Consider the following 71,604-nt stretch of genomic DNA (forward strand, 5'->3'; position numbering starts at 1 on the left):
ATATTTATTGCACGGTAAATCAAAGCAGGTCACGGTATTAGGATTGCAGTGCCTATGGAGTAATTGAATGGTTCCTTCATGGTGTTGTGGGGTCATTTGTCTGTCCTTGCATGACCATTCAAACTATGACTTAATCAAGCTTGTTTATAAAATGTGCCAATCAACACTGATTAATAACAAATTCTACTCCGACAAATAAATTGCTTTTTGACACTGTTTATGCAGAAAACTGAATGCACTAATATCAACGTTATTTTTGGCTTACACAAGCGTAACTGTTCCTAGCATGAGATGTTGGTTAGTCCCTCAGGACCTCCTGAGATGTAGGTCAGAACAGCATGGGGATTGTGTAAACATTTATGCAGGTCTAACCGTCTGATTGTTGGTGAAACGGATTCAAATCTGGAGCCTAGAATAGCCACTTTTTCAGAACTGTTGCATATGAAATGACTCAAGATAACAAGCTGCGTGTCAGTGACAGCTGACGGATGAGACTCACACAGCACAGGATGGCAAACCTTCTTGTCAAACCTTGCTCATGTCACACATCTTAAATAACAGGGTTACTAGGTAAAATGAAGACAAAAATTGCATGTCTATTCCTTGTATGATGTATTCTTATGAATGTATCTGAATAGATTCTAACACTCATTAAGGGCCAATGTTCACGGACTGTCTTTTATGTTAGTGAAGGTGTTCTATTTAGAAGACACAACCGTTTGTGGTGTTTCAGAAAATATTTGTATGTCTACAATAAAAAAAGGCTCTCTTTCTTTATAATTTGTTGCTTGTCTTAAGTTTGTACAATAAATCTTATTTCAAACAAACCCCTGGCAATAGTTCGGCTGAAAATTAAAGTGTGAAGTCAAAAGCATTACCACTACAGTGTTTGTTCCACCATTAGTCAAGCTAACAAGTGTGCCTGAATTGCCTTGTTGAATTATGGGTAATGTAGTTTAAAATCATGAACATTTTGAACATTTTGAACTTTGAGGATCTTCGGTGAACACGCATCAACTTCTTTCAACAGGAAATGGGTGCTTATTTGGTGAGCACTTTTACATGCAGGTAGATTTTAAGAACTATGATCATCTAAAACATTTTAATAATTGTTGTGTAAATATATTCATATAGATTAGAGCAAAAATTATGACTAACCTTCATTTTAATTATATAACGACCAATTATTTTGACTCCATACTTTTTCAAAGGTCAATGTTCAGAACATGGTTACTTAAAGAGAGAAATGCGTTTGTGAAATGAATACTTGATGTACTGTATACATTATAAAAATTAAGAAATCATGTAAACAAAAATCTAAATATCATGGAGGATTTTTATTGAGCATCAAGCTGCAATTTTGTCACGGTGATAACCATATTATTTAGTTTAATATAATTATTTCATATTGCTAAATAGAAAACTAATATTAGAAAGACTTGTTGTTGTATACAATAAATGCAATAAATCATTCAAGATTGGAAATGTTCATGAAGAAAGGAAAGTGGAGAAAAGAAGAAATAAACTGGTAGTGTAAAAAGTCTACAGTCCTCTCCTCAAGGCCAAATATGTCCATAGTCATAAAAATATGGAGATAATTGGGACAATATAAGTTTTTAGAACAGTCTAAAGCATACATTTCCACAGAGACCAGGACAACCTGCTTTCAGGGCTTAAGTTCAAATTGTTCCCCTCAGGAGAAGTTGAGCCTCTCCTCTTCTTTTAAATTATCCTCTACAGCTGTAATAGCCTTCGATGTGTCTAGACTGAAACAGTGGGCAGTTTCAGAATGTATGGCTTTGCATCTCTAAGAAACATTCCACAAACAAACATTATAAATTCACAATACCATCTTTTTTTATTTAAAAAACCCATTCTGGATATTGCAGATATAATTGTTTACTTATTTCTTTTTTGTTGTTGCGAGAATTGCTGCAATCCTCCCCTCCTTTGACCCCAGATAAGAGAGTGTTTGGCATGAATCTGTTTTTTATTGCACAATTAATTGTGCACTCTTATTTCATAAGCACAATTATGGCAGACAGCTGACCTCCTTCATTGTTTGTTGTTGTGCGTTTTGTAAGCAATTCTCAGAACTAGTTTGAAATGTTAGACTCCTCTTTCATTTTCTTAGCTGTTCATTGTAGGGTGCTTCTATATCCTCCAGCCATGTCTTGTAAGAGTAAACAAGTAACCTAAACTGCAGTGGTGGGTCAGATCTAATTCTCTTGTTGAAAAAAGAAAGTGTTGTTTAACTGTAACATTTATTCATTTGTAAATTTATAGACTTATTTGTAGCAAGTGGGGATAAACAGACCCCCCAAAAAACCTAAATGAAATAAACAAAAACAATTAAAATCTGTGCAGAAAATATAGATATTGTGGCATCATGGCACATATAGATGTTGCAGAGAAAGAATATAAAGGATAAATGTTTTTTTCTTAAAAAGAATATACAGTCAGCTGGTCATCAGTCATACTTTACAAATTCCTGTTTCATATCATTTTATATATTTTTACAATTTATAAATGTTTTGTACAATTTATTTTTAAAAGGTGCTATAAAAGGTTTTTCACTGTGATGTAAGAATCTTTTTTGGTTCCCTAAAGAACATTGTGAGAGACAGAAAGGTTCTGCAAATGTTAAAGGTTCTTTGGAACAATATAGCAAAAAAGTGGTGCTACGTTGACATTATGAAGCCCCTTTATTTTTAAGATTGTGTAGTGCGTTTTTTTTTTTTGCATTATTGCAACTCAACTTTAGAAAAAAAACAATTGTACAAGAAATGATGCAAAATATTTCTTAAAATAAGAAATGTAAAAATGATCCTGGTTTTGAGATTTGAAAGAGGTTGAAAGAAATGTAAAGAGCAACCAACTAAACTTTAGAAAACCAGTCCTGCTTGTGTTGGTCCCACTCTTAACTAAAGAAGATAAATACCCATTTCAGAAATGACACACAGCCTGTCATGTCTTTTAATGTAAATGAACAGGAATTGATCCAGACAGGTGCAGACAGCAGCCGCTCTGCAGGAGCAGAGATGTTCGACTTCTGTCAGACTGCTTTGCATCTCCTACAGTCATAAAACATCAATGCATCTAACGACCAAGATAAATGTACACTTGGAAGTTATTAAAATAATATCGAGCACATCACTTATTGTCGCTCCTTTGAGAAAGGTTGATGAATATTTCAACATATCACCTGTGCTGAGGATGAATGTATGACTGAGGAGAGGTGAGCTGAGAGAACAAAGTCTATGTTGGGTTCTGGGGTAATGATGAGTGGAGGTGTTTATAGGGAAGGTCTCTTTGACCTTTTTGCTCAGCTGATGGTTAGTGTTATACATTATTTATGTTCAACTCTGCCCAAGAGCACAGTTATGAAACGATAAAGAAGTGACAGGTAATGCCATTCCAAAGTAACATATACAGACGGGAGACCCATGAGTCTCCGATAAAGCAGTTATCAGGTTCTTTCCACGTTTAAAGTCCTGCTTTAGTTTTGATGGGCTAAATCACTATTTTGTTTTGCTGCCCAAAGGTAAATATTGTTGCTTACAGGCATTTATAAATCATGGAATTCTGAGTTGTGTTTTATTTAAGTTTCACCTTTGTCTTGGATGTTTTTCTAACATTCCTCATGAGAAAGAGACAAAAATGAGAAACAACAGTACAGATCTATACAATAAATATGGATAGAATAGCTCAGATAATTTAGTCTTTTGGTTGATGAGACATTTTTGAGATCATAATAAAATTTGTGACTTTTGGACGCTTTGGTATCATCTGACCAGAAATCTAAGTATAGTGTGATCTCTTTGAAATGTAAATCTTCATTTATAGTGTTTTCTCATTGCTGCCTATAAGAAACAAATGAGAAATCGTAAATTGTCTAATTTATTTGTTTGCATTATTCAAATCAAGCCCATATTTACAAATTTCAGCATCATCACCTTCACTAAGGTACTCAAATATAAACTGGATCATCCCACCCAACCCCAGCAAAGAATGGTCCGCCCTGCACTGCTCTCTGGGGTCCGAAGAGACCAAGAGTAAGCACCATACCGTCATTAGCCATGGACAAACTGCACCTAATTGTTTGTTGAGACGGCCCACTTTCTCTTTCAAGACACCTTCAGCTGAATGAATTCCCTGCGCCCAAGTTTGTTGAATAGACAAATTACACGTGTCAGATGCCAAAAGTAAATTCTGCCTGTGTAACCACAGCACTAATGTTACTCAATGTTACGACAAAGCAAATCCATCTTCTCTGATGGGTGGGATCCTGATTCAAACCCATCTGGATTTGTCACAATTAGCTCCCCCTGCAGGCCCAGTCAGCATGTGCTGGTCACTGTCACCAAACCAAGTCCCATAGTGCCACCTCCATTTGTCAGAAGACAGATTAAAGGAGCGCTTCAGAGGTTAATTAAAAACCCGGTCTGTGTAAAGCCTCCACAATGTGGCACTGATGTAGGTGAACCATGTAAAACAATGTAGGGACAAGTGTTTGGTGGATTGGGGGGGTACTGGAGTGTGGAAGAGAGAAATTGTGTCTTGTGCCATGTGTCAAGCCATGCATGGAACTGATAACAATGCAATTGTCAGACGTAAGTTATGATTGTGATTTGGAGTCGTATGATCAAACGTGAGTCGAGCAAATTGAATAGTTTGATACAACATTTAAGCACATATTTAATACAAATTTATAGTGAAAATGAAAAATCTGTCATCGTTTACTCACCCTTTTGTCATTTCTAACCTGACTTTGTCACAAAATGAAGATATAATAAATGTACACAAAAGAAGATATTTTGAAGAAATGTTGATAACCGAACAATGGCGGTACCCATTCACTTCTATTATCCGGACACAACCAATGCAAGTCAATGGTTACCACTGTTGTTCGGTTACCAACATTTTTCAAAACATCTTTTGTGTTCTGAAGGTTTGAAATGACAAGAGGGTGAGAGTAAAGGATGACAGAATTTTCATTTGATCCCTTTATATCTTTTCAAGGATCTTCTCATCCTTTTCATTCACAAGATTACGTGCCTGCACTAGATCTGCATCTTATCTTTTAAATACACTTTAAATGTCCTGCCCTTGTGAATAATTGATGATAAAAACACCTAATTAGTTTCCGTGCCCTGCTTAACCAACATTAAAGTCAACCTTTTGAGTCATTCAAAGGGTGCCAGCAAAAGGTAATGAGGTGTTTTTGATTGGCATGAAACACTGACCATCCAACAAGCACAACGCTCCGCTATAGAGATTCACGGCACATGACTGTAAATGAGATCCGATGTGCATAATGGTTATTTATTCATGCCTTTATTCCGGTTTTGCCTCTAGTAGCTGTGTTTTATGTGACTTCTAACAGGGCTGCTAGTACTGTACATATGGGAATACTCACACATTACTGGCTTGAAGTATATTTAGGATGGAGTCGGTTCCCTGGAGGAGAGTTTTAATTCAAAGAGTTGTCAGCGTGAAGACTTTTAAAAGTGAGGATAAAATGGGTGCATATAAAAATTCATCATCAAAGATGCTTTTTATCATACCACATGTTCAAGCTCAATGTAAAGAAATGCCCGCAACTGTACATGAAACCAATTGCTGTTTAGAAAAACAAGATTAAGAAAAAGATAACGGTCCCATGAGCATAACAAAATCACATTACGGTGGAATAGTTGTAGCATTCAAACACGGAGCGACTCACAGTTTACACAGCTCTTTCTCTCCACAACACTTCATCATAAGCAGAACTGTCAAGCTTTAAATTGGCACCATTAAGGCCATTGTAGCCCATACATTATTCACCTATATTCTTCCTCTCATCCAGAGTCACAAATCTCATTCGTGATTGAGTTCAGATTCAGAAATGGCATCAAGACGACAGCGATTCTCAGGTATCGTAACCAAACGTGACATGCCATCTCATATGAGACTTGAAGGGTAAATAATGACCTAAATTTTAGTCAGTTTCTTACAAGGGTATCATGTGTTTTTTTGAATGACTTGGAGTCGTATGGATCATTTATGGGTTTTTTTTGAAGATTCTTCAGAAAGTCTCTTTTTGTGTTCATTCATTGTGAATTTTTCTAAATTACTAAACTAAATTACACTGAATTATTCCCACCTATAAAATATTCAAAGACATCCGGTCTATAAATATTTATTTTGTCTGATTTATATAAATGCTTATTAAAACTGAGTCACAGACACACATACACACCCTTTGCCTCCGTCTCTGGATGTCGAGTTTTGCTGCAGATTGTACAACAGCAGTTCTCAAAGAATCCAATAGCAACGGTCCATTTCATTCAGGAAAGGCGTGTGAAACTTCCACCGCAGGGCTAACAGAACAAACACGAGAGTTCTGGATTGTTTATCATCTGGACTCCTACCTTGTATTTTGTTTCCACAGGGGAACACATACGGTCAAACGTATTCAGGGACCTAGGGAGGACAATCAAGAGCTGTTATAATTTCCGTTTATTTCTGGCTGGAAATGAACTGAGGCCAATGACAGAAGGTGGGTAGGGGTGACCTCCCCCCTGAATTGACGTACTAATTTTGAAGCATGGCGGTCGTGTGAGGTCGTTCCAGCAGCCTTCCCCTGGCGTTTGAGAAAAGCCCGTCGGAGCAGCTAGCAATTAGCCGCGCTGACATTTCTAATTTTAAGACAAGGACTTTGAGTTTTCACAATGTGGAGAACCTTGTGCATCAAAAACGATAGGATAAACTTTTATAGGATGAATGAATGTGTTCTGTGGTTCCCGGATGAGTTGTGCATGTTGCTCATGGCACGGTTCAGGTAACCTTGAATCTAGCTGTATGGACTCGGAGGTCTTTGCAGGGGGAAAGTGTCAACGAGGCCTTTAGCCACTGGCTGCTATCGACTTTGATTTACTGTAGGTCACCCAGAAGGAACAATGCACCTGGCCTGACAATTACGTTTAACTGCAGTTGTACAGTATTTGCTTGTGATAATGACGGGTATAATGTATCCCAAGGATATACACTCATTTATAAATAATTGAGCATGACTTTGCCGTGTTATTTATTTTTGAAGAACATCTGACTCCACTGAAAGGTGTTTTAGAAAAGATTACACACAGGTCGAGTTTCATCAAGCTAATTACAACAGTCAGCGCCCTCTAGTGGTACAGACTGGACAAACAGCATATTATGATATACAGTACTGGGAAAAAGTGTCCAGTTTTGGACAACTGAATCTTTGCGCTTTATTCAAATATATGATTAAAGATGTTGCATATTTGTACTTGGGGTACAAACTGAAGTTCAGCTTTAAGAAGAATTTAAAGAGGCTTGGCAAAAACAGAAGTACAAAACATGTGCAAATTTATAAAGACATAGCCCAGGAGAATGACTACAAAATAATATCGCAAGTAAATAACATCGATAAAAATTGTAGTCAATGTTTGCCTTATTTCCGGCAAGCTTTTGTTTTTCTATGCATTTTTTTGTATTTTCAAATAAAACTCGTAATATTGCTGATATGCTGTAGTATGCTTTTACCAAATTATTTAGCCTAATAAATCGCTTAAAAGCTTAGTGAAAGAAAGTTTTGTGAGACATTAAAGGAGTAGTTCACCCTAAAAATGGGGACCATTCCAGAATTGATTTTCAGGTCCATTTGTGTGATTTCTATGTCAAAAGTCGAACATATCTACAAATCTTAATCTAACAATAAACACGTTGTTAGATTATATTTTACTGTCTTTGATTATACATTACAGCGCTATCTTTGACATTTTTGTTTTAGGGTTTTAGAGTTGTTCACCAAGTTTTACATTTAGCATCTTCTGAATGTATTTTCTTCATCAAAAAATAAAAAAACAGCACAGAGAATTCAAGGGAAAAACCAACTTTATTCTTATCTTTTTACAAAACATTTCAAAGTTAACCTAACCGCAGCAGTAATTTAAATCTAATATAAACCTGCAAGCAGCAAATTGTTCAACATAAAATAGTTACTCTTCATTACATTTTTAAACCGAATCATTTACAGAAGCACAGACAGACCGAGGGCTTTTTCCTTCTTTTTTTTTTGCTGCTCTAGTACAATAATAATCTGCATGACCAACAAAATGATTGTAATGTAATGGTTTTCAGTGTATATGGTATGAATTTGTGTTAAATTATGAGTGCAAATCAAACACAAGATTTGAATGAGAACAACATCATGAGGCCAGGCAAAGATGAAATATGACCAAAACATAGAAGCAGTTTGAAATTCCTTACCATGTTTTCCACCAAACAGTTTACCGTTTTCAATCACTGCAGTCCCACACAAGCATTTATTTTATTGCATTTGTGAAAAACGAAAGAACAGTACCGAGTAATAATATTAATAGCAATGAAAAATAACAAGAGCCTCCCTTGGTAAAGCATTCTGCTACTAAGAAATGTCACAGTTAAGCATGCTGTTACATATTATACCTCTGTACAGTGATCTAAAACACACCACATTATGGACTAAAGAGAACATTAAACAAAACATTCCGTACAGTTATCACAAGACATGGCCTTGTGGAAACATACAATCAAACTTAATCTTTAACTGAGCCTAAGACACTCACACGAATGTTACAATTCAAAGCAGTGCAAAACATATGCTAAATGTGACAAGAAACGTAATCTAAAACACCAACAAAACGTGTTGAATAATTCCCGCTAAATGAGTCATTTAAAGCACTACCATGACATCCTTTTCTGTATACTTCATTTTGTATGTTGAATTCCAACATTACAAAAGTCCTGTGCTCATACTTTAGATGATAACAAATCATACCGTATAAATTGATCTATATTATAATGAGGCCTGACTGTGGACTGTAGATGAACCCTTGGTTGCATCTTTGATTTGGCTGTAGTGTAAACAAATACAAAACCAAATATATAAATCTAGAATATTTCTTTAGAGCTTCATTAGAGCTTTGCAAATACATGCGATTTTACCTGGTTATCTCAAAGCGAATGCATTTTCAGTTATGAGACTGGAAAATGAAGTAGGTCTCCTAATGCATGATTACACATTCTCATGTAAAACCATGCGATGCATCGAGAAAAAGAAAAGATTAGTCTGTTTGTTGAATAGTGAATCGCATGTTGAAGCAGTTACATTCAACGTTTAACCTCAGTACCACATTTGCTTGATGTAAATGTGGAGAATGAAGTACATATTGATTGTCCACAGTGGAGAAAGTTCAGATTTGGCCAAAGGGGGAAAACTTAACACGTGCGCTGCTTGGTATGGAAAAACATCCAGAGCTTAATCAAACTACAAACATGGCAATGTTGGTAGTGGGTAAATAAATGAATGGAGAAAAATATAATATTGGCCATTTTTAGACACACAGGTAGCTCCGCCCACAACTCCACAGCATTATTGGCCAGTGTAATGCTACAGAAATCCCTCACTTCATTCTTAAAAGCGATATAGTCACACAATCATAAAGAAAACGTAAGGAATTGCATCTAAAGGTGCCAATAGATGGAAATCTAACAGGAAAAATGAACTATGCATCAGGCTGTCTTACTTTCTAACCACAGCATAACATGCAACACAAAAAGCCTTAAATTGATCAAATTAGAGTTTGCAATCAAAATCATTCACGACTTCTAAGACCAGTAAGGCTACGTCTGCAGGAGTAGTATAGGCAGGAATCATGGATACTGGTTATAATCATAAAAAGGCCAGTGGCCTTACTTAAAACTGTTATAAAGAAACTATCTTTGAGCATTGGCAGACAAGGTTGGTACACCTGCCATCGCACTCCAATCCGGCCTAAACATTCCAGAGCCCATCAGTGATGAGATGACCTACAGACAATAGTAAAGCGTTCTGTGTGCAGAAAAACACACTCAGCAAGTGTTTAGACTGCGTGTGCATGTTTCAGAAGCTGCCAGTGGAGAACAACCTTTAGTCTGGCTTGACGCATGCAGAGCTCGTGTACGTTGCCATATTGAAAGCAATATGGAAAACGCTGTTAGAATGAAGCGCCAGTGCGTTGGGCTGGATTCCATTATCAGCTAATCTGTATTCACTTCCAAAGAAACAAAGCATGTTTTTCACACTGCTGAAATAACACGTTGCATATTAAAATACTACATAAACAATTCTTCCGTAATGCACTATATTCAACCATTATTAACTCCGATTGTGAGCATGCAGTAAAGCTCCGAGCGCAAATCCTTGAATCTCGGTTGCATTTGTTTGCAGCCTGTGTTTTGAAAGTGAATACGAGAGACTAATAATGGATTCAGAGTTACTCCACATGCCACATCGACAGATGCCAAGAAATATACGGGCATGTGCATTTCACTGCCATCTATTTTTATGAGATGCACTGTTATGAGGTACCTTGTAAGCAAAGCTCTGTGTTTCAGAATGAAGCACAGGGCTATTGCTTTAAAAAGACGAAATTTCATGTGACTTCAATGGACGATTACGGTAGCTGTACCATCAGTGCACACCATAACATATAGATCGCAAAACATGAATTCACAGTGAAAGCGATGACAAAACAGGACACAAGTCAGTGACATGAGGTACTAGAGAACCAAAAAAATGAACTGTACTTTAAAATAAACAGGAAGTAAGTCATAAATAAGGATCGTCAGGATCACAAGAGAGGTCGAGTAGGAGTGACATCTTAAATATGTGCACGCTATACAATATAAACGAGTTAAAATGACTGAAAATACATGACAGCTCAATACAGAGAGAAAAACAAACTAGGTGCAATGCCATTGGCTCAAGGGTCATGTGATGCAGTGAAGGATCATGGGTAGAAATTAGAGAGTGCCCATTCCAGTGACCTCAGACGTCAGCCTAGAACAGTTAGGGGAGGAGGGAAAAGGGGAGGGGAAAGGAAAAGATAGAAAAAATAGATAACAAAACAATTCAGAAAGCATTATGTACAGGAACGACAGCTTATTCCGCTTTGTTGCTCTCCACGTTTAGTAAATCTCTGTGTAACTGTGACGCATTTCTTTACATTTGTAGAAGTGAAATCAAACAAATTCATATGTAAAATAATCTTTGAAGAAACTGTTTCCTCAATGTAACAACATCCCCACAAACTTGCATCACATCACTAGCTTCTTGCCAACAGCATTGCTAAAAAGCAACTGGATGCACTTTTTTATTTCTTTTCTGGCTTTTTTAAACAATTTTAAACAATCTTTTCTGACAAACTACAAGATTCAGCAACGGTACTTAACTAATCTGGACAAAAGAGTAAATAAATGTACAACACGGTCCGAGCATTCAGCATGCTAAAACACTACACTAAAACACTGCATAACATGAACAATTCATACTACAGTTTTCCTGTGTTTCATTGGGTTTCTTTTTTCAGTCATCTGCCTAAAGTACATGAGCGTAGCTACTGATGAACTTGAGACCATGCGGTTTAGTGGGACCGCTGGTGAGTTCTAAGGGAATACTGTATGTAAGCTTTATTGGGAATCAGCTGCTTTGGGGCTTCAAGATGTAGTCATTGATGAGGGGTCAGTCCACATGGCTGCCACATCTCTGAACCTGCCATCAGAACCGTGGGAAAGCAATATATGCATTAGTGTCGCCCTGGCCACTTGCATTACATTTACATTTAAGCATTTGGCAGATGGTTTCGTCCTAAACTAATTACAGTGTGTTTTGTTTGAAATACCAAACCCAAAATCTTGGAATTGCTGCCCTTAACAGAAAAGCATGAAAACGTAAAAAAGTGGATGTGACTGACGACAACATCTCTTGGACTCTCTGGAAGTGGCAACAATGATATCGTCGGAGCGAGGTTGGCGATCTATCTGGGATGGCAATTCATCTCTCTAATCTTAAAGCTCACAGCACAAGATGCATTTGAAATACTGTAATGTCTTTATGCCTGTAGTGTAAGGAATGGGTCTACCTTGCGTTGATTAGGTACTGGGCAAGGCTGATGTTGGCAGGGGTTCCTGTAATGGTGATCTGGCGCTCTGATGACCCTTCCATGGCATTAGCGATTTTGATCTGCGCTCCGGACATCTGGCGGATCTCGTTGATTTTGGTTCCCTGGCGCCCGATTATGCAGCCTATTAGCTAGGAAGAAAGAGCAAAGGTTTATTTGTGTCACTGATTGAAGGTATGATTCTTTTGGTAGTATTCACAATAGTGCAGTAAGAGTACACCTTTACATAAACGTGCTTCAAGATGCCAAGAACCACCTAAACGGTTCCATTAAGAACCTTTAAGATCCGATTAAAGTTCTTCAGATTACGGAATTGTTCTTTGTGGAACCAAAAACGGTTCTTCTATGACATTGCTGTGAAGAACCTTTTAAGCTCCTTTATTTTTAAGCGTGTAGTACGGTAAGTATACTTGGGTTTTTGACAAATCAAAGACATGCAAATAGAGATCCTGTAAAAAAAGGCGCAATTGAATTAGCATTCCGATGCTAAAATAATTAAACAAGGTTCATGCATGAATTTATAACAACCTCAGTCAGAATGGGTTTTTATGGCTCTTACGGAATGCAAAGGAAGATCAGATTTTTTTTGGAAAATATTGTTTTTGTTTGAAGAGATACTGTAGCTGTCCACTGCACCTCTATTTGAGTGACTCAAGTAAGTTGACTTAAGACTTGGACACCATATAAGGGTCTTGATATTTAACAGTGTTTAAACGAGTAACCTGCAGTGAATAAACTTTGTCCATTTAAGTCCTATAGACCTCTTCGGATGACGTTAACAATGCTGGTTCAATGCTGGTCCAGAAGAACTTCCCGTTTCAGTTCTTTAACATTTCGTTAAACAAATATCTTTAAGATTTAATTATACTAAAAAGCAATAAACAAATTATGAAACCGGAAGTGCCTTTGCATCTTGCAAAGGGGTCTATAGGACCATCATTCATGTTTATACTCACATCATTGGGAATGGTGAGTTCATGAGTACTGGCCGGGGGACTGGCATCCAGACCTGAATCAGAGAGCAGAGGGAAGGTCGAGACACAGCCTAGGAAAACCAACATAATATACAAACACTCCACTTCTATAAAAGACCAGTTTGTGTTTCTGGTGTGCTAGTTTTGGCCAGGTTCTATAGTTGACTTATTTCAATAGCTTAGTTTTGAATTTAAACAACGTCTAGTCTAGACCATCTAGAATTAGATGAGCAAAACCCAGCATAATACACCCTGCATAGAGTTTAATGGAGCCTGTGTTTAATCCCAAACTACCATAAATATCTCTAGCGTCTTCTCATCTGGTAAGGCAACTATCCAGTGTCCTTGGTTTGACACAAACATGTATTGAATACATGTGCTATACTGTATTTGTGAATAGCAAGGCACACAGGCATTTGGTTTGTATAGTTCCGAGTGCATCAAGATGAATCCATTATTAATGTCTCGTGGTCTGTAAAATCCAAACACTGATATGCTTCTCTTGTAGCTTCTGAAGGGCAGCAAAGAACACAGTTTAAGTGATTTGTAATCCCTTTCAAGTACAAAAATCAGTCTCTTGTAAAATTGGAAAAGTTTAGGATTATGTAATCTAATAAATACAAATAATAAAATAAATTAAGACATAGCAGGTTGCGAATTGTTTAAGCAAATAAAACACGAAAAAAGTAAGTAAGCAAAAATGTAAACTAAAAATGCCACAAGGGCAAGTGCAACCACCACGGGCATGTCATGATGCTTGACATGGAACGAGAAGGAAAAAGAGAGAAAGACAAAAAGAGCGTCTCTACAGGTACAAAGAGAAGGAAGCTCGAAAAGGGCTCGTGGGTACGTACCAGGGAAAGCAGGGGTGGTCTGTCCGAGGGGGGTAAAGGGGGTTTGCTGCATAGCCAACTGGTGGAGCTTGGTCAACTGCTGAGGGTTCGGAGGGACAGTAGAGCTAAGAGTTTATTGTTATAAGACAGGTCACACCAAGAAATCAAGAAACTAAACTAGAACAAAGAAACATTGAGGATAAGAAGCCATGACACACTGTGGTGGAAGAGCAGTAGAAAGCTCAAGATATAGAAACTTTTGTAGGACTTGGCCTGACTTGGTGGCTTAACCTCATATGTGTTTGATTTATAGACGTTTTTTATTGACCCTTCAATAAACCCCACCTTAAAAACCGAACCAAATTCTACCTCATTTATTTATTAATTTAGATCATGTGATAATAAATAAAGAGCATATAGTACCCTACTGTAAATGTGTAGAAACATTAAGGAAGGTTTTAATGATGTCATCATTACACACCAATGAAATGCAAACACCTCAAAATGAAATTTCTTTCTTCATTTATTCACCATCGTGTCATTTTAAACCTGTATGACTTTCTTTCTTCTGCAGAACACAAAAGAAGACATCTGAAGAACATACCAACATTCTTCAAAATATCTTCTTTTGTGTTCCACAGAAGAAACAGTCATATACAGGTTTCAACATTAGGGTGAATAAATGATGACAGAATTTCTCTTTTTGGGTGAGCTGTCCCTTTAAATAAAGCTTTTCCTTTGAGTTGATCAAACATTCGTCTTGATTCTTCGCCTTGTTTTACCAAACAATGTTTAAGTTCACAATGTTTTAAACGGTGTAAAAAAGCAGCTTCAAATGCTTTACAATGTTAAATTACAATAAAAACCTAAAATCCATCCACCCGAGCAGATTTGACTAAAAACCAAAATGGGCGGAGCCTATTGTAGGGTCAACTGGATTGAATTTATTGCGAGTGTCATTTAAATACTACGCTGCCTTGGTTCACGAGTTTCGCTGGTGATCTTATGCGCTGTGAAGGGGGCTAAACGGATTCGAAAGCGAGATTATCACCAAGAGTAATATATTCCTACCACACGCCTGAGCCACAAGTGAAATGCTATCCAGCTGAAATTTGAACATACAAGCGCTTGGGCAACCTTGAGAGGACACGCGAGCACATTCCTCATCCATCCCTTATTAAAAGCCTTGGAAGCCTCTAAATCTGAGTTTAAAGCAGGCTGAAAGGGACATCCAACCTCGACTTGAGTTATTGCGTCGTCAACCAAAGCGTCTGAGAGCATCAATCACTGCCCATCTTAAATGAAAAGAACTGACACACGCCATCTCTCTTTCACTCTAATAGATATTCATTTCGATTATCGATGAGGACGGCGTCGCCATCTCGATCAAAGGACCATCAGGATTGTAATGGTGTTCCTGTTATGATCAGCTCAGTGGTTCTCAAAGTCCTAAAAATACAGAAGTTTCATTTCAATTCGTTTTGTCGTTTTGCCATTAGCGCCACGTTTAACGAACGACGTGCGAGTTCGGTCGAAACGTTCCACTTCATATGTATTTACAGAACATTACGCCGTCGTTTGCTCCAACAGGCCAAGCCCTTAGAAGTTTTACATTTCGGAGGGAGAACAATTTCAAAAATTACACATCAGAAACGTCATATTAATATTACTGGTTAATATTAATAGAGAGGTCCACGCTAAAAACTACAGAAGCATGCAGAACGCTAATGAAGCTAAGGAGTGGAGGGGTGAGGGCTGGCTGGGGACTCACATCTGGGTGTGGAATGGCATATTGTCCCTGAATTGTGTAGGCCTGTGAAGATGGAACAAAAGAGAAGAAAAATCACAAACATTTTCACAAGGCCCATAAAACACAAGGGATAACCGCTAAAAGATCTAGTCATATTTTAGAGGAAAATCAGGATTCAAAAGCTGAAATATCCTGGAAGCGCTACAGAATTTTATTTTACGTGCATAATTTCCATGAATAGTTCTGCAATAATATTCAGTAAATGTATCATTTAAAGACATAATTTTCGTGTCAGTCTGTGACAAAATGGAGTCTATCTGAAGAGTTTAGATGAATATATAATATCCCTTTTGTTTCAGAAAAAAACACATTTTAGAAAGTTTAATTGTCGTGTGATTCTGAGAACTTGAATTTAAATGTAAAGTGCTTGTATTTTATGTCAAAGCCATTGTGGTGGATGATGTGCCCGTGAAGAAATAAAAAAATATTGAGACCTTTGCAAAAGGATATTATCATTCACCATTAAAAGAAATGTTACATATGTGTACAGCACTACAAACACATTGTATTTTGTGTTGGTTAGCAAATGAATGGGGATGACTTTGAGAATCATGTCTGATAGCATATCCATTTAATATTTATAACTTGACTTCTCTGGTTTATTGGAATCCCAAACCAATGGAAATTCAGATGAACAAACGCTGTCCAAGTCTTTTCTCACAGCATCTCGTGGTGATACACTTGCGCTTCGCTCCAGCTTTGAAAATATTAAAAGGATATGATATTTGCTTTGGGAGGGAGGAGTGTGTTTTGCAAAAAGAGTTTGCAAATGAGATGCCGTGAGGCTGCTCGAGTTAACAACATCTTGAATGAAAATACACTCAAAGGAGCTACAACACATCCAGGTCTCATTTGCAATCGAAAGCTCCTCTCTCCTCTTCCCTGGTTAGGATGGTGTGACGTCATGCAAGTGAGAAGGTGAGAAACCTGAGTAGACTAACAGGCAGTGGCTGGTGCTGGAGAAACAGGCTGAGATTGGCTGCAGACGCCGCCAGCGGGTCGGCTCTTACCTGGCCACCTGAAAAAATGACGGGGGTGGAGGCGGGCTTTGGGCGGTAGGGGATGGTGGCACCTTTCGGTGGGGACTAGGAGAGGGGAACAGGTAAGAGGCAGAAACAGCGTTAGACTGGGAAAGTGTAGACAGATGTGCGAACAATAAATTTGGACATTGTGCGGTACAGTCGGACGAGAGCAAGGATCTTACGAGACTCCTCTTGAAGATTTGTATGCAAGTGGTTCGGAGTCGAGCTTCAACTGTCTACAATATGAAAAATGTGTAAGCAAGAAACAAAGATGTGGAAGTCACCTTAATGCATCAAGATGCAGGAGGAAAAAGGATGCACAGATTGTGCGAAGAATATACTGTATACGGCTCACTATATAGCCACAGAAACAATTAAGAGACCATTTACATTTTTTATTTAATTAGCATTTCTAGATTCTATTGTGGCCATTCCAGTCCAGTGTCTGTTGAATTTCAACAAAAACAAATCTCAGGAGTGACAAAGTCACCCAACAGCATGACAAGACATGAAAACTGTGATAAAAATCCAGGTTATCTCAGAAAAAATATTAATTTTGAACTCCTAAATACATGTACAAATATTACTGTTGTAAGTAAATATGAACTTGATTTCTTTGCAGTATTATTTTTAGAATCTTTTCTGTTATTTTGACCCGTTTCTCCCGTTTTCATTTTCTGCAAATAGAAACAATCTTTTTATTTGAAATTTGGGAGAAATATTGTTTGTAGTTCACAGAATGAAACAAAACTGAGCTTTTTACCTAATCACACACCTATAAATAGTCAATTTAGATCAACTGAAAATAATTTTGAAATGGTCTCTTAATGTTTTCCACGGCTGTATATAAAAGTAGTATGTGAAACGATATGCATTATGCAACAATGTACTGTATGTTTCATATTACAGCATGATGATTTGTTGTCACATGACCTTACTATATTTTACCATGATGTCATCATGTTTTGTTTCAGAGAGCGTCATCCGGTCACAGTGTATCTTTAATCCACTTTTGCGATGTTAAAAATGATATGGTATGTTGCTTATAAAACACGTTTGTTTTTTCCCATCCATACTGTACCTCCAGCATGACCACACATATCTGTTTGACACACTGGATAATGGCTTCCGGAGTGCCAGAGATTGTCACGGCGCGCTCTGTGGAGTTAGGCAGCATGTCCCCTGCTACCTGAACCTGAGCCCCTGTGGACTGAAGTGGAAAAAACATTGAATCAGAGCGAATCTGCTGCTGAAGGTGTGATTTGTTCTGAGACCGCAAAGTGGGATGCATTATTCTCTCTGGGGAACGTCTGGCCAAATGCTGCCGACACATCTGCGTGCATGCACACGTTTCATTTCACATCATTTATAAAACAACAAAATGCAATTTTTTGGTTAGTGGTAAAGTTAGAGTGCGTGTTAGACTCAGATATAAGGGCTAAATGGTGCACCTCTCTCATTTCTTTGATTTTGGAGCCTCCTTTACCAATGAGAGAGCCACACTGACTGGCGGGCACCACGAGGCGGAGGGTGACGGGGGGCTTACTGGTGGCTGGGCTGTTGCTCATGGAGTTGATTATATCCTAAAGAAATATCAAAAGGTAGTAAAACATGAGCAATACAATTATAACAGAGCAGGTGCTGTTATGTACAACTCCATCTGCTGTTATAAAGCATGCTGAACACAAAGTGTGTGATAGAACACTATAAAGGACGGATGAGCTGTACGATATTGTATGACAGATTTTGCTATAGCGTAGAATACAGACTAAAACAAACAAGTTAAGATTAAGAAGAACTTATTTAGCAAGGATGTAGTTAATATTATGTGAGGTCACATACAGAATACTGTATCTGCAATTTTACAATGATTTCAAATGTGCCACGTCTATGTGACAGCATGACAAGACCTTTAAACTAGAAATGACTTTTGTTATTTTGCTTTACCTCAAGTTTTGAACAATGTCAATTTCTTTTAGCAATTTTCATATTTTTGCATTACATTTGGTATGAATAATCTTTTAGATTACGCAATTTTAAAAATGATATTAAAAAAGAGATTAAGTAAAAAATGTCTTTACATTTCCAGAAAAAAACACACGATATTTTCATAATCTGATTCAGAGTTATTATAGTTTTGATTTTAGTTTTATTAAGTTTTAGTAATATTTTGTATTAGCTTTTATTTTTAGCTTCTTTGTTTTTATTTAGTTCAAGCTTTAGCAATTTTGCTAAATGCTTTTGTCATTTTAAAATGTATTTGCTTATTTTTTATGTTGCTAAAAAGATAAATTAATTTTTATTTTAGTTTTTGTTTATTATTATAACTTTAGTGCTTTAAACTTAATTCAGTTTATTTTTGAGGCAACATTTTAATTTTCCATCAATAGGTCAATATTTGATTTGATTTCAATGAACAGAAATGTTTTCAAAGTTTTAATTTTAGTAAACTAAAATAACCTTGTTCTGATTTAGATCATACTGCCCACTTCTACTGTGAAGTGTGACACATCTGTCAAGTATGACCTGTTCTATGCTAATTTCTGGTGTGTTTAACTGCTAGTTTTGTCATAGTATTGTTTTTGTATGTGCTCTGTGAAGTGACGCGTCAAACATGCATGTTGAATACAACACCTCTTCAAACTTGTATGCGATCATAGCGAAGGCTTTGAAGATGGCATCCGTGGGCCCAGTGATGGTGACGATTCTCTCAGGACAGTTTCCTTCCGAGATGTTGATGCGAGCACCGCTCTGCAGGACGGCAAAGAGTCATGATCTGTTTGGGGTTCCTTATTAAAGCATTAAAAACATTTAACACACATCTTGTGGAATAAATGCAATAGACTTCAGCTAATTCATTTTGTGAATAACCCACAATGTGTTCAATCAGAACAATAGCGCTTTACAGAATTACAATAACCGTGCATTGTTTAAATGCAAAGTCAAAGACAGTCAAAAATTGACATTGCATGACGGTAACATCATCGGGCATGAAAGAGCTCAAGACCACATACCTCTTCACGCATCTTCTTCACAGTTTCCCCTTTCTACAAACAAAAAAATACAGTTTACATCATTCTAATTCAGAGATTTGTATACATTTACTGGCAGGTCAATATATTTAACATACCTTTCCAATGATGCTTCCGACTTCCTGCGGAAATAAAACAAGGAATCATTTTAACAAAATCTTTAAAGCACAAGCAAACATTTTTGAATTTCTATGAACTGCCTCACCAAAAAAAAAAAGTATATTCAACCCAAAGGCCACTGGAACCCCTGATTCACCTTGGCCTGAAACAGTAGGTCAACTAAAAACACGCCCCTCACGCAGGCAGCTGTGACATCACCAACCTACCCAGAAACCCTCATCAGTGTACTGCTCTGCGGGTTTAGCTTACCTTGCCGTGCATGAGAAGCCTGATGGTCAGGGTCACATTCAGCCCGCCCTCAGACTGGACTTTGCTGGGTTCCATACTAAGATTGTAGGTGAAGTGGGAATATGGTCACGTGACAGGAAATTCCCAGGAGCAGGACAAGAATGATGGTACAGCAGCCAACCAGTCACCTGCGTGAGGGGGGTGGAAGTCATTAAGAGCTCATACATTTCCAAATGAGTAATGAAGCCATTTGCAGTGAGCTTAAAGCTTGGAATGAAACATGTTTGTGTTCAACACTAGACAGCTTTATGGGCATGCATTTGGTTACAACAGAACACTATTGGATCAGTTGATGTTAAAACAAAAATCATGGTTACAGTAAAACACTTGTCTTGTATTTTTGCTCTTACATTATTTACTCAGTCAAACCTTGAATAGTACAGACTCTAAATCATACTTTAAGAGATGGAACTATCTTTTTGGGTGGATGTATATGGTCATTTATGTAGTGTGCGCCATATGAACAGTCTGCATTCAATGTGTGCAATTTACAATTTTTTCCAAGCCCACATAGCCCCACATTTCATTGTAAGTAGTTGTAATAAAAAAGGTACTAAAAGAGAAGTCTAAATTATGTTTAGTGGTAATCAACAATATTTCAAAAATGCTGTCAATCAACGGTCAGAATACCCATTGATATCACAGCATGACATCATTTATATGTTATATGCAAAATTGGAACACAAGAGGGAGCACTTCACATGTCATCAGTCAACATCACATTCATTCTCATGCTGTAATCTCAAAATGAATTTCAATATCAACTTGTAAGAAGATCCTTTAGCTTTTAGCATATGTAGCACAGCTGAGCTGAATATTTCATGGGGCTACGCGCGGCCAGTGCAACAGACACAGTCATACAAATATTGAGAAAAATGTGAAAAAAACAGAAAAATGTAAAAGGTTAAATTGATCTCTGTACACGTATAAAAGAAGAAAGTTTATAAACTAGATTTAACATTAATGTGCACATGTCTTATTGTAATGCCAGTAACTTGTAATGTTATGGTTTGAAAATCCACAAAAGCTCCACATCTCTCAGAAAAAAAGATATTCTACACATTATCTGCCATTTATCCATTATCTAATCATTTATAAACTATTTTTGCTCACCAAAAGTAGTGTAGCACTTTTGTCTTCATTTAATACATTTTACATCCACTCCACACATTTTCCCTCTTAGGGCCCTATTTTAACGATCTAAGCACGTGCTCTAAAGTAGAGTTGCGCAGTGTACCGGTGCTACGGTAGCATCGCGATGCTAAAGCTTCAAAATACCCGCGATGCCTCTCTATTTTTTAAACGGTAGATTCGTAGTACCGTAGTTAATGTTGCATGTGCGCATTAATATTTATTTGAACACTTACATCTGCCTTTTTGCGGTGTTTATCTCCAAAATGAATGTGTGTTTTGAATGTCTCGGACGAGTTAATGATCCAAATTCACGATTTTCGAATTGGTTAAATGACTCAGTGGGAAATTGACGCCACCTAATGGCCGTTTTAGTTCTGCATTTTAAGTAAGCCTAATATTTCCCTTTATAAAGACTGCTGTATCAATTAAATTTGTCCAACATTTGAAAAATGTTACGTGAAAAATGATCTAGTGTACTTTAGTATTTACTACAGTAAACTACTAAAACTCATAAATACTAGTGTTTTTGAGTCTTATCGTAGTAAATATTTAAGTATACTACAGTATTTACAAATGACTAAATGTAAATGTATTTGCTACAATTTATCAAATTACTACAGTTAATACAACAACATATTCTAGTGAAAAGTATAATACAGTTTACTATAGTAAATACAAAATCTTTAATCTAAATCTGTTTTTTGTATAGATTTGAATTATATGGCACAGCATTGTGATACTACTTGGTATCGAGATACTTCAGCTGGTATAGTATCGTAAGACATGTACCGTGACAACCCTAGTCTAAAGCGCACGGCGCATGTGCACTCAGGGCGTGTCCGAATCCACTTTTGCTAGTTTAAGGACGGGAAAACGGTTGGCGCGCCCGGGCGCATGGTCTAAACGGGTTGTCCCGATACTCTTAATGAGTAATGGATGTTTTTTGGGCGTAACGTGCAGTAAACCAATCAGAGTCTCATCTCTCATTCCCTTTAAAGAGTACATAACTAGGGATTTTTAAGGTCCTACTTTGGTTTAGTCTGGGCCTTTAAAAAACAAACATCTCAACTAATATCTCAGTCGTTTCTTCTAAAAAGCAGATCAAATGAAGAGAAAATATGAAGAAGTTTGCTTAAGTTTCTCTCCAGATTTTAGTTTCTGCAGTTTCAGAAGAGATTTTAAAAATGTTGTTCAAATTGCAAAACTGTGTTCAAATTTGCAAAGACACTAAATGCCATCAATATGCAACTAAATTAAGAGATTTCGATACACGTTTCAACATTTATTCAATTCGTACAAAACCAAATTAAACACGAAATGTATACCTCCACATTAAATGTATACATCTATACCTCTTATACTGTATGTCAACAAATTAAAAAAAAAGTCTCATTTGTGCCAAGTTTTCTAAAACAAAACATTACTTAAATGAGACATTACTAGGATTTATGATAATTCTAGGATATTATTAGGTCTCCTGAGCTTTTAAAAAGCAATTTCTGAGCAACCAACCCCCCCCCCTAAAATGATATACAATCCATAAAATACATTATGTAATGGTGATTCAGCAGAGCGCTGAGGACAGTGATTTTGTCTCTCCTCTGTACAGCTACAGAACTAGATCTGGTTTTCAGTGTTTTGTGCCGTCATGTGGGTCCAAGAGCAACAACGATTGAGAGATTGAAACATTAAGCCCTTCCAGTGCAGCTGGCAGACCTTCAAATAAAGAGCCGGATAAAAAGAGAGGAAAGGAGAATTATGGCGACTGTAGAGATTTACAACACGTGTGTTCAAGGATGGCATGTGTGGAGCACAAGGGTGGTGTATGTGAGGGTGTGTGTGTGTGTGAGAGAGATTCTGATGGGTGATTGAGATGAGCCGCCAGCTGTCCATCAATCTCTCTGCTTAACGCAGATTGCATAAAATTCTAATCTGCGTTAAGAGCTCACAAGGCTACAAAGCAGCAAAATAAATGAACAGATGTTAACCAGCTAAGGCCTGCACATCTACAAATACACTTGCTCATAAATCTAAAGAAAATTGTGTATGAAGATGGTCGTAATGGGTTCACAGAAACTCTATAGCAATTCAAACTATTATGGTTTAACTTCACCAAGAACAATGAATGCAAATGTAAAGTTCGTATGAAGAAAATTAGGTTGAATAAAACAGACCCAGAGAGACTATCTTGCGCATTTCAATTTCTGCGGTTCGTCTTATGACTCACGTAATGTTTAAGTTCTTTATCCACACAAGATGACACAAACCTCAAAAGTCTTCAAGTTCAACACTGCATGAAATCTTAACTAATTAAATCAGCCTGTAAAACAGCAAACAACTCCGAGATTGTGGGCGAGGTACTAACACCTTGTGGCAACGTGCCGAATGCACTCAATCTGGATTGAGGAGGGGGAACTCTTATCACTGTGATGTTTATGCTTCAGTTCTGCTGCTTCAATGAAACGCTGCATGAATTACATGAATATTACTCGGATTATCATGTTTATTTAAGGATGCCTGAAGGACTTTCCATAACTACTTTGTATATTCTGAGGTGACAAAAAATGAAGTTTCCTCAGGCACGTTTATGGATGATTTTTTTTTAAAATGAAGTTATTCTTCATCAAGTGTCTTAGAAACCGTAGTCTGTGCACAATTTATATTGAACACTTCTCTGAAATAAATAAATAAATATAGTCTATATCAAAAGAAAAGTAAAAGAAAAAATATTTAGAATTTAAAAAAATCCAACATTTTTATTGTGTTTTATTGTGTTTCCAAATAAGATTTTGTTCAATTATGCAAAAATGTTTAGGAACAATGATAGCTATGATGGCTATGAAATTAGACATAAGACACTAAAATTTATAAACGTAATACTCAAATGTAATTTATATAACAGGATGCGATATATAATACATAATTTGGATGACGATGAAAATTACACTTTAAATAGGTTTGCTAACAATATCTCTTTTTTTAAAGGAGATATGTTGAGATTTTAGCGGCATCTAGAGGTGAGGTTGCGAATTGCAACCAACAGCTCCCTCCACCCTCCCTTTCGAAGCCCTTGCGGCAACTAACACAGGACAAACATGTCATCACGTTTTCGCTTCTTTCCAGGAGATAACGCATTTAAGAAACGCGCTCTGCAGAACAGTTTGTCCATTTAGGGCTACTGTAGAAACAACATGGTGAATTCCATGCAATGGGACCCGCGGTGTATGTCGATAGAAATAGGTCATTCTAAGGTAATAAAAACATAACGCTTCATAATTTAAGGTCTTTATACACATCTGAAGACATAGTTATGTATATTATATTGTATTTCTGTCAATAGATCCTTTAGAAAAATTACACACTGAACCTTTAATAAACCAGTGAAAACAAAAGACCAAATATATGCCAAGTTAAAGAAACACCATCTGAAGCAGTGAACATCTGAACGCTACATCTGTGTGGATTATGGCAGTCAACAGAGCAAAAGCTATGGCTACAAAAACAAACCAATGTTACTAGGCACGTGTCCTCTGAACCACACATGCTGAAGCGTGTAAATTTGCAGATTAAAAATTAGAAATACTTCACATTTTAATTCTTCTTTATGTTAATCTGAAATGTTCCTGGCCGTTGATAAGGTCAGTTTTTGCTAAAGCACAGGATAGAGAAAGTGGGTCATGTCTTCCTCTAAAGAGCTTCTGGCCACATCCTCTGTGGTATCTATTGAATTAATCACGCTTTACGGTTGGTCGAGCAGCGCTCCCAAAATGCTCCTTTTTCTAACTCCCTCTCTCCCCGCTTTGGTACAAGCGCAGTATTAGATCTCGTTTAAAATCGTATTAATGACCAACAGTCTAATATCTTTTATCAATGGTGGGATGACACAGTTTACCGATTTATCAAATGGATAGTTCAACACTAATTTTGAACTCTAAATATTTAAAAAACGTCAATAATGATTAATGACATTAATGAATTTCGGTTCCATAAAGTTGAAAGTACATTTACAGCCTCTCTGTCCAACCTTATGTGCCTCAAATGTCCTTAAATACCAACTCACCCCAAAGATCATTTAAATACTAGACGAACTGCAGGTGAACTTGCATGAACTGAAAATGAATGAATGCATGACGGCATAAATAAATATGAATAATCATTTAAGCTCGTCTGATTGCTTTAAACCATGTTAGATTTGAGAGGACAAATTGCTGCCTACGGCTATAATGCACGAATGCGGATTGCTGCTGATCTCCCTATTGAGAAGGTTAGGATAGTATATACATTAAGTTTACAAAAATTAGGAATATGCATTTGCAGTAACAATACAAGGAGAAAAATATGGCATTGCTCTCAATGATGTCAAAAGGAAAAATAACAGGAGGTAAAAAACCAGCCCACCCCTATTCCTGTAAAATAACCACTGCAATTGAAAGCACTTCTGGAATAAGAATATAAATCAAAACGCTTTTTCAGACCATAGGCTGTTTTTCTAATTAATGTGAAATAAAAATATTTTTTTCAACATCAGGAGAAAAGACTGCACAAACAAGCCATTTGTCAACTGCTTAAAGGTATTGACCAACACAATAGAAATATGGGTACATTGCGGTCAGATTCATTGAAATTTCTCTTTGACAAAATAATTATACAAAAGGAAAAGTTAATCTTGAAAAGAAAATGTGTCATTATTTACTCACGCCCATGCTCTTTAAAATCACTGTGCTGCGAAAATTTTTGTGTGAGGAATTGCTTTGGCATTGGCTTTGGCAGAAGAGAAAATTGTCATTGAATATTTTAAACTCTGTTTCTCACTGCATGGTTTCAGAAGACTTAAATATAGTTTATAAATATTCTATTATAAACAAAAATATTGCTGCTGTCCTTTTAAAACCTTGTATCTCCATATTTTTTGTCATAAATCTTTATTATTATTCACCCTTTATGTTTATCACTGGGTATAGCAAATAACTAACCAATACAAAATATTAAAAGGTGCTTGTCAACTTTGACAAAACAGTATTTAATCATTTAAAAAGTGCCTTTTTTAAATAAGTGAATTTGGACATCCAAGGTTTCTGAAGGAATGGAACATAAATAGGTAGCAGTATATATTATTCTAATGATTATTTAATATTGTATCAAAATACTAAAGAAAGTACTAATAAATAATGTACACATTTTATTTTCAGAACTGTGCTGCACGTACTGTATCATGGATAAAATTGACAAACGTGTACTTTCTTTTTCACTCCAAATAAACTTGGTTGTTACAAACATTTTCCTATCAAAAACTGGGCAACAAAAAGATCCATCACTGCCAGCACGTCTGCACAAAGTGCTGACACACCGTCCACCAGCACCATGGTACTCGTCAAACTCTTGTGGATGAGTTACAGGCTGCTGAGTTTGTACATTCACTTCTCTCTACCTACTTTTCTATTAGATATGAACTAAGAAATCAAACAACAAAAGTTCTTTCAAATAAAAAAACTAATCTGATGCATTTAAAAAAATATTCAAGAAGAAAATAAAAGTGTTTTGGGGATTTAATCCATATGGAAAAAGTTCAAGTTGTTTCCATATCGTATGACAGGTGGTTGAAAGGGTGGAATTAAAAACATTGTTCCTTTTCATCAACAATTCCTCAATTGAAAATCACTTACATTTCACAAATAATGAATGTAGTAAGAAACAACCTCATTTTTTCGAGGGGCAAATCCAAGTACGAAAAAGTGGATGCGAGTTGATCAGAGGGTCTGGCAGAGGGGTCTGCACAGATCAAGCCCCATGATTTTATCGTGTTAAACACATCACTAGTCCTGTCAGCATGTCAAGCGCAAGAGCCTAACGAGACACGACGGTGTTTATTGGCGACACGGGCTCATTCGAGATTTCAGGGCAAATTACAGCCGGGGGCATTTTGTCTTTACTCTTGCTCTCGAAATCACAACGATGGGCGGCACAGAGAAGAGACACAAAAAGCAACCAGGAACGAGGGAGGTAAGAGAGAAATAATCGTCACAATAGTGTGGCGGAAGCAGTACTTGAAAGTCTGTAAAATAGTATTTTCATAGAAGCCCAAAGAACCAAATTAAATTGTTCACGCTATCCGAACTATTTTTACTTACTTGTTTGTCGGATGCAAACAGGCCCACGCATTATTTGAATCTCCAAAAAATCTTAAATATTATGGCTAATTCCCTAATGCTTCGGTACGGTGCCTTAATACCTAAAAAAATCATGGACTTTGTTTTTAGTTGCGCGTCATAGAAAATAAAAAACTGTGGCCAGAGACTAAGAAAGAGGATTAATGTTACAAGTGTAGCGCAACAGAAAAACATTATTCCAAACAGGATTATAAAACCATCACAGGACACTTTCATAGAGATTTAAAGCAGGGTTTAGTTCTATGCAGAAAAAAAACAAATGTTCATCTATACCAACAGTGTTGTTTTTTTGCCAGAAAACTGATCTCAACAACAACAACAAAAATATACTGTATATATATATATATATATATATAAACATTGACGTCTGCAAATGCGTGGGGTGGGAAGTTTGTCTCTTATCACAACATCCACAACTACAGACCACCCAGTAAATCTAATGTATTGATTTGCCATTGATGAAGACTTCACAAGAAGTGTATAATACATGTAAATGGGTCCTGTAAAGGGGATGTGAGGATGTGTATTATGATCGCTGCGGCACTGATGAGGTCCTTGAAGGGTCACTGCGCTAACTGTGGGGAGGAATTCAATTAAAACCTCCGAACACAGATCTGGGTTACAACATTTCATCTTCTGCCATTACAGATACAACGAACGAATAATGTTGTTAAATTTTTAAAAGCAATTTTTAAAGCACAGAAAACACAAAAGCAATATAACAGGCAGACACAGAAAACGCTAAATATAATCCACCGTCATCTGGCCTGTCCTAATCCTCAAAGGCAGTCATTACATTCTAACATAAGCCTGCTGGGTAATTCAAAGCCATGAGCAAAATAAAACAGGAGAAAGTGTTTACGTTCAATGTACTGTGATCAAAATGAACCATTTCTGACCTTTTCAATTAACAAAACACATATGCTGTATTCTTCAGAACCGATTGATTGATATTATGTTGCGTTCTTAAATTGATTTTTCATGGGAAATTATTTTCTGCAGAATTTAAACCCTACAAAGATTTGAACGCAGTAATGTGTTAAACAGAGCTGAATGTACTACACTGTAACTGTTAAAATGAAGCTTACTTAAATGGCCTAAATATTTGATAAGCACATAAGGGGCGATGGCTTCCCTCCAATATGCAGATTTGGTGGTCGATCGATGCGTCTCCCACCCGTCCGTTCTCCACTTATCCTTAATGTATTTTTCTATTCTTGGACTTAGGTGATTACATATAAATTAGGTAATCAATGACTGGTCTGAAAAGATGAGAAGTCCTTCAGAAGCTACAGTAGTTGGTGTACATGTCAAATGTAATGCCATCACTTTACACTCTAAATTCCTGCAATAGTTATGCATTTTAATACCATGACATGCAAAATGTGTGCCAAGCCTAATTCAAGCCAATTCGAAGTCAAATTTTCATATTTTTTTAGCTTTATTAAAAAATCAAATATGTTCACTGCCAAATGTTTTTTGTCTCCCATCCCTAGACTTGTATTTATGTCTTGTATAGAAGTTCTTTACTATCCGTTAATATTATCTTCTGTCGTTTTATATTCTGAACAATTCCATTCTATTCTATTCCATTACATTCTATATGGCTGCAATGATTGCAAAAGCAGCAATGGCAAAAAAATGTCCCCATGCACAGATACACACATGCATTACAAATAAATATGTCTGTTGTGAGATTTTTTGTTGAGTACTGTCAACACTGGCGATCTTCATTAGATCATTAGATACATATAATCTAAGTAATACAGACACTGAGAGATGCCACTTGGAAACAATCACACAACGCAACAGAAGCTTGCAGTTTTTCCATGCATCTCATCATTTGACAGAGCTTCAATCTGCCATTTGGTAAAAACAAACAAACAAACAGAAAATAAATAAACAGACTAAACATTATGAAACCAAGTTACAACTGAGAATTTGAATAATCTTTTTAATATATTCCAACTCGCATCCTAATCTGTTTTTCTTGAAGTCAAATTATAAACCACCAAAACAAAACAATATTGGTTATAACCCAGCCAATTCTGCACGAGGTCCCTTCTTTCAAAGTCGAGTTCACCCACAAAGTGAGCAATCATAGACTCCTTGACAGATCAAGTCATTTGCTTAAAATAAAGTATCGAATAAAACGCTCATTCCCTACACACACAAAGGGCAAGCATCACACACTAATAAAAAATGATAGTGTAGCTTTTCACTGTAAAACGCACGTTTCTGACTCAATCGTGTCCTGAGGCCATGCGGCATCACCAAGGCCTGTGCCCCTTTGGCTGGCCGTTGTATGGTGAGAGAGGAGGGGCCGTTCGGACATTCAGACGTGAACAACTCTGTGGAAGCCTTTTGTTGCGGCACACGTGTCTGTAGGGGCACCCTCCCCTCCTCAGTCTGACAGGCGGCTAGAAAACTGTCATCCCCGATCAGTCGCCCTTGCCTGGATCTCAACCCAAATTATGATCAAGAGCACAGTCGCCCAGCAATGCCAATCTAAGATGTAGAAAACTGATCCGGAAAGCTGGGATATCGGTACCAACAAGCCATGCTACTCTGTTGGCCTGCCGATCGAAGGGGGATGAGCAAGCCGAAGCGCAAAAGGGAGACACCTCTGGTCGTCTGAAGGCACGGCAGTGAAGACCATTTTAGAAATCAATGATATGAACTAAATCGGTGATCTGCTAAACTGAAGAAAACGCATAAACAAATTCAGTTATGAACCCAACTGCCAACCAGTTTGAGACATTTCCACGATACCAACAAAACATATTAACATATTTTAAAGAAAAAATGTCACAATAAAGCTATAAATGGACTCCCTCAGGTCAGTGCACGCTTGTATAGTTCAGGATTAGTCAAATAAATATATCAACTTGTCCATTTCATACATAAGTCTGCTCTAAAGCTGGTATTGGGTGGACCTGCGCCAATATTCATCATGACAGATAAAGAACCCATGACGATAATTGAAGTAACGATGAAGAAATTTGCGTCTCTCCCTACAAGCACTTAAAAAATAAAAGGTTGAACGCATTTAATGTTACAAACTGCCATCAAGGTCGGAATCGCAAGAGAGTCTGACACACTGGTCACAATCCTCCACGCCATTCTGTCTGTGGCATCCAGACCATTGTCGGATGCTTTACGAATTTAACGTAAAAATGGCTTGTTGTACATCTGAACCAAAAGCATGTTAAACAAATCAGTTGCATTAACATGACATCAATCACAAGCAACCTGATAAGACCAGAACGTCTCACAATTTCTTATGACCATTTAAAGACCATTTAAAACAAAAATACTACATTCTAGGCTTGTGCTCGACAGTTATTCAACCTTTGCGACCCATTCAACCTTTAACAAAAAAATCCTTTGTACATCGTAAGATTTGTTTTTCACTGAACTACCATAAAAAAAGATGTTTATATGGCAAATAGATATCATAGCTACAAATATTAGGCCACAATGTTATATTGAAGTATATGCTTGAAATAATATTTAAAAATGTAGATTTACCTTCACAGGGCTCCTAACCGACGGCCACCAATACTGACGTTCGGAAAGGACTGAAATTAAAAATCACAAAGGGAAAATGATTTCTCCACTGTTCTCTCGCTCAGCCCCGATGGAACGGCACCGTTTGATTGGTCCTGGTACGAGGTCATGTGGGAAAGGCGCTGGACACGTGATACCTTACCGAACACGACTGCGAAAAAAAATCGCCTAAATCCAAATTTCCCCGCATAAGTCCCTTGTTTGTTGACGCCTATTGTCATTGCTTGTCTGGTGGTATGTGTTTTTAAGGGTAGAGGAGTGCCACTACGCTCATTGAGCAGCCCCAGGGGTATTGGGGGTTGAATGGGCACCCACGACTCCAGTCGTCAGGGTATCTGGGCGACACGTCAGCAAAGCCGTAGCCACCACTGCACATGCACCTATCCTGTAGTCTGGTCTAGACCGGGTTGTCTGGTCTACTTAGCATCCATAATCTCATACATCAGTTAGTGTTGTCATAACGCTGAATATTTGTCTGTTGTGACATTTAAATTTCAGCCTTCATATGCTTTCATGCCCCTTTCCACCTTTATTCACCCCCACTGTCCTCGTTTTCTTTCCAAGGTAGAGACCAACACAACGACAACATGGCCTGAAAACCACAAGGTTTAAATGGGTGAGGGGGCGACTTTCAATCAACGTCACAATATCTGACTGACAGTGTGTCTAGTACTCATTTTAATCTGGCAGAGTGAGGAATTACGGGCAGATTTGCTGGCAAAAGACGGATTACCAACTCCATCGGCTAATTCGCTACAGTTGGCAAGAAAAAGAAGAATTAATCATGAATCACTGAGGTCAAAACCCGGCATCACATAACATTCATGCAGAGGTGTAAAGAGTACCTGAAAACCATACTTAAGTAAAAGTACAGATACCTTGCAGTGAAAATTACTCCATTACAAGTTATAAATCACCAATTCCAAAACGACTTCAATAAAAGTCTTCGAGTATCTGATTTTAACAGCACTTGAGTATTTTAGTCATACTGAATGTAGGCTCAAAGCAGCACTAGTCCTCAACACAAAACAAGAAACAGTCGATTCGTGAGGAGAGCAATCGCATTTATTTTCTTAAATCATAATAAGACTGAACACCTCAAAATTGCAACAAATCATGGTCGACACCATAACCTACTGTACGTCTATTACAAACACCCAAGTCTCATTAAAGCTCAAGTGCTCATAAGTAAGCCAACATTCTTCAAAAAGGTCTCTTCAATATAACAGATAAATAAAATAATGTTAGGTAAAATTAAAAAGTCAAAGCCAGCGATTGTCAACTACCTGATAATGCACTCGTATTCACATAAAGAAGGGCAAAATTCACAAGAAGTACCTTCAATGCCCTTTAAATGGCAATATTAATTCTTCTGTAGCAAAAATAAACTGCTGCAAAAAAAAGATAGGTGCCATGCAAAATGTAATGTGTAATTGCATTAGTCATTACAAATGTAGTGGAGTAAAGAGTACATATACAGTACTTGTTCAAAAATGTAGTCAAGTAGAGAGTAAAAGTTGCTAATATCTTTAATACTCAGTACAACTACAAAGTAGCCATAAAGATACTTAAGTAAAGTAACTAATTACATTTACACCAATACTTTACACCACTGCATTCATGAGATCTAAACCGATATTATTAAGAGAAATAAATATTTAGTAAGATTGTTCTCATGTTAATGCCTTTCAAAGGTTTTTCATAAGAAAAAGTAGTAAATGAGATCTCTTTATTGCTCATTTATTGCTCTTAGGCAATAATGAAATTAATAGAAAAATATTTATAAATAGATTTTTGCCCTGAGAAAACCACCAAAGTCATTTTTTTCTCTTCTAGAGTTCATCTCAGTTTCAAACAGTGCTCAGATCTGCCAAAATCCCTACAATCAAAAGTCAGAGAATTCAATAGAAACTCATACATTTCCTATCAAATTCCCATCAAATTTTCTAAACGGTGCCATGCAAATGTATTTTGCATCTGTACACCGACTTCACTTTCTCTCATAAAAAGCTTTAGGGGATTTTTTAAGCTCTGAGACAAAGTTGATGCTTAACTATATACGCTATGTTTCACTTCATTTTTCTGGTGAGCTTTCTTCTGCAGAACACCAAAGAAGATATTTCGAAGAATGTTGGTAACCGAACAACGTCTGTACCTATTCACTTCTATACGAACACAAAACCAACGCAAGTCAACAGGCACCATCGTTGTTCGGTTACCAACATTCTTCAAAATATCTTCATACAGCTTCGAAATGAAAAGAGGGTGAGTAAACGATAACAGAATTTCCATTTTTGGGTGAACTATCCCTTTAAGAGCTTTAAAAAAGCAACACCTGAGAAAAAATACAGACACCTTCTACACAAGAACAAAGCTTAAGTATAGAGCTAGACGTCAGTCCTCATTTCATTGTATTCTCTGAGGTACCAGCAATTCAAGATCCATCAAATGGAAGCCTCTTCCGTTCTCTACTGCAAATTCTGTCCTGTCACTAATGGGAACCAAAAAACATAGACACACTGACTCGAAGAGACAAGAGTTCAAACATTTACAAACTTTCGAGGATTCCTAAAGTATCTGCACATATTTTGTCATTGCCGCTCATCTAGTCTTCTTACCAGATCAAGGGAAAGCTCCTGAGGCTGAAAAAGAACCAAAGACGAAATACAGTAGGCACAATGAGAAGAGATCGAAGCTCTCGGTTCTATAAGTAAACTCAAACATTGCCCCCAGCAAGGTTAGACAGGGTGGGGTGAAGGACACAGTTGGGTTGTTTGGGTACAGCAATGGGTTCACCGCACACCCATCAATTGATCAAGCTAATCAGCGCCGACGGGTATAAAGGCCAGTTCACACCAAGAATGTTGATAAAGATTTGAAATCCTTTCTGAATTTAGCACAATATGAGAGTCCACAACACAACTATAATATTACAAAAAAACAATATCATTGGGATGCATTTAAGAAAAATTTTTCTCTAGCTGTAAAATGATAAAACATTTACAGCCAATCAAAATCCATGAAATTTAAAGTGCTCAGACATAACATACGAAACCACATTATGTTAATGAGTAGATGATAAATATACCATCCATACAGTATGTCCTACGGTGTGACGTAGCAAAAATGTTGAAAACAAAATGTTAATTTAATATTTAATACGATTCATATTTTTATATATAGATCATATAAAATAGCCTACTAGAGCTTTATCTTCATTGGTTCTTCTTTTTTTTGTCACACTATAAGACACGTGCAGTATTTCTCGACTACCCTAATATTGTCACTTATTGTCCTTGGTGTGAACGAGCCTTAAAAGGATAGTTACCCCAAAATAAAAATTCTGTCATTATTTTTTTACCCTGTGAACACTAAAGAAGATTTTGAGAAACGTCTCCATGGTTTTGTTTCCCTATAATTGAAGTCAATGGGGGCCAATGTTGCTTGGTTTCCAGCATTCTTCAAAATATCTTCTTCTGTGTTTTGCATAAGATAAAAAAGTAATACAGGTTTGGAATGGCATGAAGGCGCGTAAATGAAGAAATCATTTTCTTTAATGGTGAACTATCCCTTCAAAACAGTGGTCACCAACCTTTTTGAGCCCAAGATCCCTGACCTCGGACTTGATGAAAAGCAAGATCTAGCAGTCAAAAAGTAAAAAATAAAAACAGCCCAGACTGAACCTCCAGCTTGAGGCCTGTTATTTAGCCTGTAATTGTGGGCCTATTTAAATTAACTGAAATTCTTTGTTCCACTTTTCGGATGAAACTAAGCCAACTCTGCAAGATGTAGAGTTGCCACTTTCAGTGTGCCAAAATAAGGTGAAAAACTTTCATTCGAGTTCAAGGACTTTAATTCACACATGACTGCTTGACATTAAAACGTGTGGATAAGAATTAGTTTAACAAGAGCCTAATTATTTAGGTATTTACTGTATAAAGATGTTTTATTTATCATGCCGTTATTTGGAGTTTATTTTTATTAAGTAAATACATTATATAGATGGAAAGTTATAAATAGGCCTTAATAATAACAACAACGTCAATCATTTAATTAAATCCTTTATCTATTTATTTTTACACGTCTAATAATGTCTTGGTAATAATGATCAGTTTCACAAAATAGCCAAAAGTCTGACAATGCAGTATGGAACAGGCATAACATCATATTACTGATATGACGTCTCTCACAGATGAGTAATGAAAACTGTTTACCATCACTGACAGACCCGCGGATCATTCACAGTTACAACTATGTGAAGAAACTGCTGTCTTTCACACAAGCTCAACATTAAAATACATGCGTCGTAAAGAGCTGTATGTTCGATGAGATCTGAATTCACAAAGAACATAACGACATTTCTGCGTAAGGCTACGTAACACCAACCCCCTTGTTTTCCGTCCCCAGATCTCCATACGCCTGACAAAGCCGTCATGCTCTGCCAAAGCACTTCCTGAATTGATCAGTTTAACTTCGTCTGCAAGCACTAATTGTGCCGCAAGCCTGCAGGGTTAAATTAAGAAGCGCATTACTGACTGCACGGCTGGGCTGTGACACAAAGACCGCTGTACTGCCTTTGCTTTGAGAGCACTGGAAAATCCATAAATCATTGAGTGCAAAGTCACACCAAAAGCCCAAGCCAGCGCCGCACGCTAATGGCCTCTTATTTTACGTGCTGGAGGAAACCATCTCTCCGCACGGGTCCTCAAATAGTAAATAACTTTCCAGTTCTTTGTCCCTTTGTGACAATTCAGTTCTTTTGACACTGAAAAGAAGGTCCTTTACATCAGTCCCTGTCCTGGGGTCAGCGTCTTCCTTTCTAAGGGTTAAAAGAGGAAGTGGATGCTCAGGATGTGTTGCCCCGGATGTTTAAGTGTATCCCTCGGCCATACGTTCACACACAGGCTGAGGATAAGTGAAAAATTCTGTCGCCCAGGGCCTCGGTCGAACCGCTGCGGACAGGCATTTGGTCTCTGCTCTGAAAAGCTTTTACGCCAGCACTCTCACCCAGACGCAGCTACGAATGGGTAATGGAAAATTTCGCCCCGGTTTCCATTTGGTTGCAGTCAGAATTTTCAATAACAGGACACCCCAGCGGCTAAAACCAATAGCTGGGGACATCAGTCTGAAATGGAAGTTTCGGGGTGGATCTGTCACCTCTGTGGTGCATACAACAACTTTGGTGATTGACAGTTCACAAGTAAGACACAAGATCACAGGTATAAAACATGCAATGCTATGTCCATAATTGTTTGCATAAATGTAGCAAAACATTATTCATGAATATTAATATTTTGTCATTTACTCACCGTAATGACTTCCAATCTTGGAACAATGGAACAAAACAGGTGAAATTCTGAAAAATTTCCAGTAGTTATTTAGAAATAGCCTTCTTAAAGGAAAGTTCAAACCAAAATTAAAATTGTTTAATCATTTGCTCACAACATGGGTCCTTATGGACTTCCATTGTATGGACACAAACCCACCGAGACATTTCTCAAAATATCTTTTTTGTGTTCCACAGAAGAAAGAGTTATATACAGAACAGGGTCAATTTGAATTTATTTTGTTTTTTAGTCATTCTGGAATCTGACAGTACCGTCCACCCTTTACTTTTATTATATAGAAAATAATAGCCAGAATCCGATCCCACCCCCTCTCTCACCCACTTCGCTTCCTGTCCTCTCGCTCTTATTGCACTAATAAAGGCAAAAGGCCAAAAATGTATACAAATAATAATAATAATAATAATAAATAACCAGAATATTCTTCAAAAATGCACTTTTGTGCTTGATTGAAGATTGAAGTCATACACGTTTGTAAAGGCATGAAGGTGAGTAAATGACAGAAGTTTCACGTTTGGCTGAACTACGTCTCTATGGGATTCTATCCCCTGTGCAACATACTACTCCAAGAGAGATTTAAACACAAAACATCAAAAAAGACCTATAGTATGCAACACTTTATAATTATGCATTTCTATGTCTTGTTAGAACTGATCAAATCTTATTTCTTTCATCAATGTGCCTCCTTTGTCATTTACTTGCTTGAAATTCCAAGGCTTTTGAAAGTATTTTCATATTTTTTCAGTAATCAAACCAAGCAACACTCAGGATCTAACAAAACAACCGAACTGAATAAGGAAGCTAATTTTAAAACAAATGAATTGGCTGATAAATGAGCTTCTGTTGAAAAATCATAACACTACTATGAAAACAAACAAATCCAGGTTTTCTTGGAGCACATCTTTTAACATTAGGACAAGGTTTGTATCCTCCCCCAACATTTCATTATGAACAAGTACAAACAGTGCCGTATCTGATCTTAGTTGTTTCGGGGTACAATTTGTTTATCACACGGTTGACTGTATCATCCGTCCCTGTCTGAATAACTAACTTTATCTTTGCCGGGAGAGATTCTTTAGATTTTCCAAAGAAGAGCAAAGTGAATGCTAAACACTGGAGAAGTGAATACGTGTGTTGCATTCAATGTTACTCATTCAGAAAGGAATTGAATTGCATCCTGTGATCACTGTTGTCATAAAATAAATACACAAAAGAAACCTCATTCATTTTCAGATAGTTCAGACGGCATTCATTTGATTTCTTCTGAATAACACAATATAAGAAAACAGGACCCCTGAGCACAGAGAGGTATCCATAAAATAGTTCCAAGTCCTATGAATTAAAATGACTGCTGTGGAAAACCACATGATTTTAAAATCTTCGTTCTAATCTATACACGTATGAATATCTAATGACAGATGCAGAATTGAGAATAAAAAAGTGTTTCTGCTTATACAGTACATGTGTATGTTATCTTTTAAAAAGCTCCTATAAAAGACAGGAACAATTCAACAGCGAATGCTATCCAAGAAAAATGATTCAGAAGTCACTCGTCTAAAAAACGAGAGTAAATATTTTCTAAATAAATAAAAAAGCAAAGGTGAATCTTAAGAAGCTTAAAAGTGCAAATGCACTGAGATATTCAGTTGTTTTGTATGAGGAGGAAACAAACATCTCATGTTAATCTGGAGCATCATCCACTAACATGTCTGTTCAGGTCAGCTCAGCAAAACTCTACATGGCTCGGCCTTCCTTAAAGCAATGCCTCATCATACTTCAAACCCCACCAGTGATTCACAGAGACCTCTGGTGTCTTCTGGCTCTTTCTCTCCTCTCTGTCCTTTGCTTTATCACATATACTCATTTACAGCACCAAAACCCCTCCGATGCAGAATTCAACACTGTGGTTTATGTGGAAGGGTGCCGGGACCCAGAGACACAAGAGGCACGTTGTCACGGCGACTCTCTGATGTGGAATTATCTTGTCAACCTCCCTTTCCTTCAATAGACTCCAGGCTATTCTTTACCGCATCCGCATGTATGAATCACAGTCTTCAGTGCATGTCGGCAACTTCGGCATGCAACTTAATATGAGAAATCAACACACAGTTTATAACACAATACTAACTGAAAAAGTGGAAAATAAAGTGAAGACTGCAATGCCAAATTTGTAATGCTTTATGAAAATGTAACAGTGAAAATGAAATGGCTTCATACAGTAGCATACATTAGTTTTATTAGACTCACTGTAAAAAAAATTTAATTGGTTTCACAAATCACTTGAACTCAGATTATATTAAACGGATTAAAAGTCTATTTGCATTTCAAATTGTAATTGGTTAAACTAGATTTTTTATGTCAATTTACTATAATTTAAATTCAAGTGACTTGATTTTACTTTCATTTAAAAAATTTAAAGCAGGTGACTAACGAAGTGATTTTTTTACAGTGTACATTATCTCTGTTGTGTCCACAAATAAAATCCTGTAGTATAAGATTTTCAAATCAATATGCAAGATCGCCCTTTGAATTCTGCGATAACCTGCTGATGTTTTAATTCACAGTAAAAGATGACCAATACCCAATGCGTTACCTCAAAATCTGTATTTAATGTACTTGTAAACGGCTGTAGAACAAGTGTAAGTCAGTCAACATTCATTTATCAATGTCTAGACTTTTGTCTCAGGGTAGCTGCACTCCGAGTCTTCAGACACGAGGTAAATGTTCGGCAGACATCATCATTTTTTATGTTCTAAAGGGGATGTCTGTTGCATAATGCCAATATGCTCTTGTATTTCTGGGGGTTTACGGGAAGAGAGATCATGCAAATATACGTACAAGCTCATCCACGACAACAACAGTACAGTAATAACCTCAAGATAAAAGACGAGAAAAGTAACCAGAAATCAAGTAAAAATGTATGCCTTCGTTATCTCAAGAACTGAGATGTGTGTGTGTGTTTAGTGCCCTGCCTAAGAATCAGTCAGTATGCATCAGCGTCACAGTGAATCATTAGTAGCTGAGGGAAGTATTGCAAAGCACAAACAAGCAATTCAAGCGCTGTTGAAAACGTGACTGTTTAACAATGTGAATTATGATCAAACTAAAGTGCATTGCACTTCTCAGGACTGGATCAATGTGGCTCGCGACTTCTAAAAGCTAATGCGGGGTCGGTTTGGCGTGTGGGGACGATGAGCTCAAATGCACGGGCAAAACTGCACAGTGGTGTTATCCACATAAAAAATGTGTCCTATTAGGGAACAATTTCAACAGTTGGTAAAACATTGCACCAAAAGAGGACATCTGAGACATTGCTTAAGAATAAAGATGCATTCCCAATTGGTCACTAAAGTTGTCCGATAGTTGATATCGTAGCTTTGCATTGTCACTTGATCGGAACATTTGTTATTCTTACATGTGCATTTTATATTATGACATTTATACAGAAGTCTGAAATCGTACAAAGTCTGCCTGAAAAAAAGTATTCATGAAATGTGTTCTGTAATATATGTTATGTATTTGTTGATGCTTACAAAAGCTGCATAGTCTGTTTGCGTCATGCGGCGCATATGTTAAGAGAAGTTCAATGATTTAAGAAATCACTGGATGTGTATGTAAGCACCAAGGGAGGGAAAAAACATCTCACCTCGCATTCGAGACCCCACAGACAAACACAAGCCAATGTGCCCAAGCTGTGCACTATGAATACATGAATACTGAAGAACAACAAATTACAGTTTATGACCACACACACACACACCAGACAAAGACGACTTTACACAGCAGTGAACCAGTCCATCCTAAGTTATGCTTTGACTGGACTGGAAGCATTAGCAGTGACAAACAGGAGAGTCCAGTCCCCGCTGAGCTGACAATGTTGCTTTGGAGTTGTTAATAAGGGTAATCTGCATGTGCCCTGCATTCACGCACCATGCAGTCGCAGACAGGCCTGCCTTTAATGCCCACCCAAATGACAGGAAGTGCTTCAGCATTCTTGCTACCCACAAATCTATCCGCATGGTAAATATTACATATCTTCTAAGAGAAAAGTCATTAAAGAAGACATTTTCGACAGCTGTCATTATTTAGGAATAAATATCGTTACATTTGCATATATGAAGAATTAATTTGAAAAACACATGCAATTAAAAAATAATGTAGTTTTTTTATTGTGCATTTCAAGTAATATCAATATCAAGTAATTACAAAAAAACGAACAATAAAAAACACAATGGAAACATAACACAATAAAAACATGATTTTTTAACATTTTTAAAAACGGAGTGATGGTTTTTGCAAATTAACTCTTAATACTGTATATATTAAGATGCAATCCATACTGTAACTTAAATTAGTCAAAAGAGTTCAAACTGACATTCCCAGTGAAATCATACCTAACAGCTCAACTTCTTTCTTATATTTATTTACTATAGTTTTAAACACTTATTTTATGTGCATATTTTATTGAATTTATTTATTCGAAAAGGGGCAATGTCCATCATTTAACAAAAATATTTCTATTTGATGCATTGCACCAGATTTAGGCCAAGGCTTTTTTTTTGCAGTCCCTTGGCCACTTGATCAATAACAATTTTCAATTTACTAGTTAATAAACTAATTGTTTATTTTTAACCAATAATGTTACAGAATGTTGCAGCTTTAAAAATCATCTTTTTTAGGACTATTAAGATTTTTTACATTGTGCCACTTTCAAAAAAATGAAGCACCACCAACAGAATTATTTCCACCCACCAGCATCATTACCCACTAAAATATGTGGACTTTTCTACTTTTCTGCGCTGATTTTTATATATAAAAAGACCTGCTTACAGTACCACAAAATCTACTATCATTCAACCCAAAACATCCTTAAACATCCAAGAGCACCCGATTACAATGCTTGTCTACCACACAATCATAAGAAGACTGCCCGGGTGAGCTCCTGATTGTGTTATGACAGAGCTTAGGTCTTCCCTTTTGTCACCGACTCTTTTGTCACCGACCCTCTCAGTTCCTCACAAGCCAACGTGTGACAACTCTTTCTGTGTGATATTTTTAATGCACAATTCCACAGTCCCCGATCGCCCTTGAGCAAAAGCTGCCAATGTGGTAAAACTACTTGCGATGACAAAGGACAAAAACTCCCTTGAGAATTTCCTCTGAGGTGACTGCGAATAGCCGTGACGCAACATCACATTAAGGGAGGAACGCGTTCGGAGACCTCTTGAACTACCCTATAGATGCACAACTCGCACGTATCACAATTACTTTACTAGCTACCCTAGTTTCAACAACACCCACAACGGCAGAGCCAAACAAGCCCTACTGAACTAAAAGCACAGCGGTCGCACACCGTGCCAGCTAAATTAATCATAATCTTATTATCCCATACAGCTGCGTTATACCCAAACCCGCTCATAACATGGAAAGACCTTCAATCAGACACAAATCTATACTTCTTCAGTTTGCATGAATTTAGTACCTACTTACAGTACACCCGTCAGCAACACCCCCAGATGAATGGGTACTGATTCATCCATACATTGCCTACGCAAAAGGTCATCTTATTTCCACTAATGGCATTTTTCAGAGCAAAACGGGGCCGCGGGCCTACAATAACCTGCAAGATCTAGTTCAGCGGGATCAGATGGATTAGAACGCTTCTAAAAGGACTATACTCACCAGAGTTGCTGAAAGTTGTGGATCTCAGGACATAAATGGAGAGATTGGACAGATGAAGAGGGGAAGAGAGCGCAGCTGTGTTGCTGTGCGGATCAGTTCATCAGCCTTTAGACTTCTTTCCAGGTTGATAACCGGCCCATTCTGTAAGCAGGAGGGCAAATCAAAATAACACCATGTCGTCATAACCGTTTTGTCAGTCATGCGAAGCTGCCATACGTTGCACCTTTTCCACATCAGGGTCTTTGTGTAGTCATAAGGGGTTTGCCTCAAAATCACGGGTGAGAAAACACAGGCCATATGTGTGCCGATTTACTCATCACATGGTTAAATGCATCCTTGGTCAGGAACATCTGACAGAGGCAGGCCGAAAGCATTTTTAAGCCTAAAATTGATGTGGATTCATTTATGCTTTGGTTTTAACCAAACAAACTTCCATGCTTGAAATTTTACATGTATTTTGGGTATATACTGAACATACGTACTGATAAGTTATATTTCTAGCTTTTATCTACTGTCTTCACGCAGTGTTCATGCAACGGTAGAGCCACTAACCAGATAGGGATCCCAGAAGTCTCTTGGGTTTTCTCTTCCAGGTCATGTGACCACGTGCCGTCACACTACCAGAAGACTCGAGAGAATTCTGTCTGTCCAGTGTACCCTGCCTTTCAATCACATGCAAGCATACCAGAAAACATTACAAAAATGTAACGATTAACACATTTAATGACAAATGAAAAAAATGATGTTTTACCTAAGCAACTCCTCCCTCTATAAAAGATGACTTTTTCTCCGTTCTTCCAACCAAGATTCTGCAAGAAGAGAGTAGGATATTAAATATTTGCATACTTATATCCATACAAAAAAATGCTTCACTCATGTCTTTGGTTTATGTGTCACGTTTTCAATTTCACTTGTGTAACACCTCTCACAAAACATACTGTATTGTTCCAAAGCAAATTCTCTTGGGAATTTGGATTTTGAGCTAATATAGCACATTCTCATCCTTTGTTCAACGTAAGCTGCATAAAATGAGGATGTATTATACATCTGAAACACATTATTACAATGAAGATCATCTCTTACGTCTGCAACTGCGCCGTCAAATCCAGACTTCAACTTCAAGCAATGTTGGATTCCTTCAAACAGAGAAGAACACGATTATCAGTGTATGCAAATAAATATTTCACAGTAAAAAAGCTCCCTCTTTTTGTTTAAAAAAAATATCATTAAAATGACTGTAACAAATGTACGTTACATGTCAGTTTGACACAAAAAGGTTGATGTATGACACCTTTTGTAAAACAGATAATTGTGATATTTTTAAATTATTAATAAAAACACTAAATTGTTTGTTTTATTTATTTCTAGTTTCACTGAATAGAAATAAGAAGCAAAATAAAAATGACTGCGCCCATCATAATATAAAATTAAATATTAAAATAATGAAACACATTTGACCAATTGAAATTATTTGATGCATTATTGTATATGATGCCATGTAAATATACTGAAAGCTTTGAACCTTGACCTCTTTAAAAACGGTCCGGAGTACTTGGACAACACTGCCATCTACTGGCCAAATCATGCACTTCCATTTGCTGTTTGAAGACTCAAGAACTTGCAGAAAAAAACAGAGCACACAAACTAATACTAAGATTATCTAATATATATGAAGCTATATAAAGAATCAGAAGAAAACTTGTTAAATATTTGCTCAGTTTAAACACTCTGCAGCTCTCAGATGACCCCAAAACCAATTTGGCAGATGTATTTCAAGTCTTTGTGTGGATGCAGATAAAACACTTCTGGTTTGTCCGAGTTAATCAGTTCCTCAAAAGACGTTTACAATCTGATCTCCTGTTTGACATGAAGCCACTTCAAAGGCTCCCGAGATGAAATTCTATAATGATGTCGACGGAAATTCAGCATAGGGGGTTCGACACACAAATCACACTATATTAATGTTTAATGCTTTCCAAAAGCTAAGTTTATATTCCTTCCCATGTGTTCTCTCAGATTATCACCTGACCCCAGTCAAGGAGACTGTGATGGAGAGCACACATCAGCAAGATAAAAGCTTGCTTTCCTGATGGAGTTGTGGTGGCCGCGGAGATCAGAAGATCCATAAAATACATAAGTTATCTCTTTAAGACACACGGCCCTGTGAGGTGCACTAGACGTAGTGCCACTGGCCGCTTATTAATATGACAGCATGATACAGTAAACAAGTCCCCACTATGATGAAAATGCATATTTATTACGGCCATTGCGTACCAGTGAAGTGAAGCTGTCAATGCAAAAACAAAGACAAACACATATGGCAAATGTACAGATTTTGTTTAGCGTTTCCTTTCAGACGAACTGCCTTTATAATATATTTACAGTTTTTCCAATACTGCAGCAGTCACTCAAATATTTTTTCTACCATAAATGAAATATTAATAGGATCTAAACTATTTATATTGTGTGCATTAATAATAAATTACAGCCATTTTAACATTGTGCTTCAAAACGTAATATCAAGCCTGAAGAACGCCGATATTTTTTCATTTCCATATAGCCAGGGGATTATAAATTAACTTTGCTAAATATTGTTAAGCACCTCATGTATTAATCAAATACAAGTAAATCTTCGTGGGCATTGAGAAGGCAATAAAGCTACAACAGCACAAAAGTGAAAGGTGTCACTTCAAACATATCATTGTTTACTAAGAAATGAACGAATAAATGAATAAACACCGAGACACTTGACTGGCTGTAAAATTTGGGCATCAAATGACATTTTGATGGAGACATTAAATGAAGAAAGACCACCGCAGGGCTTTTAGAGAAAGTGCAGACTCTTAACTCTGTCATGGAAAAGTCGGCTCGGTTCTGCCGGTGTGCAATTTCATTAGCGCTTACGTGGAGGCGGTCATTGATTTGCAAAGGAATCTCTGTGAAATGCGGGTCTAATCAATCAAACGTCTCCAATAATTTTAACCAGAGACGTTGCTTAAATTTACAGGGCCCAGGACTCCATTTTTATGGGTTGGCCCCCCTCCCCCAGGCCACAGAGGAAAGCTATACGAGTGGTTTTGCTCTAGGAACCAGGTTTGCACTGGACATCTACCGCTGACCAAAACATTTGAAAAATGTAAAAATAATACATACTGTAAAAACAATGAGCGAATGAATTTGTGCCAAGGTGGTTTGATGTGCAACCTTCAGAAAGCTGAGAGTACATCACAATGATGATAGATCATAAACTGAGCTAGCCTCGTGAACCGAGGCCGTTTTTCCCATGACAATAATTCTGAGCTTAACTAGATTAAAACACTGTAAACAGACCATAAAGCCAAGCAAAGCAAATAGAAGGAAAATAAAACAAAGCCGAGCAAAATGTAAGATATATTAAAAAAACTCACATTACAAAACCAGTATTTTGCGGACACAAAACAACTTGTGAAATATACAAATATTACAGATTTGTGACACCCTAACTATAAATTCTCCTGCAATCATTAAACATTCTTGCTACTGTAACTGTATGCAACTCGAACAAACACAAAGGCACGATGTGATGAAATGTGATGAAAAGAATATGTGCGTGAGAGCGTTCGGATTCTCATCGCAGGGTGAACGTTTAAAAAGCGAGCCGCAGTTTCAGCAGCGCAAGCACAAGAAGTGAGCCGAGCGAGTGCGGAGGGATTACAGAGGAACAAAACAAGTGCAGAAGCAGTAAGCATAATGTTAGGAGAACTGCTTATGTGGAGAAACAGTCTGACAGGACTGCGAGGGGCCCGTCACTTCCACACAAACACCAAGGAAAGGAGCTTATCATGGCCCTTTAAAAGCATTTCACCAGCACCAGCTTCATGTATATGACTTTGACAGCTCTTTTCATTTTCGGCATTGACAACCTGTTCAAACTGTAGACATTATTGCATAAGCATGCCTGACGACGTCTTCAATATAATGTCTCTTGTATCAGAACTATGGTTTAGTAAATAAGACACGTCACTTTAATATAATTATTTAATATTTGTACAGCGTAATTATAAACATTGGCATATTGTTGGACAGCTTGTACTGACCAATCAATAATTTGGATTTGGATTATGTGTGTGTGTGTGTGTGTGTGCGCGCGCGTGCGTGTGTGTGTGTTCATGTTTGTATATCCCAGTGGGGACCTAAACCTGAATACACACCAACAAATGGGGACTCGTGTCACCGTGGGGACCAAAATTGAGGTCCTCATGGGCAAAAAAGCTAATAAATTGTACAAAACAATATTTTTTACAAATCTAAAAATGCAAAAAGTGTTCTATGATCTTTAGGTTTAGGGATAGGGGATAGAATATACAGTTTGTACAGTATAAAAACATTACGCCTATGGACTGTCCCCACGGGGATAGTCAACCAAAACGTGTGTGTGTGTGTGCGTGGGTCAATATCAAGAATGTGTGAGGTGGAAAAGGTCAACATTTCTAAATATAACAGTCAAAAGTGTTCATATAGGATCAAATAGGATTGGTTTCTCTTAACTAACAAAATCGACAAATATTCAAAAATAAATAATATTAAGATAAAACTTTACTATTTACATATTTCACCCATGAATTTCAGGTTTTTAATGAGACTTCTGACAGTTATGCTACAGTTAATGCAGAAACTGAAAACATATTCATAATTATAAATAATTATAAAGCGGTGTATTCAAGTCATTATCTATATTATGAATTGTATTTTTAATGTGTTGTGAAATAATTTATATACGGAAGAAAAAAATGAACCTCATGTCATTGACCCACATACATTTCTAGACAGAGAACAATGTGTCTTTGTCATGTCTACAATTACAAGCAATAAAAAAAAAACTAAACAAATAATGAACATATTACAGTACATGGAAATGTTTGGTTAAAATACCAGCTGATATACTTTCAAAATCAAATAAACCTCTTAGACAGCTAATGTCAATGAACTGAAAACAACGAAGTGTGTGGCAGTAATCCTGAGCTACCAAAACACAACTTGATCCATACAATAAATTATTAAATATTTAACACAAACACGGTGACACAGTACATGCCAGGATATTTTTTTACAGGTCCTGATCTTTTTGTCCAGCAAGACACGAAAGAAAGATGAAAATAATTAGAAAATTGTCTCAACAAAATTCCAATCCTCAAAAGGCAAACTAAACCAAGGTGTCAATGTAATCTTTAGAGACCTCTACAGCCTCAAAAGTGAGACAACCCAATATAGCTTTGAGCCAAAGCTTGTGAAATATGAAGTGATGCTTTTAATATCTAACACTGAAACTCAGTCAGCCAATAAATGCTGTGCAGAAGCTTCATTAACTATTATGTCATTTTCCTAAACTGCATAATTTTATATGACTTAACACAAGAAATAAGTCATATGGATTTGGAATGACGCGAGGATTCGCAAATGACAGAAGTTCAATTTTTGGGTGAACTAAGCCTTTAAGGATCTCAAGTACAGCATAAGGGCCACACAGGCCGAGTCTTTTCTTAGTCCTCTCAATACGCCCTCTTCTCTATGGCAATATTCAATAGCTGCATCAGCCTATCTGGACACATGCATATTACCCAGTCGAGTCATTACACTTTATATGCCCTTGGCATTAATTGAGAGAGCTAATGCCATTTCATAGATATCCTTTAGTCGAGACCTCTTTTGTGCTGGACTCCTTTTGTATATTGCAGTTTTGTGCTGAGCCTCAGACAAGAATGAATCCCCCAGAAGCCTCTATTCCACCTGGGTATCTACGCCTGAGGGAGACCGTTGTCCCAAAGTCCCCTTCACGGTGTGCGTTCACAGCGTAAGGGTGGGTTTCTATTAAAGTCTCTCGCACACTTGGTGAAACGGCAGAGTCAAGTACCGAGGACAAGTACACTACAGAACAAGACTATAAAAATTGTTTTACTACTCATATCTACTGCTATAAAATACTGAGTAAGTGCTTGCACACACTACACACAAAATATGTATTATATATAATTATATGATATATTATTGAAACATTATTATTTATTAAAACTATTATATTTATTATACATTATCATTCATAATATTGTATTAATACATTTACATCATTATATTTGTTAATTAATAGGAATATATTGAATGTTAATATATTCATATGTATTAATATTAATATATTTTAATATATTTATTATTATTATTATTAAAAATACTACTACTACTACTACTACTACTAATAATAATAATAATAATAACAACATTTAACAGTATTATTATTAGTAATAGCAGTAGTACTAGTCGTATTAATATTATTAATAATGTTGTATTAATATTCATATATTTTATTGAATTAAATGTCAATATGGTGGTACATAAATGCTATAGTATAGCTGAATTTTATTAAAACTGTGCAAACATTCAAAACATAATCCTTTTAAATACAAATACAGTTTTACGTTTACATACAGTTTCCTAAAGCATAATTTTAAGCAACATTTTAGTAAAAATTGCCCCTTTTAACATTCTAATATGCACATTTCTGGTCTTATTGAGCAAGATAATAAAAAAAAAACTTAAGTCGTTTCTCTATCCATCTTCTAATAGGTACTGTCTCTAAAAATGGTTAAAATTGTTACTCTAAAACTAGGTGACATGTACAGCCTTTCTGATAAGACGGTTCACTGTGTTCCTCACTATTGTAAGTTGTTTGGGATAAAAGTGTCTAATGCCTGTGAATGTAAAAGATTCATCAATGCACATTATTATTCTTTTTTTTTAAGTGTTTTTTTTCCAACAATCGGAAAGTTGTAAGTAATAAATTTCACTGCTTTTAAAACTGCTTTAAAAAAGCCGCAACGTCAATGTGTTCTTCTATATATAAAAAGGAAGAGAGACGAGCAGGAATTCTTGACACCTCTATGCTTGCAGAGGTTCCTTTTCAAGCCCTTCAAGTCTTAATCCAGCAAAAATGCTCCTTCAGAAATTCAAAGGCACGTCGCAGATTTGAATATCTCCTCAGCTCTGTACCTCCCCCCTGCAGAGAAGAATAGATAGTGATATCTCGTGCTTTATACCTTCACTGCTGAGGTATTAGGGAAGTGAGGGATACTGCTGTGATGTCACAGACAGCTCTCACCGAGTTAAGATAGAGGGGAATTAACCGATAGATCAAATCCCCCAACCTTGTGGGAGAAATCGCAGAGCGCTAACTAATCTGCAGCTCAGATTTTTCTGCAGGAAGAAGATTGAGTCTCGCCTTGTGATGTGTCAGAAATCAAATAGATCCCGTTAATTACATTACACTTAAATGATTCACGGGTTGCCCACGCCTCGAGTTTAATCCCATGGTTAAAAATCTGCTCATAATGTTTCTCAGTCATGACACAGAAAATGCATGCGGGTGTAATGTATAAACTGTATTCCACAGTACTCGATTTGACACTTCCCTCTTGCTGTAAAAGAATGTAATCACCCGCGATATTATAGTTACATAGAGTTTAACAGGAAGAATCAATATGAACTTGACAATGATAAAGCAGTGCATGAGGTCATAAACCTTTATTCACCAAAAAAAACCACTATTTCCTGTAAATACTTCCTAGTCTACTTTACTCAACCATTTTAAGCAGTTTATTAAACCCAGAAACTCAATATTTGGCCTAACACACAGCATTTCTCAACTGGGCAACATAGCTAAATGTATATTTTAGAACTATATGGCCCGGTTTCCAGACACAGTTTAGCTTAAACCAGGTATGCCTTGGTTGAATTAAGATATTTATCTCGCTTTTATAAAAGTGCTTTAGAAGGATACATTACTGGTGTGCATCTCGAGACAAAACAATGGCACTGATATATTTCTAGCTGCCTTGTCTGTGAAACCGGGCCTATATTATTCAACGGTCTTATTTCAATATTTTTGTCTTTACAGTAGGGCTGGGCGATAAATCGACTTTATCGATTTACTCGAATGTGTAGTTTACATCGATTTATTTGAATGAAAATCGTGTTTCTCTTTAACATCCTCTGGGCTCCCGTAGTTCCGAATGGGCTCAGCCCTTCCCCCGCGCATTTCCATTAGAGATACACAAACAACATGGCAGCGAGCGGGGAAGAACACGTTTCCAATCAGGGCTTGAATATCTTCGCGGGATTGCGCATAATTTAAGTAATTCCCGCAAATCTATCTTTAATAATGCGAGAAATTCCCGCACGACATGTATTTGCTTCATTTCAAATATAGTTTAGTGATAAATTCTCAAACGCGAACAAATGACATGTGAAACAGGCTGTCTTTATTCTCACAATCAGCAACGGTCTCCGTCTCTCGCATCGGCGTGGCATGCGTCACACTGGTCTTATTTACACTTGCTCGAGTGAATGCAACGCGCGCAGATAATAAGCTGACATCAACTGATATAATTTTAAATTCAGTTCCATTTAGAGCCATATTGTTAACTGTTTGAACGTATGAGTGCATGTTTCTTCATGTTTTGCGCGAGAATAATGTTATGCGCAGCGTATTTCCCCAGAAACTGTACGTACAATAGTGGTGAGCGCAGGGATACACCGAAGTTTCTGCAGTCGAAAATGGCATTATCTGTCCGAAAATGTCTGCCGCCCTGTCTCTCCCGCCAGTCCTCGCGCTCACTCTCACTCCGCCATCAAGGCGATAGTGTCAACCTGTCATAGCAACAAATAAAAACTAATGAATACAACAAGAAAATCTTAAAAGCCAGCGGACAGAAACATTGACACGAAAGCTGTATGTGATACGCGACCGCGCGTAACCGCGCTCTATTGACGCCCGCGCGTTGTAAAACTGAGCTCAAAACTTTGTTTATGCAACAGATTCTCATATAAATCAGCGGAATGATCTGATGATGTAGTTTTCTCTAGCCCATGTCCTGAAGCGCATTTCAATCCCGTTTACAAGTACAGACCCACTGCCACAAACCCTGTTGTTTTCATTAAAATGATACCATACCATATGATTTTTTTAAAGCACTGCTTAGTTTGTAACTTGACTACTGTTATGCATATAATAATTGTAGAACTTCACATTATATAGGTAATTGGTAAAAAGTTAGATTTGATTCCTTTGCAAAAAACTAAAGGAATAATTTAAGTTTTAAAATATGTCAAATTTCCTCATTACTGTGTTTAAGTTAAGTTTAATATTAATACAATTGTATAAAAAAAATGTGTTGTTTAAAATAAAACGGATGTGTCAAAATTGATTCCCCCCCAAATCTTGAAATCCCCCATTGCTAATCATGTAAGGGGGGAATTCCCCCCATAATAAAAAACGAAATTCAGGCCCTGCCAAGAAAGGCAGTGTCATCCGTAATTTGGAATTGGTTCAGTTTTGCGGCATCAGAAGCAGAACAAACAACACCCCGCTGCAAAGTGTGTTTGAAGTCTGTTGCTAGCAAAGGTAGAAGTACGACCAATTTACCGCAGCACCTCAAACAGAAAGATCGATTTATATCGTATATCAGATTTTTATGTGAAAAAATCAGGGATTTTTTTAGGCCATATCGCCCAGCCCTACTGTACAGCATATGGTTAGTTAAAATATACCATACACGTGTCCTATGGTGACACAGCAAAAATGTATTAAAACAACTTCTACTAATAATACTGTATATGAATATTATTTACATTTATAATATAGAATAGCATAAGAGAGGTTTATCTTCATTGTTAGTTTTTTTATGCTACATTCTTGCTACATTTTACACCAAACAACACAATTACACATGTATTTATATTTATGCATTTGGCAGACGCTTTTATCCAAAGCGACTTACATTGCACTATACTACACTTTTTTTTACACATTTGTCAACTACAACTGTGTGCACAGTATATTGTATATCTACAATTGTTTAAAAAGTGTTTTTCTTAAATTAACAAAATACTATTAAGAAGTCTCTTGTCTTAAAGGGATAGAGCAACAGAAAATAAAAATTCTTCATCGTTCATTGCAATTATGTCACTGTATGTCTCTATCTTCGGTAAAACACAAAAGATGATATTTTGAAGATCGTTGGTAACCAAACAAAATTGGTCCCCATTGACTTCTATTGTATGAACTCAAAACCACTTTTGAGACATTTATCTCTTCTTTCAAGTTTCATTAGAAATATATGTTTTGAACAGCATTAGGATGAACAAATGATGACAATTTTATTTTTGCACTGTCCCTTTAACACTCTCATAGTAGCAGGCTGCAGAATAAGGAGGGATTCTAACACCAGTTAAATGAAACGGTCTTTAGAAAACGTAATGCACATCATACCAAATAAGAACTCACAAATATATTGTAAACATTCAATATATATTGCCCCGTACTGTTGGTGTCTAATAGAGCTTGCACACAGTAAACCGCACAGAGCTGAAAGGAACTCAAGCCTCCTTCCTCAACCTGTGCATCCCTCAGAACACAGCACAGTTCCTGCTGACTTAGCTGTACAGATGCTTTGGATGAGTGAACGCGATCGTCCCGGGAAAGTGTGTCAGGCAAGCATATTTGTTGTGGAAAGGACAAGCCAAGATCTATCCCAAACAGATGACAAAACAGACCCAAGGTGAACACGCAGTCAAAACACGCCTGATGTCTACAGCATTTACATTTTAGCAGATAAAACAGACTTTCCAAGCAGCAGGACACACCTTCTTCCCTCACACCCCGCCGGGTTCAATCTGGCCATCGCTGCGGTCACAACTCTCCGGATCGGAGGCCTTTGCCAGCGAGTGTGTGGGAGGGCCTCAGCGTACACTGAACAAGCTTTCAGTAAAATCTTTTTGAGCTTCTAGTAAAATCTCTTGTGAGGTTGTAGGTTTTATTAAAATACATTTGCACGGAAATGGCCGTACCCTCTCCGGTGATGCTGCGATAAGCAGGGCGAGGCCGAGGGTAAAATGCTGCATCATGCATGGTTGTGCGTTATGGCACGTGACCTGCAGGCACACTCCTATCTTGGTGGTGTGGGGAGGGGATGGGATGGGCGTAAAGGAAAGTGATAGCCTGGTAGGAGAACCTGACCGGAGCCTTATGCCATAGTGACACTCAGCGGATTATGTCTAAATAAAGCCTCAGCACCGCATGAATCACTCTGCAACTGATCCCACTGCTCAATGAGAGAGAGAGAGAGAGAGAGAGAGAGAGAGAGAGGCCATTTAAGAAAAAAGAGAAGGAAGCAAAAATGTAAAGTGGAGAAGGCGTTCATCAGTAGAGTGCCGTGGCTTAGTCTAAGAGGCTTGAATAATCAGTGGTTAAGCTGTCAGCCCTTCTCTTGCACCACCTTACAAACTCCTGTGTGCTTTTAATCAAACAAAAACGCTGAGATCCAGTCATATTGCCAAGACAGAGCCAGAAGACAGGCTTCACAGTCTCTTTAAGATGTATTGTGACATATTACATTTCTTGCGTCGCACAGGTGCGAGATGTAGAGTACATTTAGCCAATAAGCATCTTCTTTGTGTTCCATGGAGGAGAATAAGTCATACAGAAGAACCCAAGGAAGAGTAAATAATGAAATAATTAGTTGTTCCTGTTTTGTTTTCCTATTAAAAGGAATAGTTCACCCAAAAATGAAATTTCCAAACTAGCATCCAGTATCTGTACGCTAAATTAACATGCTAACATATTAATAGCTTTGAATTTTGCGTGCCTTATGTAAGGGATAATGTACAGGCAGCCGGTTGTTATCGCAGAAAAAAGCCCAGACAGTGTGATCAGGACCTGACGCGTAAGCGGTTATTACACGTCTACTTGCCACATGAGAATAAAACTGGACATGAAATGTGAAATATTTTGTTAGCTCATTTTTTCCGAATACAGACCTTCTGCGAGGAAAAGCCTTTTACTTTCGGTTTTAAGGTAAGAAACGACATTCAGATGTCACGAACAGGCAATTTGGTTTAATCGTTTGTAAATATAATGTCATACATGTTATTAAAAGATAAATTTACGTTTAATTTGTCCAAAAAAAAATGTCAAAATGACTTGCTGCATCCGGGTTACCGTGTGTTATTAGTTTTGAGTGGTCGTTATCTGGGAATAGCGAACCTGCAAATGTCGCGACTGGCCAATCTGAATCAAGCATTCCAACGAGCCGTGTAATAAGCCATAATATCATACGACTACTAGCCATGAGACAATGAATTTCAAAGTTATCGACATGTTGCCATTTTTGAAATTACTTCCTGGATGTTTTTGTTGTGGTGTCAATATTGCTAAACAAACACAAAGATAAAAAGATTTTAAAAATTTCTCTCGCACACCTATCATTTCACTTCAGAAGACAAACCTGTAAAGGCATGGATTAAGAGTTAATAAAACTAAGGTGCATAAGGTCATACTGACTAAACTATTTTCACACAAAAAAAAAACTATTTCCTGTAAATACTTCCTAGTCTACTTTACTCAACCATTTTAAGCAAAAATAAAAATTATTAGACGAAAATAATTGTCAATTTTTCGGAATTTACTATTTATAGGTGTGTGTTTAAGTAAAATGATCATTGTTGTTTCATCCTGTGAACTAGTGAAAATACTTCTCCAATTTTCAAAAGAAAATATTGTTTTTATTTGCATTTATATGCAGAAAATTGAAACAAACATGGTCAAAATAACAAAAAGATGCAATGTTTGCAGATCTTGAATACTGCAAAGAAAACAAGTTCATATTCATGTTTAAACAACATGATGGTGTAAGAATATCGTTTTACAACTTCTTTTACAACATCTTTGCATACTGTCAGTCTTTCACATTGCTGTTGGGTGACTTTATATCATTCCTGAGGTTTCTGTTGAAATTGAAATAGACATGCCGAAATACCGATCAGCGGCAAAACTGGAGTGATCTCTTAATTTTTTCCACTACTGTAAACTAACCCACTGGAGTTGTTGTTGTAATGGGTTACTTTTACTGTATACTGGATGTATGTGCTTTTTGGAGCTTAACTAAAGTGCAAATTCTCAGAAAGGCTGTTTCCATCTCTCCCCCAAGAAAACACAAAGGCAGCACTAACTTGCAACCGCATGCGTTTCCAAACGTAGTATATAGCCTGGACTCCAGGAGTGATTAAAGTGGATCATTGACAGATTAACAACAGGATGACCTGACTTAATCAAACAGCCAGCAGTATCAACTGGGCTTACGTGACCCACAGATCTGCGAATTCAGAGAAGCCTGCGATGTTTCCCTAACCTTTCCCAGCACATCTCCACTGCATCATACATTGGAAACAATAAAAATAGCAGCACCACCCAGCCAAGCATTAACAACGACATCAGCGGGGGTCCAGGGCCCTCCCCGCCCCCCCCGAGCATCCTGGCTCCTGATTGATCTCACGGACCATCGGCGGGTTAAATTACACTGCAGAGTGGTTTTGCGAAGAGACAAAGGGCCCGGGATTTCACAGGCCGTAATTCTTTCCGGCCTTTACTTTGAAAAGGTGCAGCGTTCAATTTCAGCCCCCGGCAACACTTTGCATTCGCTTATGAGTTATGACACAGGCGTGACGTTTTCAACTTACTCTACGGACATGCGGAGGAGACCTGCGTACCAATAAAAAGGATGGGAGAAAGCTGACTCTCTGGTAGCACCAAGCGCCTGTAATGGAGAAATTTAATACTGTAAATAAAAGCCGTCCCTTTCTCTGAAGTCAAGCTGGCTTCTTTCCACATCCTAATCTGATGTAGGCCTACATTTTAGTTTGGATCTCAGTCCGAAGTGATATCCAGACTCCCGTAGCTTTCTGGCAAATAGGGTATAGGCCAATAGCAGAGGCCTTTTGATACCGCAACTCTGCCGAACCAGCAACTCGGAAGCCAGGACAGCATGAGATCCGGAGGAAAAAAAAACAAGCCAAAGCACAAAAAGACCAGCTGCTTCTAGATCACGGGCGTCAGCGGAAAAAACATGTCTTGTTAGTGAGAATATAATTGAACTCGTCTGGCAAGTAATGGCTTTTCCCAAAACTTCATGCATCCGTTTTGCGCTGATGAAAATGTAGCGCGAGGTAAATATGCAACTGAAAGTAATCTAAAGTGGTTTAGTAAAAATAAGTCGTCATCGATGACATTTCCAATTTACTCTAATTTAAGAATCTGCCTATATTTGTAATCATACTATATGTGATAAACTGGATTTGATTTTTTACACAGCTTTCAGATGAGTCCGTGAGCGCACGTCTAAAATAGACATCGATATGCTAAAATGCAGAGCCAATGAAACGACTTTCTTATCCAAGAACCAAGTGGATCTAAATGTAACGGCTCTTTATAAATCGAGCGTTTCGACTGTCGCTCTCTGAAAGTGTTTATGTTGCAGTAATGCCAGTATTTGTGCAGCGATTTAGCAATGATATAAAATCAGCAAAATAAAACGCTGAGTTGTTTTTCAGTAAACATAGAAGCCATTAAATGAAGACATTCAATGCCCTCCCCGAAAGGATAAATTATAATCAGGGTCGAAAACGTCTAGCGCAAAATAAGCGTAAAATTGTGCCAAATATGCATGAAATTGGCTTTTTATGCTAGTATATAAAAGTTGGCCCTGTAACTATATTAAGAACTGCAACAAAAACATGATTTATATAAGTTTTAATAACATTATGCTACAATGTGTGTGACCCATATTCAAGAAATTAAAACTTCATAAGATTTTTACCCCATTTTTTCAATCGAATATGATATTAACATGTTTGTTAGAGTTTTACCGGAAGATGGAGACTGTTTCATGTATGCAGCGAATGATGCAATGACACTAAGATACAAGAAAATAAAATTAAGAGAAAAAATAAATAATCCCACTGTCATGGGAGGGAATATATTTATTTTTTGATAAACAAATGTGCAAAATACAGTTTCATGGCTGGTAAGAGATGAAGGGTACATTTGTAAAAACGAATAATAAAAAAAATCATGTTTTTATTATGATTTATTTATTGTGTCGTGTTATTATTACTTAAACAAAACAACCCAACCAGGTTTGATTGATGTTAAATAAAAAAAACAGGATTTTCTCTGTTATTTGTTTTTGCAAATGAACTCTTCAAATATCCCCGGCTAGTTAATTTCTCTAACTCACTTGCCACTGCCAGGTGATGGCGCTGGTTATGATAGTCTGTAACTAAAGAAAATGTGAGCTAAGTCGAGAGACAAGCAAATGTGAGAAAACAATGCAAAAATAATCAATTATCAATTAAACATGCCGTATGCACCCCGTGGCTTTATTGAAATCCACTTTACAAGGACTGCCAGGACACAGGGTGCTATATAACCAGATAGATCAATGCTCGGTTCTTAAAAGGGTGTTAAATAAAGAACAGAAAAAATCAAGTCCTGCCATGTTCCTGTAGCACATCTGTGTTCGCTAAAGATCTGATTATTGTTTGATCAATCTCTTCTGTGCCCCACTGTTGGATACAGGCCAGCGTGGAAGTAAAGGAAAAATAGTGTTAATGAAGACACTTGTTCTGAATTTACATACTGTACCTAATCAATACTTTTACTGACCTCAGATCATTTCCTTCAACAACTCAAAACTGCTTGATAAAGTGACTCTTTATCCTGTCTAAGGTATGGACACAGAGCTGATCAAATATACAGGTATAATGTGCTTGTAAGAATGACAATTGCTGAGATGCTGTTAATCAAACAGATAAGAAAATGTGTGTGGCCAAGCGCTAAAGCTGTGAATTGGAGTTTCAAACCTTGTCGAACATTGGACTGTATTGATGGTTGTATGCAGCACTTATTTACATCCCCAGGCTGTCAAACAGGACCACTTTGTTTTATTTGCTATATGGGCTATAAATCCGTAGGCCTGACACATACAGTATCTTACGCAAATGCTTCTAGGCCGATTCCCGATATTGCTATGTTGTGCTCGCCGACATACTCCAACAAACCGCACCACAGTATTCACACTTTTTTGGGAAAATTCAAAACAACAAATCAATCACTTAATGGGAATACTAAAAATATTCAAATAGGAGAAAGTATTTAAACACTAAAGCCCGGTTTCACAGACACAGCTTAGCTTAAACCAGGACTATGCCTTGGTTGAATTGGCATATTTAAGTCCCTTTTATAAAAATGTCTTAGAAAAAAAACATGTGTGCATCTTGAGACAAAACAATGGCACGGACATATTTTAAGATGCCGGGGCAAGTTATTTTCAGTTAAGACAGCTCAAACATTCATTTTAGTCTGGGACTAGCCTTAAGACTCAACTGTGAATCCAGGCAATATAAAAATATAAAACAATATAAAAATACAATACGCAGAACAGTGTGCATGCAACGCGTTGACTAAGCATTTAAGTACTTCACTCTTAAAAATAAAGGTGCTTCACGATGCCATAGAAGAACCTTTTTCATCAAAATGGTTCCATAAAGAACCTTTAACATCCAAAGCACTTTTCTGTTTCACAAAAGGTTCTTTGTATTAAAAAAAGGTATGAAAGAGACGGTTCTTTAAAGAACCTTTGACTGAACGGTTCTTTGTAGAATCTAAATGGTTCTTCTATGGCATCGCTGTGAAGAAGCTTTTAAGCACCTTTATTTCTAAGAGTGTATTTTTGACACTATGGACCATGCAAATGCCCAAATTATATTCTAAAAAACTTGTATGATTCAATCAGTCCGTCCGATAGCTGTAGACAACAGTTTGTGCCAAATCTTGACGTCAGTGACCAAAGAAGCGCAAGAACCTTCTTGAAATATTTCCCTCAAGCGTATTAACACTAAAATACGGACATGCAAAAAATAAACACTGAAGTGTGTAAAACTACTTTGGTTTGTGACTCACAGCATCGATTTCTGTAGCTGCTGGGCATTACGGGACTTCAGAGGAGGCAGAGATGTTAGTTCACGCGGAGTGCTTACTTTCTTTATCTAAGTTTGGGCTAGAAAACAGTGACCTCACAGATTGTAATCCCTCATCTCTCTCCTCACGCCTGCCTTTGAGAGGAAGTGCCAGAGGGAAAAAACTTGAAAGCTAAGCACTATGAAGATGGGTGTGTGAGAACGAGCGAGAGAGCCCGCGTGTGTGTGTGAAGGAGAGAGAGCAAGGCATGCAAAGAGGAAAGAACATCTTTAAAGCACTAAAGCAGAGTCCCATTTAGCTCGTGTCTTACCTGCACAGAGTTGATGAGACGGGACGGTGAAGTGAGGATAGTCAAAGGGGTTGTAGGAGGAGGGTGCGGGCGGGTTGATCCGGCCGCTGACGGGTGGTCCGGGAGGGAGGAAGGAAGGATGGAGTGACAGGGAGCAGGGAGATGGGGAGGCCAGAGGGGGATATCGAGCACTAGTCCTCTTTTTTCTCTCGTCACCCCTCCGGCACAGAGGCAGACACCAGTACCTGCAGCCACTCAAATAACACTAAAGAAAGAATCCTCACATCCACACACGCTCCGGCAAGGGGAGGAAAGAGAGATAGCCCCTCCCGCTCCCTCCCGGGAGCCAATCGCGTGCGGAAATCACCGGCAGCGAATAGGAGAGCAGGCAGCCGGTGCCATGCCCTAGCCAATAAGTGCAATTGCTCATATCCATTTGGAATAATTAGTCAGAGAGCAGCATGGAGGTTCTCTTCTGAAGGACAGACAAACGTGCGCACTTACCCAATAAGTGTGATTTAAGACCGCAGCCGACATTAGAGTAATTAGATTGTGAGGTGCTTAACCTAGCAGAATAACTCGGCATGCTCCACTGCAGAAATGGCAGAGGCGCAGGCTACACCGGAAAGGGCTGCAATTAAGTTAAGCAGCCAGAAATGATACCCATAAAGAAAGAAAATGAATAAGAAATTCTGCCACCGTGATCAATGCGCACAATTATCACTATGGCATTTTGACACTTTGAGACTTCCCCGTATTAACAGTTTCACCGCATATAGCCGAAACCACAGAGGACCTATTTTTCTATCTTAAGATCGATATTCCGGCTCAGGTTCTGGCTTGTATAGTTATGTAGTTATAACTGATAAATAAATAAAAACAGCAGGAAAGGCTGATTAAATTATATTTACATTTATACATTTGCCAGACAATTTCATTCAAAGTGATAAAGTGCAAAAAAGATACACATTTTATAAGTAGGGCAATTCCGTGCAAATGTCAACAAAGATCAAGCTTTTACCAAAGGTTTTCACCACACTTTCCGTAATTGGGTCAGTGAATTGTCACATCCTTAACGCTCCATATTCCTCATAATTGGACACAGGAAAATTAAAGTAAAATAACTATTTTATGGTCTACGAAGAGCCAACCCTTCTCTATTTGTTGGGTATTGTTGCTTCTGGTTTGTACATTTTAATTCACAGAAATCCTGCAAAGTATGTAAAAAAAGTGCGTTCTTTTTCCGTCACATCAATACCGCATTCATTTTTTTCTCTTTTAAAATAGAAACTCGTGCTTAGACTGATAGTTTTCTGATGTCTGGACTCTTCGGGGGGTTCGGTAAAATGTGACCAGGCTAAAGTCTAAAAGTCTAATTTTGAGATAAGCATCAAAGTTTGATTTCAACCATTAATTCTACTATGATTTCAATCTTTGACATGGCCTTCCTCGATATTAAAGATATCAAGATTATATTTTCACAGAATTTACATGACCTATAATGGTTTTATATAGAAAAAAACAGTAAATAACCAAAAATGACTTCAGCTGGTTTTTCACAGGCATGTTCACAAATATAATTCAAATATATTCCTCACAGATGATTCGATATATTCATAATTAATACATTCTCTGAGATTTTATATTTCAAGTTTTGACTGAAAATGACATCCATAACACAGGAATTGCCCAGTACGCATGGTTTTTGTGGGAATCGAATGCTTTTGTTGCTAGCGACATGCTCTACCTACTGAGCAACAGGAACACAGATGTGGAGACAGATGTAATATTGACCTAATGTAATAATGTCCTGTTAACAAGCCACAACGAAGAGAGCTCAATACACTCTCAGTCTGACAGGATTAGGGTACAGATGGGTACCGAGAACCGGTACTTTTTTGGACCGGTACATAATTGGGTTGATACCAGAGTATCGATAAGCTTCATGACAAACGATACTGTTATTGATACTTGCGTTGTTTTATCTCTGTGTATTCGGGTGTTAAATGGCAAATTAGAGGCTGCTGCCTGTCATTTTCCATCCCTGAATGATGTCCGAATGGCCGAAGTTTGCTCGACGTATGTGTGATATCTAGGGCCATATGATTTCGGCGATGTATTTGTAATCTGCTTGTTTTGCGTGTTTATGAGTGAAAGAGTGGCATGGTTGCGCTTGTGGAGCTTTCAGAGTCCGCGTTTCACAACGAGGAAGCTTCCGTCAAACACCCCTTTGCGGCAACCCGTCAAAATAAAAGTCCTTTATTTGAGAACAAGTTATAACATTGTTTTTAATAATTCGGCCACGGAGTATATTTACTTACTTTAGTAAATTGAAGTAAATGTGCTAGTAAAATTATAAAAAAATAGTACATATAATTAAAAAAATATTACTTGCTTAGAAAATAGTACTTAAATTTATGTAGACCTAAAACCAGAAAGGAAAAAAGAAATATGGTCTACCAGCCAAATAACCATAGTGATGTAAAGTAAATATGTTGAATTACATTATGATGTGCTCCTATGCACATGCTTAGTGCCGTAAGTGGTATGCTAAGCAACACACACACGTTTTGTTATGGGGCATTTTGTGTTTGCTCAGAAGCATTTGTAAACTGCAGTTCTAAAGCTCATGTGTAATAAAGAAACTTAAAATGTTTAACATCTTTTCACATCATGTGTTTTTGCATCAAATTATAGAGCGCAGTATCGATAACAGTATTGATAAGTACCGGTATCGATATCGATAAAATCTTAACAATACCCATCCCTAGACAGGATGGATGTACCTTGGAAACGCTTATCCATGCGCTCAAAGCGGAGAAACTTCTCTTAGCACCCGATTCTGCTGACGTCCAAGCGACGGGGGAATATTTTAGGGTCGGAGCTTCCAAGCTTTTCTCAGCTTCTCAGAAAAGCACCAGGCACATGCCGGCTCGGTGAATTTCATGCAGGAGCAAAATCGATGCACCTATCAATAACAAAATGCACCGTGGGTAAATAACATGGCCAGATATGCATAGCATGAGCAAGCACAAACATGTGATGATCATGACTCAGAAGGGGGTTTGCTGGTTCCTCTTATATTTTTATTATCACTTATTATTACTATCACTTCATTTATTTGTATTGTCTATGTGCTTAAACATGTCTTTTCTGTACAGCTGCTTCAAAGCAATGTAAATTGTAAAAAGCGATGAGGCCTATAAAACTTGACTCCTGTATTCACCCATGCCCTGCTAGCTAGCACATACACATACAAAGCACGTCCGCCTGTCAGTATAGACGAGAAAACCAGTTTAAAGGGACTGTAGTATAGACTATGGCACACACCGAGTGCCGGGCTTCCTCTGAGAGGACTGGGTAGGAGAGAGGGGGCCCATAAAAAATGCATGAGCAACAGGAGGAGATGTCACATTGGATATGTTTCCGGCTGCAGACACACCAGTGTGTGGAGAGCTGCGAGTCTGAAAGGTGAAGTCGGGGATAAGAAGTGAAGAGAAAAGCACTTAACTTTCACGGCTAAAACCTGCCAAAACTGTTGCCACGCTGTGCCAGCGATAACGCAGATTTAGACATAAATCCATCAATGCACAAGAGATTTAATGGCTTGATGGGTAAACATCCGATACCACTATATAAAGCAAACATTTATTTAGTCTGTAGATGGGCTGTCGTTACATTTCCTGCCCCACTGATTTACATTTGGCGTAAGGCATTTTAAAGTGACAGATCGCTTTCATTATAAACACATTTACCACGAGCGCGTGGCATACCACGCTTACAATTTCGGTTAGATAGCATCAATTATTCATTAATTCCGGAGTACAATCGTGCTTTAAATGTCATGCTTAGCGGGGAAGATGGACCCGCTTACACATGAGGATTAATAACGTCTGGCACTTTATTTTTTTAGATTTAGATTTTTTTTTTTTTTTTTAGATTTAGATTCAATTTATTGTCATTGCACATGTACAAGGCAATGAAATGTGACCTCTGCATTTAACCCATCCAGAGAGTAGTGAACACACGTACCCCCGGAGCAGTGGGCAGCTATCACTACAGCGCCCGGGGAGCAAGTAGGGGTAAGGTGCCTTGCTCAAGGGCACCTCAGTTGTTACCCGCCGGCCCTGGGAATCGAACCGGCAACCTTCTGGTCATGAGTGCGACTCTCTAACCAAACTATCTTTGTGAATTGTCTATAAAACTGCCGATAAACAGTTGATATCACAAAGTTAAGTGAATTCATAGGGTCATATGCAAGGGTGCAAAATGAACAGCATGAATAAACATCGGGCATCGGCATAGTTGGCTAAAGGGATACTTCCCCCAAAAATGAAAATCATCAATCGTTTACTCGCCTTCGAGTTGTTCCAAATCTGTTTACATCTCTGTGTTCATCAGAACAAAGTAATAGATATTTGGAAGAATGCCCCCCCCCATTGACTACCATAGTAGGAAAAAATACTTCACATTTTTTTGTTAATGTGGAGATCCTGCTGTTGTTTTAAGAAAATATAACAAAATAGCTAAATCAATCCTTTGTATTTTTGAGAGTGAGCCAATTCAAATACCGTTTCATGATTTGTATCATGACGTTGCAATCACTATGATGATCTAATTATGTGAGAATTTCCTTCTCTGTAATCCAACAATAAGACTATGCTGTCCTTTACACATTTCTGAAGCACAAGCGCTGCCGATTCATTCGTGTGGCATCTAATTTAGGCTGAATCTCATTGACAGTTTTGTGTGATGGTACCTTCGAATACAAAGACGAGAACGCAAGAGAGTAACCTAAGCAGCAGTATTAACCAGCTCCATAAAGCCAACAGCATTCAGCAGCAACACATCTTTCAGTGACTCACAAAGACAGCATAAACACAGCACGTCTAACAGACATGGCTTTGCCTTCGCTACCAATGTAATTAAAACCAACATCTTGTCCCGCTCTCGTATCATTACCGTCTGTAGACCATTTGGATGCGCTTTGTTATTACTTACTTGCTGCTAAATATAGATTTCCTGTGCCAGCGCTAGAGATTGCAGTCAGCTGCAGATTGTTCCTCATGTTTGCAGTCACAAAGATTTACGTAGATACTATATCACTCAGCAGGGTGCAACAATCTCTTGCGAGGGGAGAAGCCAGATTTGACTCCGGGCCCCCCATCTGATCATGTTTTTTTGCAGAGGGGGTTGGGGGCATTGAGCAATTAAGCAAGATTTTCTATTTAACAGTTCGATTTAGGATACTGCTTTGTGCTATGCTGTTAAATGCTCAAAGTAGAAGAAAAAAAAACAGGCTTTATTATATTTTGATTGTATGAAGCATACAGGTCCATTCTAATCAGAAACGAATTACTAAGTCCATTTTAAAGTCAAAAAGCAATTAAATATTTTCACCGTTCATGCCCAAGAGAAAACATTCAGCTCATTGAGCAAACAGCGGGCTTGCTTCAACCTTTATCCTGAAAAAAACTGTTCAACCTCACAGTTAATATTAATATATAAGACTTACTCCTTGTTTATTAGTACATTTTCAAATAACAGTAGGGTTCAAAAAGTAACGTCAGCTGATTGGTAAATGTGAAAAGTCAGCACAGCTTTAATAAAAATGGATAAGGTGACAGAATGCGTTGTAAACGGACACAGATGAGTAGTCTTATATACAATGCATTTTTCCAAAATATATCATTATGAACTATCAGCTGTTTACTATTAAAACCATTACACAATACATTTATGTAGTGTGTTTTAGGTCTTTCCCAGTAGGATTTAATTACGTTCTATTGGTTCCCATCATCCACCATAACGTCCCACTAAAAAGCCCAACACATTACCGGAAGAAACCCACAGAGACCATTATAGTTTACATTAAAACCAATACAACAGGGCTCTAGACTAACTTTTTGCACTGGTTGCACTGGTGCACCTAACTTTTTTTCTTAGGTGCACCAGCACAAAAGTTAGGTGCACCCAAATTTTCGACCGCATCGCATTTAACACCGCAGTTTTACAAGTTCACTTTTTTTTTTTAATCGCTGTCCATATAGGCAATATTGACTTGTAAATGATTAACTAACAATCTGGTCAACATAAAGTTCTTTATTTGAAGCACAATTCTACAAGAAAGCAGGGCTCTAGACTAACACCTGAGAGAGGTGGCACTGGTGCTACCAAGTTATTCAGTTGGTGGCACCAGCCCTTAATTTGATAGCACCAGAGTCGTGGGGTGAGGTAAGAAAAAAGAATCACTAAAACTTCATTAAAATGTGTTTAATACATTAATAAATCAATTAGAAATTAATACAAATCATTGTTTATGATTGAATTATTTTTATTGTATATGTAAACTCTCTTTCAACACTTTACCATATTTAAAGCACATCTTTCTTAAAGCTACTTTCTTCCTTTATTTGTTGTTAACGACTCCTATAAGAGAACACAATTCCTTTAATATCAGTGAGTGTTTTTGGGCCCGTCCGTTGTTGTTTGATGAACATTATAAACGGAGATCTTTATTATGCTGCTGCCCCTTTAAGAGCTCGCGCAATATACTGGAACACGTGTTTTGTTTCCCAACTGTTTGGTCACGAAACAAACTGAATACCTTTACAAGGTTTCTTGTTAATATGGGAATTTGTAGGTTATTTTGTGTTAATATGTCCGTTTCAGAGTAAGAATGTGTGAAAGAGAACTCCGTTTAGTATTTTTTGCTCTGACTCTCTGGGCGCGCGCATATCTCAAACAACCCGCGAGACCTGAAGGCTTTTAGTGATTATTCTTCATGAAAGCTGCATTGATACACGTTTGGCTTCGATCAATAGCGACTCACAAATAAATAGTATTTAGCGTGATGTATACCGTTTTGTATGCTTTGCAGTATTGTTAGAGATCTTTATACAATACAGGTGCTGGTCATATAATTAGAATATCATCAAAAAGTTGATTTATTTCACTAATTCCATTCAAAAAGTGAAACTTGTATATTATATTCATTCATTACACACAGACTGATATATTTCAATTGTTTATTTCTTTTAATTTTGATCATTATAACTGACAACTAATGAAAATCCCAAATTCAGTATCTCAGAAAATTTGAATATTACTTAAGACCAATACAAAGAAAGGATTTTTAGAAATCTTGGCCAACTGAAAAGTATGAACATGAAAAGTATGAGCATGTACAGCACTCAATACTTAGTCGGGGCTCCTTTTGCCTGAATTACTGCAGCAATGCGGCGTGGCATGGAGTGGATCAGTCTGTGGCACTGCTCGGGTGTTATGAGAGCCCAGGTTGCTCTGATAGTGGCCTTCAGCTCTTCTGCATTGTTGGGTCTGGCATATCACATCTTCCTCTTCACAATACCCCATAGATTTTCTATGGGGTTAAGGTCAGGCGAGTTTGCTGGCCAATTAAGAACAGGGATACCATGGTCCTTAAACCAGGTACTGGTAGCTTTGGCACTGTGTGCAGGTGCCAAGTCCTGTTGGAAAATAAAATCTGCATCTCCATAAAGTTGGTCAGCAGAAATATATCAGTCTGTGTGTAATGAATGAATATAATATACAAGTTTCACTTTTTACATGGAATTAGTGAAATAAATAAACTTTTTGATGATATTCTAATTATATGACCAGCACCTGTAGTTTAGTGCATAAAGTTTAAACATGTTTCCTACATTAGCTTCACATGCATACAATACTTGCAACACATTTCGTTATCTTTGCTGTTTTGTACCTTAGCAGGAGAAATTCTTGTATTCTGCATATTTATTTAAGTTGCAAGACTGAGCGCTTCACTCATCTGCTCTTTCGGTCCTTCGCCTCTTACCCGTAACCCGTGAATTACGTCTTTGGGGGCGGGGCACTGATAGATAATGAATGGTTGAAGGAGGGGAGACGAAAATGAGTAACTGAATGCGCAGTTTGCGCAATATAACATTTCTGCGCACTAAATTTATAATACGCAAAAATTATATATATATATTATATATCTTCTCTCATCATCCGCGGCTACATCCACTCTGTTTATCTGACGGGCCTAGGCTACTCACCTCTCTGTCCGACTGCAGCACAGCATTTTCAAACGTACACACACGTACAGGAATATCTGGACCACGGCCAATCAGAGGGGGGTCCGCCCTTCACTATCTCTGATTGGTTTAGACCACGATATGGGCTTAATGTGTCTGTTGTTGAACCACAGGGAGACTTTCACAGAGACTTTTTCCCTCGAACGGCTGGTCGCAGCGGTGCGACCTCAGATTTTTTTTAGTCGCACCATTGAGAAATTAGGTCGCATGTGCGACCAAATTGGTCGCACTCTAGAGCCCTGTACAATATGAAGCATACATTACTATCACTGGATGCACCGGCATACTTTCATACCCTCCTACATCCCTCAACAGGTAGTGGTCTAGCTTTTGTTGAAACTAGTAACTTTGTATTAGCACCTATTGTATTATTGCTCCTGTATGACATATCGCTTATTGCTCCCTGAACACTTTGTAAGTCGCTTTGGATAAAAGAGTCTGCTAAATGACAATGTAAATGTAAATCCATCAGAATTTCTGTGATGGTTTCTATTGTTTTTATCAGCAGGGTATTTAAGGCAGATAATAATTTATCGCATTTACGACATGCAGTCAATGATAACAAAAACAAAACTCTGAGAACATAAGCAAGTAGGCCTACATACCGCATACATACAGCAGGTGCAATTACTGTTTACCGTTTGTAGCATCTGTTGTTACATGTTACCTTCTGTATATTGTGTAAACACTAGGGGTGTAACGATACACTACTTTGCCGATTCAATACTATCCCGATACTTGTGTGCCGATTCAATATATATTGCGATCATTGAGTATTGCGATTATATAACTATTGCGAGTCGATATTACAATTTATTGTGATTTTTGTTTGCTTATTAAAGACTAGGAAAATACTTGATCATACCATTGAAGAGACTGTATATCCGGGCTATTCAATTGGCGGCCCGCGGGACGAACCCAGCCCTCGATGTAATGTAATGTTCCGGCCCTTCAAGTAGCATAGTGTGAAAAAGAATCTCTAGAATAAATTTAGTTCAGTCGGGAACGGACCTTACAGTACTGAAGTGACGCGCGCCTGTTCCATTCAGCACGAGCTGCAGCAACACCAAGCAGGAGTCACGTGACGTTAGGTGAGTAGCGCGACTCGCAAGCCTTCTCTCCTGTGGGACGCGGTGAACAAGACGATGACGGATGATAACTTTTATTAGTTTCATTTCTGACATTTTGCTAGCACGAATAGGACCACCATTTCAAAAGTACAGAGGCAAGGGCGGAGAACAGCGCCTGCGTAGGTTAATGTTGTTTCACTCACTGAAGTTTCCTTTTTTGTTATGCAATTTCAAAATACAACAAATGAACATGCTTGAATGTAGAAAAGCCTGCTTGGACATCTTACAATGGACCGATGTTGTTGTTGTGCAGTTTAACATACAACATCAGCATGTTTAAATGTAGGAAAACACTTTGTGTGTCTTATGGGGCAAAAATGTAAAAATACAACATACACGGCCCTAAGATTGAATCACGGATTTCAGGCATTAAACAGATTTTGCTGTATAACGCGGAATGGCACAGAATGTTTCAAATGTATTATGTAAGATTCTATTATTTCTATTTTTATTTTCCCCTGTATGGTTCAACGTACTGTATCTACTGCAGGCTTTTAATATAGTTTATAAGTGAATATTGTAGTATACTGAAGTATTTTTTTCATGTGGGAAAATATATTACTATTGTATAATGAAGGACGGAAAATGCAGAAAAAATTAAAACAGAAAAAACAGAATTTGGGAAAAAATCAAACTGATTTCTTATTGTTGTTGTGTCATCCCTCATATTGCAAGCCATATCTCTCCGGCCCCTCATTTGGGACGCTTTTCATGAACTGGCCCTCATGACAAACTAATTGAATAGCCCTGCTGTATATTATGAGTCATATTAACAAAAACAATACATCACATCTTTCTGAACTTTTATTTCAGGAGCATACACATACACAGTGTATATTTTAAAGTACCTTGAACCATGAAACTCAGTGTATGGCAGAGTTTGCATACAGATTTAGTCATGTCTAGCGCTGCTTTTCCCGGTAAAGTGTAAAATCCAAAGTGTTTCCACACTTGGGATTTGAAACATGAAGGTGCCGAAATAATTTCCGAGCTTTGATCCACTGACTCGGCCATGATTTCTGCGTCCTCGCGCCATCTTAAAACAGATACGACGTCGTCTAATACAGATACAAACATATGCTTTACGCCCTTTGTTGGAATAAAAGTGGTAACTCCACCACCGCTTAGAAGTAAAATAAAAAAAGAAATCGATTCTGAGATAAACCAATCGATTTTTAAATCGTTTTAAAAAGAATTGCGATAGTTCGGTGAATCGATTTTTCCCAACACCCCTAGTAAACACAGCAGTCCTTTATTGATTTTGTGGAAGATTCGTGTGCATAGTAAATATAGCAACTTTCTTAGTTTGTTTACATTTCATCCAGTGTTTTGCTGACGTATGTATGCACACAAGTTCTCCTGAGTGGCAAACAATTTGAACACATGCTGCAGATGATGCGTCTGAAACCACTTTGTAGCCTATGTACTGTATTCAAGTAGGCTAATCGACCGTCCATCCCTTGTGTGTGAAGTATAAATACATTTCGGAATAATATATACATCGTGTTGTATGTTTTCGATTGTCACATGACCCGTATGGTTCGCTCATGAAAATAATTCAACTACAAGGGATATAAATACCTAATACATCACTTAGCCTACATTTTAAATGAGTTTTCATGGAGCATTTACAAGGCTCCAGACTGCGACTAGTTTGAGACAGCGCGAGCATTTTTTACAAGTACTCTATGGAAAGCCGTTTGGGTCATATTTCACCATCAACCAGACACCTGGGGTGTTCAGTAAGTCTTAAACGCCGTAAAACCAGGCGTCTTCTGAACACCAGGTGTCTGGTTGATGGCGAAATATGACCCAAACGGCGTTCCATAGTTTACACACACACACACACACACACAACGTGAGCACATTACTACTAGTCGCTGTTTGCTGTGACGGATTTCTTGAGCCCGAGGACGATTTGATATATGAGACGTTTAAAACGAAACTAACCACGGAGGAGTTCAGGAAACGTCATTTATCTGTGGATTACTTGAGACAGTGCTGGATCATTTCAAATCAGTTCACAGCAAGAACGAACGACAGGCGAATGCTCTTGTAAAGTTTTATTTGAAGTTATCTTTGCATTGTGTTGTGAACATGAGGAAAGTGTCCTTAATGCACAATAAAATCATCGTAAGAACATAACACGAGGCCTTTCATTTTGCTTTAATGTGTAACACTTTAAACAATTAATACTTTTTGACGAGCACAATTTCTGTTGGTTCATATGAATTCAGATTAGGGTCTCTCTATTTAGCACCAATCAATAACAAAGCTTCTCTAGACTCTGCCTCTTTTTAAATAGGCAGAACCAAATCTGCGGTCATCGAGTAAGTTAACTCATTTGTCTGTATCAGTAATACAGTTATTCTGGGGAAAATTTGAACAATTTCATTGCAGGCTGATTTAAGGTGTGCCCTAATTTTTTTGCTTGCGCTCCTAAAATTTTCAGTCAGGGGCTACAGTGCTCCTAGTAAAAAAAGTTAGTCTGGAGCCCTGTTTTATCATATTTGTTTTTTATTTCATAACTTATTAAATTTGTGCTGTGACAAGCCAGCGGGGATGGTTGTAACATTTTTTACATTTCTGTCTGCATCTTGGAGTTTTTTTTAAACCAGTGCATTCAAAATGCAAATCAAACTAGTTTCAAGTGTCTGCTATTAAATGACATAGCGGTTATCTTTGCAGCACAAACAGAAAAAGCATGGTTTAGTTTCAAACACAAGGAGTGAAATGTTACAATTCACCCCATAGTCTGGGTTAGTTGTAACATACCCTGGGGTAAAATGTAATATTAGAATATCCACCGGGGTGATATGTAACAAAATGTAATAAGGATTATGACAAAAAAATGGATATTGAAGCTTTTTATTCAACACTGTGCGTGCGTGACAAAGCTAAATAAAACGTGATAATGTGCATTAGATTCAACAATTGAACATTTTTTTGTGTTTGTGTGTCGAGTCTTGTTGTTACAACTGACCCAGAGTCTTGTAGCCATGAATTAGCTCACCTTACAGCAAAAGCTAACACATTAGCATCAACAACTTGTATGAAATAAATCTACACAGACACACAAATAACATAATTTAAGTTTGATTAGTTTAACTACAAATCAGGCATTGCCATCACAAAAACAAGTTAAGTAAAAAACGTACTTTCTTACCTCAAATTAAGTTTTCCCCTCTAACATCTGTTGTGTCTGCCACAGAGCTCTACTTTCTCACGTGTGGAATAAGGACTAAACTAAGCACCTGTGAAGTGAATCAGGTGATTTGTAACTAG

General features: G+C 37.5%; 1 protein-coding gene across 1 annotated transcript; it reads right to left on the minus strand.

Annotated features, from left to right (window-relative positions):
* Nucleotides 1-7,881: 7,881 nt before the first annotated feature.
* Nucleotides 7,882-59,371, minus strand: pcbp3 (poly(rC) binding protein 3). The gene is given in 18 exon segments (XM_057336760.1): nt 7,882-11,578; nt 11,949-12,118; nt 12,944-12,996; nt 13,816-13,903; nt 13,905-13,919; nt 15,566-15,607; nt 16,546-16,689; nt 17,708-17,836; nt 18,078-18,209; nt 19,261-19,377; nt 19,641-19,673; nt 19,757-19,780; nt 20,028-20,194; nt 41,965-42,105; nt 42,517-42,626; nt 42,716-42,773; nt 43,048-43,100; nt 59,115-59,371. Coding segments are annotated over 13 exon segments (1,077 nt in total). The 5' UTR covers nt 20,103-20,194; nt 41,965-42,105; nt 42,517-42,626; nt 42,716-42,773; nt 43,048-43,100; nt 59,115-59,371; the 3' UTR covers nt 7,882-11,523.
* Between the last annotated feature and the right edge of the window lie 12,233 nt (nt 59,372-71,604).

Source organism: Triplophysa rosa, linkage group LG6, assembly GCF_024868665.1.
Source record: "Triplophysa rosa linkage group LG6, Trosa_1v2, whole genome shotgun sequence".
Classification (NCBI taxonomy): Eukaryota; Metazoa; Chordata; class Actinopteri; order Cypriniformes; family Nemacheilidae; genus Triplophysa; species Triplophysa rosa.